General features: G+C 42.8%; 4 protein-coding genes across 6 annotated transcripts in view; all 4 read left to right on the plus strand.

The window, feature by feature from the left end:
- Positions 1 to 14,549: 14,549 nt before the first annotated feature.
- LOC307229780 (ATP-sensitive inward rectifier potassium channel 12-like) lies at positions 14,550 to 16,478 on the plus strand (the record flags this gene model as incomplete). The annotated part of the gene is made up of 2 exons (XM_079999851.1): positions 14,550 to 14,641; positions 14,840 to 16,478. 2 exons carry the CDS (start codon positions 14,550 to 14,552, stop codon positions 16,476 to 16,478), a joined length of 1,731 nt encoding a protein of 576 aa, XP_079855977.1.
- Positions 16,479 to 29,981: 13,503 nt separating this feature from the next.
- On the plus strand, positions 29,982 to 34,169 carry LOC307228694 (transcription factor SOX-10-like). 2 transcript variants are annotated; one of them, XM_079998455.1, is made up of 4 exons: positions 29,982 to 30,074; positions 30,482 to 31,129; positions 31,698 to 31,972; positions 32,127 to 34,169. In XM_079998455.1, exons 2-4 carry the CDS (start codon positions 30,684 to 30,686, stop codon positions 32,909 to 32,911), a joined length of 1,506 nt encoding a protein of 501 aa, XP_079854581.1. In that variant the 5' UTR covers positions 29,982 to 30,074; positions 30,482 to 30,683; the 3' UTR covers positions 32,912 to 34,169. The 2 variants fall into 2 exon arrangements, with proteins under 2 accessions (XP_079854581.1, XP_079854582.1); XM_079998456.1 differs by lacking the exon at positions 29,982 to 30,074 and having other exon boundaries at positions 30,539 to 30,545; positions 30,657 to 31,129.
- Positions 34,170 to 35,507: 1,338 nt separating this feature from the next.
- On the plus strand, positions 35,508 to 45,404 carry rnaseh2a (ribonuclease H2, subunit A). 2 transcript variants are annotated; one of them, XM_079999826.1, is made up of 10 exons: positions 35,508 to 35,571; positions 36,539 to 36,675; positions 37,481 to 37,552; positions 38,190 to 38,316; positions 38,419 to 38,506; positions 38,786 to 38,923; positions 39,919 to 40,006; positions 42,389 to 42,512; positions 42,826 to 43,023; positions 44,583 to 45,404. In XM_079999826.1, exons 2-9 carry the CDS (start codon positions 36,549 to 36,551, stop codon positions 42,986 to 42,988), a joined length of 927 nt encoding a protein of 308 aa, XP_079855952.1. In that variant the 5' UTR covers positions 35,508 to 35,571; positions 36,539 to 36,548; the 3' UTR covers positions 42,989 to 43,023; positions 44,583 to 45,404. The 2 variants fall into 2 exon arrangements, with proteins under 2 accessions (XP_079855952.1, XP_079855953.1); XM_079999827.1 differs by lacking the exon at positions 44,583 to 45,404 and having other exon boundaries at positions 42,826 to 43,073.
- Positions 45,405 to 54,487: 9,083 nt separating this feature from the next.
- Positions 54,488 to 65,209, plus strand: part of mast1a (microtubule associated serine/threonine kinase 1a) — a gene marked incomplete at both ends in the record, with an annotated part of 75,869 nt that continues 65,147 nt past the window's right edge. The window contains 2 exons of the mRNA XM_079999506.1: positions 54,488 to 54,526; positions 62,567 to 62,598. Coding sequence (XP_079855632.1) covers positions 54,488 to 54,526; positions 62,567 to 62,598 — 71 coding nt within the window. The remainder of the gene's footprint in view (positions 54,527 to 62,566; positions 62,599 to 65,209) is intronic.

Consider the following 65,209-nt stretch of genomic DNA (forward strand, 5'->3'; position numbering starts at 1 on the left):
AACTAGCATCGGCAATGGCACAATTGTTAGGCATCAAGGATTCAATTTGAAATGAGTAACCACTAATTACATCTTTTGACAGGCCACTGGACTCAAGAAGAAGAACAGGAAGGTCAATACAGATGTTTGATATGTTAGCATGAGCAAAATAGCATTAAATCTCAAGGGCAAAAAGATGAGGGCAGATTGGTACCCTTTAATAATGTGCTAAACTGTCATTGATGTTAAAACAAGTAATTGATATCTGCAAAAAAAAGGTCAAATACAGGTACTCCTCACTTAAGGACCGAGTTCCATTCCTGCATCCAAATCGTTAAGTGGATTGGTCGATAAGCGAGGACCCGTGTTATTTCAGGGTAAGGGGGCGTGGCCATTGTAAACGCTAGTGTAGTGAATACTGACAGACTGCAGTGTACAGTGTATACAGTGTATATAGTGTATATAGTATGTATAGTATATATAGTGTATATAGTGTAAGCCGTACCGTACTGTCGTCCGCAGCCCGTGCTTGACCACGCCCCTTTGTCCGCCACAATAGTATTTAAAGGGCGATACGCGATGAAATGCTTGACGCTGAGACTCTGCGCATGCAATGCACACGCAGTGGTATTGTACGCAGCATACAAGAAAGTCTGGTCAGAGAGCTGGTCGTAAGTCTGAACGGTCGTTACACAGGTAGGTTGTAAGTGAGGAGTATCTGTACTTGTCAATGTTGTCTCTATTGCTGTGGCCAATTGTTGCAAGCTAGATTGCCTTTGCAATATAGATGAACTACAAGGAGCCTCTGAAAAAGGCAAATGAATGTATTGGGAGAACTGGATGTATGCTAAAATGGCCATCCATTTCAGTGAAACTTACACTATGAATAGCACTGGTGGTTTTAGTTTTAAAGGTGTCCTATTATGCTTTTCCTTTTTTTCTGTCATATATGTTAGATGTGGCCAAGGTGTCAAATAGTGAGGTTAACTAATGACAAAGTAAAGGCTGTAAACAAAACGTTCAGGCTTCCTCTGAATGCTCCGTTTCTAAAGGTTTTTTTCTACTCTCTGCATGAGATGATGTACTGCACAGATTCCTATATATGGTCATCTGCTACAAACTTTTAAATGAGGCCTTGTAAATCTAATATGTGTGAAGATTCAGCAACTAGATTGCTTATTGCTCGCCTCAAATTTGTTTAGAAACAGATTTTGGTGGACTGATAAGGTGAAATCAGTGAAAGTCAGGGCATAAATACAACAGAACCCGGAAGCCATGCTCTAATACCATTGGCTCACAAAACTCGTGGCCTCAGGAGGGTGGCTCCACCCACTGAAACAGAGTGTCAGGAACACAATGGATTTAGAAGTATCGTAGAGTGGCTAGAATGCATAATCTCAGTGGTATTTTCAGCAAAAAAACTTCACAAACATGTTTTGGGGACCCCAGAGACCTATATTCTTCTTCTTCTTTTTCTTTAGTTGAATAAAAGGAGCATAATAGGTCCACTTTAATAGAGTGCATAGACCACCAATACTTAATGGAAGTCTGCATTATTATGGGACAAATTTTCCTTCGGGCTCAAACATATGGTTTGACCTTTCCACAATATATTTTGCAAAAATCAAATATTCTCCGCATGCTTTAGTGAATTAAAGATTCTTGACACCTGAGGTTAAAAAGCGTCACAGGAACATGATGAGGCAAACGCGTCAGTCGGTGTATTAGTTTGTTTAGTCGGTGTAAAAAAAAAAAAAGTGGTTTTAGATACGCAGGCCAGGCGATAATCACCTGGATTGTGTGTCAGCATCATAGATATTGAGTTCCCAGTCGGGACTTAGACTGCGGACCAACGTCCACTCGTAGGTCCACCCACTTCTTGTGGCATTTGAGGTTATTGCGGATAAGGCATCTTCATCTTCATCATCATCACTCTGCTCGGTTGACGGACACACAAACACACAACCGAGTGATGCATTTCAACTTTTTTTACACACATCTCACATTTTAGCAACACATCTGGCATAATTCAAACATGTCTGTGATTTCAGAAGCAGAATATTTAAAGTATTTCTGTAACAGTAAAATTAAGTATTTATGAAAATACCATATTTTTGACTTCAGGATTTCTTAAACCAGCCTTAATTTAGAGCTTATTACAGATCTAACTTTACGGTTTTAAATGCTATATCTTTATCATGGTATTTCCTGGACTTTATCTTTGGCTAAAAAAACAGCATTCAACCTACACTGTATTATAATATGAACCATATACCAAAGTGGACAATGCAGTCATAATATTCAATTGTTTTGGTCTCTCCGCCAACAAATTGGAACACACACAGATATTTTCAAGCATTGCATCAACTGACAAAAGTCTTGGCAACCTTTTAAAAAAATAAAAATCGATCTTTTAAAATATATGGCACTTACTGTGATTGATTGATAGACGTTTTTTAAAACCCCTCAACCAAATCGGCTGCCGAGTCTCTCAGCGAGCGCCTTTTTCCCTTCTGGATTTTAGCCCCCTTCTCCACTGGTCTGGCTCAGCTGATAAGTAAAGGGCTGAAGTCGAAGGTAACTCAACCTAGTTCCTGGCCGGGCTCATCATTATTTCATTACTCTGGTGCTTTTGCCTTACCAAGCCGCCCACCGCCTTCTTCCTCGCCCTCATCTTGATCACTCCCTCACATCTTCACTCCACCACTCAACAGCAGACAATGTCTAGCGCTTTAGATTTTGATGAATAAGGGTTGTGTATAATGTCATTTACTGTTAATGATACACAACGAAGGTAAATATAGCAAGGAATTGTGTTCTTTTAGGGAAAAAGTGTAACTCATCTGCTGCATGACCATATGTAATTTAACAAAAGCAGGCCAGGGCTTTGCATGTTTATGCATAGTTTGGGCATATTAGATTTCAGCCTATTCTCCAGGGATTGTAATGAGCGTTCATTAATTAGTCATACAGAATCAAACGCCACCTTGCAGTTTAGTCATCTCTCCGCCTGACCCGGTGGGCGTACTTTAGTTTATATAATTATCTTGATATACAACTTGAACACCCAGGCCATCGACTCAATACGACCACAGTTAATATGGAATAACCTCAACATAGACATTGAATGTACTCATAAACCTCCAGAAATGGATGAAAAGAATCCATCTGTAGAACACGTCAACTCATAGAAATCATCCCGAAACCGACAATTTACTTTGCTTTGTGAAGTTTAACATACTCCCTTGTTACGTAAGGGCGGATCGTCACGCTGTCTGTCCATCATTGTGGTCATCTACCTGTAGGGCGGCGCCAGCGGTGACACTACTGTGCATGTGACCTGGCCGTAGGCAGGAGCCGCATCGGGACGGGTCAAAGGTGTTGGGATGGAACTGATGGCAGTAACAGTCCTCGCCCGAAACCACCATGTTGTTCTTCTCACACATCCCTCTTTCGCACTTAATCCCTGGAGAGCGATAATTTATGTTTTGTAGAACATTTGAATGTATATATTCCTTATTTTGACTCAAGTCAATAAGTAGCATCCATGGCCTGTTCTGAGAATGAATCAGAAAATGTTTCGGCTTTCCATTGACTCTCAACATCAGAAATTTGATCTAGTGTGAGATGATGCATACAAATATATAAAGATTACGGAAGGAGAAAAACTAAGCAAATGTTCATTCTCCATACATAGGCTCATATAAGGAACATGTGTACAGCTATATCTAGAAAACGCAACACTCAGGCTGTTTTGTATGCTCTTATAGAACCCCAATGAATCAAACATCCACGCCATAGAGATACGTGATCTCGATAGGAGTTTTTCAACCATTCTTGAGGCCAAACCAATCACTTAAACAGTTTAGTGAAACTCACACCAGCACTGTTGATGGATAGCTTTACACCTCAGGCCGGAAAACTGTCATGCTGACTGGCCATCTACACATGAATCTACTAGAATAGCATCATTTAGCCATGAAATCAAGAAATAGTCTACAAACATTATAATATGAAAAAAAAAAATAGCTAGCCTACCTTATGACCTCAATCCAAACACTTTGTTTAATTTTGGTAATATCCTTCATTCAAAGCTTGAATAACTCGGGTCGGAACAGGACAGTGGTAGTGAGGGCTCTCGGGGAAGGGTTAAAAAACCCACCTGCACTGGGCCTGACTGGAGCCCACTGTGAGGACTCCGGCCTATCGAATGTCGTCATCTTTAAAGGATGAAACGAGTTCCTGGCACCGCTTGACAGATGTCCGATGCGGTGGAGAGCCCGGTCTACAGATGGCTGCTCCAACAATAACTACAGTGTGTATATATATATATATATATTTGTTTGTTTATTTATTTATTCATTAATTAATTCATTTATTTATTTTTATGTGGCTCTCAAGCCTTATTATTTTAGTAATACACACACAGTATATACATGTTCCTTTAAATTTAAAAACTTACATGTGTGTTTGCATCTGCACTCACTGGTGCAGGAAAGCATGTAAATATTTTATCTCTCTCTCTCTCTCTCACACACACACACACACACACACACACACACACACACACACACACACACACACAAACATGCAGAGTTATGTGGGAAATGTAGGCTCTGCTCATCACAGAGGGAGGTTGTATTTATAGAAGGCTGCTGCTCTGTTCCACAGTTAATGAAAATAGGTCTGCTAACTTCACCAAACGAAGTCTCCTATATGTTCAGAGTGAAACTTCTGTGTCCAAAGTTCTGTGGTCATTAATTACAGCTCAGGTAATTGCAGTTGAGAAAGTTCAAATTTTGTTCGAGGCTATTTCTCTCCCTCTTTTCATTGTGTAAATAAATGACATAAATAAGGTAAAAAAAAAAAAAAAAGAAAAAGGCAACAAAAAAACAACACAGATGGTGCACTCAGACATTTTCAAAGAAAACAAAAACCAAAACAATGAATGGAAATATTTGTCTTTTTCTATGTGCCATAACAACACACACTTGAATAGCTACATTCAGTTGCTTGGGCAACAGTTGCCATAAAGTGATAAAGAGGTCCAGTAGCCATGGGAATACTCAGAACCCGAGACTAGTTGGAATGTAAACAAATTCTCTTAGAATGTACCACAATTAACCAAAATTTATTATCACAATATGTCCTTTGTTGTTTTTATATTTCCATTTTAGATCTCCATCTGATGTTACTATGCTAATGAAAGTTAAGATAAATGCAGACTATGTTTTTTCCCCCTTTTTGTTGAATTTTACAGAGACAGAGGAAGAGCAGAATAGTTATCAACAAGGTGAACTTGTAATTAAAAAGCAATTTTCAGCCATACGGGACTATAAACAACCGAACAGTGCCAGACAAATAGCATGACCTCTATAAGCTTCGAGAGCAGTGACTCTCAAACCTTTTTCATTTCAAGGACCCTCAATGTCATATGCATTAGGCCATGGACCCCATTTGATAAGATTTAGTCTAAGAATTTTGTTATTGTTAGATATGATTTAATCCAAACCTCCATACCTGTCTATAGAGAATGATAATTACATACATTTTCTGGGGACCCCCTGGAACCTCTTGAAGGACCCCTTGGTGGTCCCCGAACCCCATGTTGAGAAGCACTGCTTTAGAGTGACAGAATATGTCATGGTCGTAGTCATGGGTCGTGCTGGATATCATCAGATCTACTAGTAACACATAACAAATACATAATTACTAAAATAAACAATCCGGTTATAATCTTCCTTCAGACTGTTGGGGTTGATGGGAGAGATGTCTCCATCAGTCGTCCACAATCCCCAAACAAAAAGCCAGAAAGACTGTACTATACTGTATTTCATCATCTCTATCAAGTGCTAAGCGCGCTGCTTCGTTCTCTGGGCCCCGTCGACCCCTCAGTCCAGAACCCTCAGATCAAATGAGCACTTGATGATGTTGAAGATCACCTCATGACAAGGGGTCCTTTGTATGGCAGAGGAATGGTTTTAAACAACCTTCAACTAGTCACCGCTTCCTGCCCAAAGTAATTGAAAGAGCATTGTCACTGCACACTGTAGCATCACAGGCGATATTTGGGTCTGAAGTGGGCGCTAATTCAGGCCTGCTCCCTGGAGATGGAGGGTGGGGTGCACTGTAAATAACTTGACCCCCATAACTTATGCATTGCACCAACACTCAGTGGAACATTCGTGTGGGGAGCCACCAACGGGGTAGGGCTGAGGGGGCTAGAAATTACATAAATGGGAGGCAACCTCTCTATGGCTCTTACCGCCTTGGAGAGTCTTCCTCCCACTTTTGAATGTTCTCTCCATTGACTTTGAGCGGTTTTACCTTTTTGGCCTTGATTTGGTCATAAGTGACCCCATCATATTCCCTTCATATCTCAGTGTGTTGTGCCTGTTCTGAGTCTAAAATCACATTCTACATACTATGTAGTCCATACTACATCTGTGCTCTATCCTCCAGCGTACTTGAGTGATTTGAGTAACAAGAAGGATGGCAGGTTGCCATCAACAAACCTTTGCTCACATCTTGCCCTCACGATGCATTGTGGGACACGTGTGCCAGCGTCGTGTCCAGTGTCTGCTTTCTAGGGTGTTTCACCAGACGTAGTATATCATCCTCATGCTGTTCGCATACTATTTGATGCATACTAAGCTAGGGATGGTCACATACTGTACTAACGTGCCGTGCTAAAAAGTAGACAAGTATGCGATTTTGGATGCAGCACTAGTGTTTCAGCTAATGAAAAGTTGGTGTTAACGCCCTGTTTTATCACAAGGACCAGCGTGCAATTAATTTAGCTGCTATAGAGATTATACATTAAATTATATTGTATATTACAGATGAAAGATTATAGAATATAGACGGCTCGGGAATAGCCTCTGTAGCTTCAGGGAAGGATCTCTTTTAACTGTCTCACTATCCTACTCTCTCCTTGTCCTCTCGCTCTCTCTCTCATCTCCCCCACACTCTCCTGCCCACTGGGGCAGATATAGCTCTAAAAATAATCAGCATAAAATGCAGGGAAAAAAAAAAAGAAAAAAAAAAAAAGGAAAAACAAGAGCACGGTTCCATAACTAGGAGTCTCACAATAAGAGGCCTGCTTACGGGTCATTGATGAAATCCCGGCACACCTCTCCCTCTCTCTCACTGCAGCATGGAGGGCATCAATCGATTCACCACTCTATTCCTCATCCTAACCCTAAGTATCGATTGGGATCAGAACTCTTAGTCTGAGAACAGCCCCATCAACCCCAAGCCTAAGGTTGTTGTTTTTTGCTATGGGGGAGAAAAGTACTTATGTGTTTAGTAGCGGTATACGATATATATATTAAGATAGAAAGCCCTGTACGAACACACTCATGAAGTAGGCTACTGGTGATCTGTCTGCAGATAGTGACTCCCTGTGTCCTCCGCAGCCTGGTTCTCCGTAGCATGCTGACCTGGATCTGGTTTAAAAAGCCAGAAACGAAAAAGAGACACAACGTCTGCTTTAGAAAGTAAGTTGGCCTCACCACGCGTGCACAAGGGGGGAGTCATCATGCTGAGCCCACAGAGGCACAGAGAAACAGAAAATAGCTCCCATCATCTGCTGGTAATATTTGGAAACGACTTTGATGATAAGAGCTGTTTGATGAGGTGAAAAATAAAAATGACCGTTGTTGGAAAAGGTGCTGGTGTGTGTGTGTGTGTGTTTGTGTTTGTGTGTGTTTGTGTGTGTGTGTGTGTGTGTGTGTGTGTGTGTGTGGGGGTGGAGTGATAAGATCTAGGTGGAGACAGAAATACAAAATCGCCTTGAGCGAGATGTTCTTCTCAGGGTATTAATATCTGACTGGCATCGCTGTCTATTTCCACACACAGAGGGTGATTTTGTCACCAAGGACGGTCATTCCTTCACCTCACCGAGTTCCATCCATGAAACACTTGATGACTTGATATCCACTAATTGGAGGATTTATTTATAGGCACTGGTTGTTGTTTTGTTTTTGTTTTTTATTTCTGCTAAACCAACAGTGGGCTATTATGAGCACCGTTACGCCAGTTCCCAACGGGGATTGAGAAAGTACGATCTCATATGAAATCTAATCTAATCTAGTCCTGGATAGACATTGATTGTTTATGACGCACGGTGCCTGTGGCCAACCAGTGTCCATTTGTATGTATGCAATGGAAAGTTGAAAAACAACTTTCATTCAGACTGTCTTATCTGTACATGATAAGTACCTATAAATGCTTAATTATAGGTCTACTTGCTTTATGATTCATGGTTGGATTCATTTATGGTTCAAATACACATTTGTACATATAGCTGTAGAAGGTTCAATACATCTTCACACAGGACTGTGGACATGAAGTGCTTATCCTTAGGCGTTTTTGAATGGCTTTATTTATTTATGTATCTATTTCTATTATGTATTATATATTATGTAGTTATTTATTTATTTATGTATCTTTTTTGTTTTGTTAGTTTCTTTGTTTGTTTATTTATATTTGTTTATCTATCTATTTATCATTATTATTATTATTATTATTATTATTATTATTATTATTATTATTGTTTTTGCATTTTCTGAGATATTATTTGTCCTTTTAGTTTCTGTTTTCTCACTTTTATTAGTGAAAGATGAGTGAAACACATAAAGGTTTACATAACACGATGGCTGCTTATATTACATAGTAAAGGAACACTTCAATATTGAAAGATGACACAAAGTATTAAAAAAAATAGATTATGGACATTGTGAGCTCTTCTCAGCCCACTCATTCTGTCAGCGCACCCACCTGCTCATCCCCCAACCACCGTCGACCCACGCCCACACTGATGAATACAATCTTATCATAAACCTCCTATCATGAAGCCACCTCTCTTCTCCATCCCTCTCCCTCTCTCTCCATCCCTCTCCCTCTCCATCTCTTTGTCTCACTCTGTCTCTGCAATGCAACACCCACCTGTTCTTTCACTGAGCAAAAAAGAAAGGACTTTCAAAAATACATCGCTTGGCTTGGTGGGAATCTGTTTGAAAGAAAAGAGCTGAAAAATAAAATGGAGAAGGAAAAAAAAAAAGGTTTCCATGGCAACTATGGAGTTGTGTCTAATTGCCAGTAACATTTTCAGAGGTCCTAAATTGAGACAGGATGAGCTCCGACGCCATGGTTATTGTTGATACAGGGCTGTCGTTTTCAATAAAAGAGGCTTTTGTTAATTTCAGTGACTTGATGGGTTTTGATCAATCCAGTGTGACAGGCCTTAATTGTTTTGGGAGCAAAACACAGCCCACCCCATCGTTTTCTCAGCGTGAGGTATTTTTCGTTCTGGGAAGTTATTCCCGGCAAAACCAAGAGAGAATATTTTGCTTACGCAGAATATCAGTGACAATATATTATCTCATGCACTTCAAAATTCACTGGGACTATCATATTGGGTTGGAGTTTAACCTCCTCGCACTTCTTTGGATAAAGTTATTAGTAATACCTTTCACAAAGCAAGATAAATCCACTTATTACATAATCTGTGGTCAAGTCTGCACTAGAAGTTCCACTGGTTGCTTGGGGGGTGATGAGAGTGATGACACAGAGCTCCCCAACAAGATGTAGTTGAATCGTTTTCTTTTCAAAAACCACACAGTTCTTTCTAGTGTTAAAAAGTGATCCTAAAAAAAAGTACAGGTCAAATAATGTTAGATAGATATATAGATAGATAGATGGATGGATGGATGGATGGATGGATGGATGGATGGACGGATGGATGGATGGACGGATGGATGATAGATAGATAGATGGATTACTTAGTCGGTTTACTTTATATATATTTTTTAATTAGGATTTACATGTATATGTATTTATCGGAGTATATAAGTAACTATAACTACGTATGTAACTATGTATGAAAATAAGTATTTTTTCGTAAATTGTAATGAGGCATGCATTTTTTTAGTACTTTAATTAAATTTAAGAACAAGCACTTCATTACGTTTACCTAAGTATAAATGTCAATATTGTACTTTCACTTTTATTAATTTTGTGTCCGGGTATTCGGACCGAAGTAAAACGTTATTAAAGAGGATTCCTGTTAGTGCGCCTTGTTGGTGCGAAAACACGCAGTAGAAGTAATTGTTAATTTTTTTATTATTATTTTTTTTAATAAAAAAAAAAAAAAGAAAGTCTATAGTCTTAATTATACACTGCACACCGACACTGTGAGACGCTATGACAGATAAAATGGGGCTTCATCAGAGTGACAGACAGTCCAACCTCCCCCTCCCTCCCTCCCTCCCTCCCTCCCTCCCTCCCTCTCACCCACATACCGGCAGGAGGAGCGCACTGAGCAGCGAGCAGGGGCGGCGTGCGCTGCGTGTCTGCACCGCTTTGGAGGACTATGGATCAAATAGACACCATCGCACCGAACAGGCAAGTGTCATGAAAAGAGAACCTCTGCCTCAAACCCACAAGAATAATCGGACAGGACACAACGATACCCATGCGTCTTCCAGGAGGACGGCGCCACTTCTCCAGTAACTCCGACAACTCCCAAGATAAGGTGCGTGTTTTACTTATACACTCCTTGATTTCTATTTTGTGCATTCAGCTTGTAAATCTGCTTTTCTGCAAAGTTGTGTCAAACCAGTTTACTCTGTGTTGTTGATGTTGTTGCTGTTGTTGTTGTTGTTGTTGTTGTTGTTTTGGTGCCAATACGAAGAGGCGTTATTCATGACACAATTCAAGATCAGATGAGATAATATATAATATTCAGGAAATTCATAAAAGATTAATTCGTTCTATTTAATTAGATGACGGTCAGACTCCAAAGCCTTGAACTCTCTGGCCCCCTTCACCCCCTGTCAACCTCACCATTGTTCCCAGGAACCATCAATACTTTCACAAAATGTTCATCTGGCTCAGTCAACTGTGGAAATGTGGCACTGGTAGAGAGGCAAACTAAACAGGTTTTTTAAATGTATTTATTTATTTATTTATTTTATTTAATTGTATTTATTTTTTAAGGGTGCAATAAATGTCAAGGTTAGGGTAAGGTTCATCTCCCCCTGTCGAACATTCCTGCAGGCATTGATTTTTCAGAACTGGACAGCTCCGTGTGGCCCCAATCAAATGCGCGTCATAGCTGATCCCGAAAGCTTGGTTCCTGAGTTTCTTGGATAGTGTGAGATTTATTTAAATAAAATAATGTATACCATATGATACATATCATGACACCTAGTCATAGTACTCTGTCCCACATGAGTTGTATGTTTGTTTAGGTTTTGAAATGCAACAATTGCTGTTAGGGTAAGCTGGGGAGACCTCACCACCAGAGATGATGATGATCGTTTTTTATTTATTTACCATGCACCCACCAAAAGTATTATCATTCGTAAGATTTGTTTAAAAGCGTTAGAAAGAGGTGGAGCACAGATTAAGGAGAGAGAAGGCACAAAAGAAGGGCATCAAAAATGGATTTATCCAGGTTTTAAGCCTATTCTTCTCTGTAGATGTAATTTGTAGAGAAGTGATAGAAAGGACATTCAGGTGTACATTTAGTAAAAGTGAAGTATTGTGTCATTATGTGATCCATTCTTTCTTTTATTCTTTCTTTCTTTCTTTTATCCCCCCGCTCTGACCTCAGATTAGACAAAAGGTCTTAAGGCGGGTCATGCAGTGACGGCCGTCCACCTTTCACATTGTTGTTTGGAGGGGGAGATTAAGGGGATCATAATCTGGTTTTTGACAGGGGCTTCCACCTTTCTACGCACACACACAGACAGACAGACACACACACACACACACACACACACACACACACACACACACACACACACACACACACACACACACACACACACACACACACACGCAAGTAGGCTGAGATGCATTGTTTCTTTCCCATGAGATTATATGGCTGGCTACGTTGATTTGATTCTGCTGACGTAGTCGAATCAGAGATGTGCGGGGAATCAACGTTGGCGTCGTGGCTGTCCTGACAACGGGGTCACGCTTACTCCTGCTGTGTCACAGAGGTTTTCATCAACCCTCCGCAGGCAACAGGAGATATAAATCAGAAACAGTAGACACTGCATGTGTAATGGTGTGTGGGTTCGGGGGTGTGTGGTGGGTGTGTGTGAGTAAGTCTGTGTTGGGTATGGTGATATTATTGTGAAGGATTTAAGGATATATACACTAGTAGATGGTGGAAGTTAAGGATAGGCCAAAGGGCCAGGAATTACATCCACATTGACATTTGTGTGTGTGTGTGTGTGTGTGTGTGTGTGTGTGTGTGTGTGTGTGTGTGTGTGTGTGTGTGTGTGTGTGTGTGTGTGTGTGTGTGTGTGTGGTGTGTGTGTGTGGTGTGCGTGTGGTGTGTGTGTGGTGTGTGTAGGTATTGCAGGTGGATGCTTGTTAACTCTGCAGTTGAGTGTCTCAATTATGGATCTTTGTGATTTGTTTACATTTCTCTTTCCCTCCTCTGTGTTCCTCTACATACTCTGAGAGAGAGCAAGAGATAGAAAGAAGAGAAAGAGAGAGAGAGAGAGAGAGAGACAGAGAGAGAGAGAGGGAGAGGGAGGCTATAAGGAGAGCAGGGTTCCTATGGCGACAGCTAATAACTATCATCAACCATTAATTACAGCTACAGGGACCAGCGGCTCCTGTCTGTGCACTACTCAGAGCACAAGGTTCAGTCCTTTTTTTTACATTTAAAGTCTCAGCAGCTCAGAGTTACTGTTTTAACTTAAATAAAGTTCAATTGAACAATAAATTAAATTGTAATGTTTTGTATGGTGTACAGTGACCAAGGAACAAGCATCTGTGACAGTTTAATGCGTGGATGTACTTATATATTCACAAAGCTAGTTTATTCAGGATAATTATACAAATATCTGCATCCACCGGTTTATATTTCTTTCAAATTGAGTTTACATTTACAGAAGTTGTTATTTAATACAAAAAGGAAAAAATAAATAAAAACAGGGTCTCATTTGAGTCAAAGCTAAATTTACATTTGTTCAGATATCTGATAAAGATTGTTCTTATATTTATAAAGTTGTTAATAGTGATATATTAGTGTGTAAACAAAGTCGTTTATCAAATGAGAGCGGGCCAAAAAGGGTTGACTCTCAAATTGAACAACAATGGACCTTTGTGGGACAATAACTGGATTTGCTGATGTTCCACGCAATCCTTCACTTCGGCTGAAAAAAAAAGCCAATTCCTTCAGTGACCCACTCATTTTTTTGTACTTGAGTTATTGAGATTGTTCTCATGCAGAACTTCTTGAAATACAATTTCTCCCTGACACGCCTCCATTTTGAACAAATGTCGTCTTTCCAAACACACGAAGAACACCCATTTGAACTCATCATGATGCCTGGGGTAAATGACTCACTCTCTGTGATCGTGTGTGTCAACCCCTTCAAGAAGTGGTTGTATCTTTACACGATTGCCATTCCTGTCCAGATGGGATGGTAGCCGAGCTGACATAATCAACAGGGGATTATTCTACTCAGAAGGAATCTTAAATCTACCCAATCAGCAGCCACTCCCCAACATCTGTCCTGGGTGTAGCAGCGGATGGTGGTGGTGGTGGTGGTGGTGGTGGAGGGGTGGGTGGGGTGGGTTGGAGGCAAGACACGTCACAAAAGGGTTAGCCACAGGCCCAGCCACATGACAACAAATCTCATCAGAATCTGTGTGTGTGGCTTTGTATTTGCGTGCGTGTGTCTCTAATTGTTGTGTGTGTGTGTGTGTGTGTGTGTGTGTGTGTGTGTGTGTGTGTGTGTGTGTGCGTGTGTGCGTGCGTGCGTGTGTGTGTGTTATTGGTCGGCCTGTGTCAGCGCCTGCCTGTTTTTTTATTGACACGACCAAAATATTGAACAGTGCCTTTTAAAATGCAGTTATCCAAAATATTACCTAGACAAATCCATTACTTCCTTGCTAATTCACCCCTGATCTGTCAGTGTATTCATGTCAAACTGTGTAATCCATCATGGCACGCAACAATAAAACATAAAGTACTGTTGCCCTTTGCGTTGCGTGCGACTGTCTTGATACCCGTTATGCAACCTGGCGCTTTTTGGCTCTCCTGGTCTCCCGCTTGCTGACATAATAAGCCCGCTGTAGTCATCCTCTAACCTTGTCATCAGGCCAAACACACAATCAGATCAATTGTTCCTCTAACAGTAGATTACCACTGATTCATCTCTTTTTTAAACCTTTGTCCCCTCCAATGGCCGTCTGGTTTTCCACCGCTAGTTGGCTTGAAGGTCCCCAGGGCTAACTGATAGCAAGGCCCCAAATCAATACACTTTCATTAAACATATCTGTCTGGTCTGGCTTACGTCGGAGAGGATGGAGAAAATCTATACTGAGGGGATTTTGTTGAGGATCGCCGTGTAGGTACACAAGAATACATCTTTGCTGAATTATAGCTTTAGTTTGTGTTTCGTGTGTGAAGACATGTCTAAAGTCAAAATTTTCTTTTGTTTTCCACCAGGAAATGCATCGCCAGAGAAAGTTGCTGAAATGTCCAACAAGACAGATGTGATTGTACACTGCCTCTTCATACCTGATACAGGATTTTAATGGTTGGAACTATCCATCCCAGAATCCACGACTGCCCTCGCAGACACAGTCTGATTATCGCCATTGCTATGGGAGCGGTGCGAGTAAACAGGTAGTTTGGAATTGTTTCATGTTTTAAGGTTACTTTCAGACTTTTACAGGGACAGCATTCCATGGAAAAGACTATATTCATGCAATATTCCATTGGTTAATGCAGTGATAAACAAATAATGCTGATTCCAATAAACTACTTCCAAAACATTTCCACAATCACAAACTACAATCCCTTTCTGCCCCATTGTTTTGGCAGATACAGCATCGTGTCCACAGACGAAGACATCCTAAAGATCTCGTCCCTGGGCCTCAATGGCCATGGACCCCTGGCACATCAAAGCCTGGCAGCAGCTAGGGTGAAGGGTGAAGGAGGAGGGGGAGAGTGTCTAGCAGGTGAGGAGGGAGGGGGTGTGTTATCCCTAAGAGCGGCCAGCGAGCCCATCCTGTACAACCGCCACCACGCCTCCCCATCCTGTCGTTTGGGCCTGGGCCTGGGCCCCGGCCGCCTGCGCAGCCGCTTTGTGAAGAAAAATGGCCAGTGCAATGTGGTCTTCAACAACATGGAGGACAAGCCACGCCGCTACCTGGCCGACATCTTCACCACCTGCGTGGACATTCGCTGGAGGTACATGCTGCTTATCTTCACCACAACATTCCTCTTCTCCTGGCTGCTCTTCGGACTGATCTTCTGGGGCGTGGCGCTGGTCCATGGTGATTTTGACCTTCGTGCCCCTCTCGGGGAAGGGAAGGCTCCAGGCGTTTTGGAGGAAGCTGGGTACGAGTGGCGGCCATGCATCCTCCATGTGCAGGGCTTCATTGGAGCGTTTCTCTTCTCCATAGAGACGCAGACCACCATTGGATACGGGTTCCGGTGTGTCACTGAAGAGTGCCCAGTCGCTGTTGTTACCGTAGTGGTCCAGTCCATTGTGGGGTGTATTATTGACTCCTTCATGATAGGCACCATTATGGCCAAGATGGTGCGACCCAAGAAGCGGGCGCAGACACTGCTGTTCTCGCATAATGCTGTCATTGGGCTGCGAGATGGCAAACTCTGTCTCATGTGGCGTCTGGGGAACATGCGCAAGAGCCACATTGTCGAGGCCCACGTGCGCGCACAGCTCATCCGCCCTCACGTGACGGCAGAGGGGGAGTACCTGCCCTTGGAGCAGACAGACATTGACGTTGGTTACGACGACGGGCTGGACAGGCTGTTCCTGGTCTCGCCACTGGTGGTGGTCCACGAGATCAACAAGAACAGCCCTCTCTACAACCTGAGCCGGGCCGACCTGCAAAAGGAGGACTTTGAGATAGTGGTCATCCTGGAGGGGATGGTGGAGGCCACGGCCATGACGACACAGGCCCGTAGTTCCTACCTCGCCAGAGAGATCCTGTGGGGCCACCGCTTCGAGCCCTTGGTGTTTGAGAAAGGCAACCACTACCATGTGGACTACTCCCGCTTCCACAAAACCTACGAGGTGCCCTCCATGCCTCACTGCAGTGCCAGGGAGCTGGACCAGGTGAGTGAGCGAGGAGGAGGGCGTCCGCCCTCCCCCTCCTCCTCCACCTCCACCTCCGTCTGCTCCCACTCTCCTTCGCCCTTCGCTCCGCGGACCAAGCGACACCTCCTGGCCCCTCACTCGCCCAGTGCCTTCTGCTATGAGAACGAGGTGGCACTGTGCTGCGGGGAGGAGGGGGAGGAGGGGGTGTTAGAGGGCAGGGAGGGGGAGGTGAAGGACAGGGTGGCCGAGAAGAGAGATGACTTCCGTTTGGGTTTCAAGGAGAGATTTGTGGAGGAGCAGACAGTGGAGATGCTCTGTGTCCTGGACATAGAGAGCAACTATGACAGGCTACAGCCTGCTCTTCCTCTGTACATCAGCAGGGAGTCGGGGGTTTAAGGCCTAACCAGTCATTCATGGCTGGACTGAACTAGACACCCTTCCATCTGCTTCCCTCCTTGTTTCTGTGCATCCAACCAAAGTATTGAGGCATTAAAACTCTAGAAGAGTGCAATCCGGATCATAAGATTGCCATTAAAGGGGGGGAATCGTGCGATTCTATCTGCACAATGTGCTCTTATTATTGGTCTGAGTGTAGTGGTATCTAAGGTTCATCAACCAAAAATGGGGCTCAGGATTTATTCAATAGGAGCTCCTCTTTAAAGGTTGTTTCAAAAACATGTTTCTATTGTTTTATTGAATAATGCATTGTGTATGGCATATAAGTTATATATTTTTTGTAAATATGTCTTTTTGCTTTATGTTCTGAATAATCAGTCTTTGCTTTGACGTATAAATCAAATACAGATAATTGTTATGAGTGGGACCCGTTTGAAAGATTTTCAATGGGAGCAGAGCACAAGACAAAATGTGAAAATGCATGAGAGAATGAGTATCTTGCCAGCATACAGACCATTTATTTTCTTAGTGTAAAAAAGGAAAGAAAAAATATTTTTTGTTGTCAATAACATATTGTCATATTGTCTTCATATTTGAGTTCTGTCGGTGTTGAAGTTTTGATGAATAATGATCTCAATGTTCAAAATCCATGGCCATCCTGTATTCCATATTAACTCGTAGATTATGAGGCATGGGAAGAAAAACAAAAGTCTAGGAAAAGCCTGAAAGGGCATTCAAACAGCTCATCTCAAACAACCAGTCAAATTAACATGTACAGGCGAGGAACAAGAAGCACTTTATTCTTACATTTTATCATTATATACTTTGTAACCATGTGCTGTTTTGTATGAATAAAACACCTGATTAAACGGCAGTATTTACTCTTCTTCTTGAACTGTCTCAGTGCTAAGTTGTGGAAATTACTGACTTTCCTCGCAGACCGGTGGTTCTTTCCGGTTAAAGATCAAATATCTGCACCCGATTTTGACCAACACCTGTAAAACTTCCATCATCCCCTCCAGTGCATCCTACAAAGCAAACATGGAGGGAGAGGACACCATGGAGCCATCAGGAGGAACCACCAGGAGGAACAATTAGGAGCAACTATCAAGACGAACCCAGGAGGAACCACCAGGAGGAGCCGCCAGGAAGAACCATCAAGACGGACCATCAGGAGGAACAACCAGGAGCAATTATCAAGATGAACCATCAGGAGGAACCACCAGGAGGAACCATCAAGACGAACCATCAGGAGAAACCACCATCACGAGCCCCCCCCCCCCCCCCCCCCCCCCCCCACGCCTCCCATCAGATGGTCTGCTCCACACACGGTGCTCAGGCTCCATCAAGTGGTGGACTGTCCCAACAGCAAGCCACACTGGAACAAACAACTCTTAACCAGATGTGGAGGAATGCATCCCTCAAACACACATTGAATAATAACACTTCATTTACTGTCATCATCTTGTAGGTGAAGAGTATTTATTTGGATTTATGAAGCGTATATTTTTCAGTGCACTGCAGTTGACTTGAGAAAGAATTCCTCCCTGTCATGTTCTGCACCAGGGTTGACGCTCTAATAGTATCATTATTCTTCCGACCAAATTGAGTTACTTTGATTTTTTATATATTTATCTAACACAGTTACTACGTATGTAACAGTAAGTGGATATAGTGTATCTTTATTTTAGTTTCAGAAATGGGACAAAGGTGATGCAGGGGACATTCCTCCCATCAAAGACCCTCGTAAGTTGGACAGTTTAATGCTAATGAAAATTTAAGGATGATGGGCGGAGGGGGGCCATGGTTGTCCCTTCCTGTCTCGTCCCTTCAGTGTGTTTTTGGCACCGTTTCTCAGGTTTCTGGAAGTCTTCACGGGGGCCAAACATGACGTCGTCGACAATCAACAAACAGCCAAACATCTGCTCTCTTTAGGTGGGTCATGCGAGAGGAACCCTTCATATTCCGACCATATCTCCGCCGTTACGCTCCGTGGTGTAATCTAATCATCCCATCTCCCTCCTGCTCACCCTAACAAGCCACTTCCCCTCCACCCAATCTCTCTATCTCTCTGCTGTCATCCTCTGACCCACCCCCCCCCACTCCCTTTCTGATGTCAGTTAATTAGCCACATCGCTACACCCCCTGTCAATGGGGGGACCTTTGTGACCTTTGGGAGAAGTGCTAATGGCTGACTAGGATCTTCATAGAGTGTGTCCCTGTGTGTATATTGGCGTGTTCATACCCTATGTGTACGGGTGTCCATTTGAGTGTGTGTGTGTGTGTGTGTGTGTGTGTGTGTGTGTGTGTGTGTGTGTGTGTGTGTATGTGTGTATGTGTGTATGTGTGTGTGTGTGTGTGTGTGTCTGTGTGTGTGTGTGTGTACCTGAGCTTTCATGTGGTGCTTGGCTTTCTCCGTGCCCTCTCCGGGGCCACTACTGGCTGTTTTGGCCCCCGGGGCTACGTAGCCAGCGCCTGGACGGTGTGTGTTCTCAGCAGGGGACAGTGTTTAGGCTCCAAGTGCCGCTGTCGGGTTGGGGGGGCTGGGGGTCTTTGATTCCATAATGAGCCGTTGTGCACCGCAGAGCTGTGGAGCCGTGAAGCCGTGGAGCTGTGGAGTTGTGGGAGCTGTGGGGTGGCTCGCTGCGGGGGACAGAGGAGCATTGTGTGCAGGCCTGGCTATCTGGGCTCCATGGGAATCACCACAGGGCGTGCGTCCTCTGCCGACTTGTTGATGTCTCGCTGACTGGTGGACTGTTGCTCCCTCTGACCCGGCCGCCCATCTGCTCTGTCTGTCTGCTTGTCTGCCCGTCTGTCCGTCCTGCTACCTTTCTGTCTCTCTCTTTTCCGGGTGCACCTGTTGGCCTGTAGTCCCTCCGACGACCGTGTGTCCGTCACATTTGCTCGTTTGAATGTTAAACCACTTCCTCCTTCCACGCTTAGATAGATACCTTGCATGTGTTTGTAGTGTTGCATTTGTCTGTCTTTAAAACTCAAAATGTCCGCTGTCCGCTAGCATTATGTATGTCTGTCTGTTTCTTTTCGCAGGTCTTATTATGTATTTATATCTGTCTCTGCCTTTTGATCCAATGGCCTTATAAAATAATAATACTAATACGATGATGTGTAATTAGATCTCCCTGTGGCAGCAGATGGTTCTGTTAATGCATTTCTTTACATATTTTGAGATTTCAGGCATGAAACACATACCTGAGAAATGGTAAAAGTCTCAGATTTATTTTTTACATGTTTTTGGGAACATGCCCCCCGGTCTCATCCATCTTTCTGTCCCATTCCCTTTAATCTCCCCATTCCCTCAGCCAACAACAGAGTCTTTCATGCGGCCTTCTTCCCCTTAGACCCCCGGGCTCTCTCCCTCTCTCTCTCTCACTCCCTCTCTCTCTCTCTTCCTCTCCCTCGCTCTCTCTCTCTCTTTTTCGCTCTCTCCCTCGCTCTGTCCCACGGCCCACAGAGCCTAATTAAATGTCCTGAGAAAAACCCATGATTTGAAAGTCTATTGCTTTCCTCTCTGGCGCTCACTCTCTCTTTCTGTTTGTCTCTCTGTGTTTCTGTCTCTTATTATGACCGCTACACTTTTCTTGATTATATGCACTTAAGATGATTAAAAGCCACGCCAGATTTAGCTTTACATAATAAAACATTTGACCATAAATTCAACATCTATTACAAATATACATATGCAGTCATGTAATAAGGGACATACTATATATATTCAATAAATCACACACATACACCTCTTTCTATATACCTGCAAATAATTGTCATTTTAATTTGTACAAAACAACTTTATATTATAATACATGCGTCTCAAAATGTTGCTAAATATATATTTAGCAACATTTGACATTTTATCCCATGTTACAAATAAAGATAAACGTGATAAACAATGAAGATTTTAAAGAAGAACAAAGTAACATGCATAGATTACATATTAGTCCGGTATAAAAAAAACCCAAACAATTCAATAGGCATCCTGCATCGGTGCTGCAATGGTAGGGTTAAGAAGACGTGACAAATGGAAGTATTCCTATTGTCCTCTTAATATAATATTTTGAAAACCACTTACACACAGTTGAATCTGTGTGTGTGTGTGTGTGTGTGTGTGTGTGTGTGTGTGTGTGTGTGTGTGTGTGTGTGTTTGTGTGTGTGTGTGTGTTATAGAGCTCATAATGAATCTGTCTACAGTCTCTCATATGGCAGACCTATTAGCTTGTGCTTAATTGCTTAATTGGATGAAGATGTTGATTGAAGGAATCCTTTGGGGCCAAAAGATGAGTGACCTGGATGTCTGCTTGAGCTATTGTGCTAATAAGCTATTCATTCACTTAAGTTAAGTTTAGTTTAGTTTTCAGTTGTTTTATTTTTTTTACTTCAGTTTCATTTCCAAACACAATTTCAGGCCATGCAATGAATATTTTTCTTTCACAGAAATGTGTATAATTTCCATGATGCAATGTGCAATATAATGTAATTTATTCATAAAAATAGCACAGTTTTTATTCACATGTCTTTGTAAATTGAATACAATTATATCACATGGTACGAATGCTTAAGAAATCGTTGCTTGATTAGAATTTTGTTGAATGTTATGTATCATGAATAATTTGAGAGGTCCACACAGGCGCAGGCAGGCACACACACACACACGCACGCACGCACGCACGCACGCACGCACGCACGCACACACAAACCCTTACTTACTTCTTGCTTAAGGTTGCCCATCAAATCCAATGACAACATCCACTTCTGTCCTTAAATTCTTTGATCGCAAATTCTTTGATGGCTGACAAATCCAGTCCTGCAGCGACAGATTCAATTGCAGAAGGTGAAGATGCAAGTGATAATGAGACAGTGGCATCATCCATGGAGGTGTCTCCTGGTTGTCCCCTCCTCCAGCCTGCCAGTCCCATACAGGCTATCTCTACCCCTCTGCTCAGCGCCGGGGCACAGTGTAAATGGCCATTGACTAACACTCTACGGAGAAATTGGATTTAGGGCATCCCTTATGTGCACACGATCATGCTGGACGATGGGGTTCTGGAACTCCACTGGCAGATCACTACTTCCTTGGTTGTGTTGATATGAGAGAATAAGGCGTCTGCAAACTGACGACCACTCTTTCGAGTTTGATGCTTGCTCGCGGCCCCCTGATGTCAAAGAGGTCTCAGTCCAGTCTGAACTGCTACACACTGGTGGACACATGGGAGGGAGATGTTAAAGAGTACAGGTGCCAACGACGATTAGACATTTGCGTTTACATCTGTCAAATGATCGCCATGTCACGACATTCAATGGAAATCCTAAGAGATAAACTCGTAAATTAGACTAATCTTTACCACAGTCATGGCTTTAACGCTGTAGAATAGATCAATGGAATAGACATGCTTTCACATACGCTTTCGTGCTACCCATTGTTCCAGTGAGTTTAGGAGAATGTGACATGCTTTTGACATGCTATCAACAAAGCAGAACCTAAATGGGTCACTACAGATAGCTAGTTTGAAGCTAAATGGAACATGATTGGCTGAACACCCCAAAATTGAATTATGTAGCAGTAAACACATCCCAGAATGCAGTTATGTGGCACAAAAATGGTATAGAGAGAAGAGAGAAAAAGCCAATTGCATATGTTACTGTTACATTCCGAAAGTGGCTTAAATACCTGTGATTTCTATTCATAGGCTGTGTTTACTCTATTTACAGGTGATTGGTGCCAACACATACCACTGTGTGTACAGAAAAAGGCACAACCACGCAACCATTATTTGCATGCAGCATTGTAGAATTTGGAGAGGACACTGACAAATTTGACTGGACGGACAAACTTGAGAGCACATCGCAAACCCATCCCTGTTCACCTTGTGAAATACATTGTATAGGTTTGCAAACACCATGTAGGTGTCCTGATGTTCTTGGCACTTTTCCAATGCTGTTGTGAAGATGTGAGGATGGTGTTGACCATACTCCTGTGTGTCTGAAGCCAGCACCTTGACTCAAGTACTAATGATTACCTGACGATGTTGACCAGTCTCTGTAGTGCTCACCTGGGCCACCACTTTGGCAAAAACAGTTTTTAACACAGATACTGTATGTACTTGTCAGTGGTCACCTCCAACATTCTCAACTTCTCATGTTCTCATTTTGTTTTGTTTATATCTCTGAATCGTAAAATGATTGTGAAAACAATCTCCCTGGCTTTTTCTGTCATTTTGAAGTAGTTCCACCACGGGCAGAAAGTCGTAATTTTGCGCCTTTCTAGTGAGATATACAGTCAACATCCGGCCCTCAGTGTATGACTAAGTGGTATGACAGCACCAGAGTGCTGGCACGTATGACCGGAGGGCAAAACGCTCACGGAGTCACAGCGTAAATGTCACCATTGTTCCAGCCAGCCGTCAGCACCATCATCATCAACACCATCATCATCAGCAGTGTGTCCTGCGTGTCAGCATCCCTCTAAGTTTCGGTCAGATGCATAATTTTATTTCCCATTCCTGATCCCTTTCTCTGTTATTCATCCTCCCCTCACCCTCTCTCTCTCTCGCTCTCTCTCTCGCTCTCTCTCTCTCTCTCTCTCTCTCTCTCTCTCTCTCTCTCTCTCTCTCTCTCTCTCTCTCCCCCTCCTTCTTGTATTTGTCCCTTAATCTTTTCTCCAGTCTCAAAAGGGGTTCAAGTCATGAAATGTCCGAATACCTTCTATATCTATCTCTGTTTCTTTTCTCTGTTCTCCAACTTCCCTTCCTCCCTTATCTCTTCATTTTTCACCCCCCCTCTTTTTTTTCCAAAGCCACCCTCACGGCTAAAAACTAGAGAAGTAGCTGTGTCCGAGAGCAGCGAGTTGTGGACACGGCAGCCGTCCGAACAATAGGCCATTCATGATACCATGCAATGCCATGCAATGCAATGCAATGATGATCTGCCGCTGCCCCCCACCCCCACCCACGCCCTCCCCTCCATCTCCCACCCTCCGCCAGTCTCCACAGCTGCACAGGAATGTGGTCCAACAAGTTACAGCCTCCCGCACCCCCCCCCCCCCACCCCATTCACTCCCACCGCCGCCCCACATCATCACCACCACCACCACCACCACGGTGCCACCGCTACCATCGCCAACCCCACCCAACCCAACTTAACCCCCCCACCCACCCTCCATGGCCCTAAAGATGATGGTGGATGGGGGGGGACGAAGAAGGCACTCAAACAAAATGGGGGGGTTGAGATTGAGGGCGGGGTGGGGGGGTGGGGGGGTTAGCTGCAGATGGAAGACAAAGAGAGGATTCATGGTTGGTCACAGACACTCCAAGAAGAAAAAAAAAGTGGGGACCCATTTAAGTGTGGTGCAGCTGCACTAATTCACAGGGCGAAAATGGTACAAAAAAATAAGGGGGACAAAAGTCATTTCTTATTCGGCTCTGTGGCCCATGTCTCACTAAATCACACAGCTATTAATCTCGCCACTCCGAAAATACACATGAAGAAGGCCCGGCCATCGTTTCTGCCCCGTTGCAGAGACACCTGCGTCACTCAGCATCCGAATTTTCCGAGACAATTTTTGGCTGAGTTGAAAGTTAATTACTGATGTATGACCAGATTTTGTGGTTCTTCATCTGGATTCCCTAAATATTTCCAACAATCACAAAATATGTTTATTCCGACAAAAAGACAAGGGCCACTACATGCAATGATGTTCTCATTTGCAGGACAATTACAAAAAACAAACATATTCATGTCTTACTTTACAAAACAGGACAGGGGCTTTAAAAAAAATCATATATATATATATATATATTTTTTTTTAATTATTTTAATTGTAATACTTTTATTACTATTATTAGAGTGTAGTTGTTATTGTTATAATTTCATCATTATCATGAAAGTTTTCTCCGTAGTCAGGTTTAATGGAATCATTTTTTTCTCTCCATGTAAGTGAAAGATTTGCAAAAACCTAAGTTGAATATACTGGCTATGAATGCATGTTATGCATTTGTTTTTATATTATCTGATACACAACTTGTTTTTTTATTGTCATATCTTGTTTCTCGCCTGCTTCCTGCACTGAATTTCTCCCCAAGGGAATAAAGTGCATATACGTTATATTAACTTATAAAATAATTCTGTGATCCGCACTTGTTTTGTAAACAGAAAGAGCTGGCGGCCATCTGGATAAAAGACATTTTCAAAGCATGGGCGTTACTCCCTGGAGTGTTGCTTTAGGTCTGATTCTAAATAGGGGGAGACAATCGATGCATAGAATTTGTTAATATGGTGCACAGCGAGGAGAAGTTTGAAATAAATTATTTCAGTCACATGCAGATCCAGTATGGATATCGCTGTGAGGATTGTGTTGGAAATCCCCCGCGCATAGATGTGAACTATATGTGAAGATACACTCTTAGGAAATAAGGTACAGCATTGTACCTTTAGGGGTTTGCCACACTGGCAGTGACCTCTGAGGTGCTGGTTCTCAAGCTAGGTGTCTGGGGATCCCTAGGGGGTCCCTCAAGAGGTTCGAGAGGGTCCCTTGCAAATTTATTATTCACCAATAAAATTCACCATTATTTAATTTACAAGATGTTAGCACCATCGGGGAATGCAGAATAATTACTTCTTTATCCTAGTTTCACTCTTATCTCCCGAACTGTAGTATAGACAGATGTGGAGGTTTGGACTAAACCATATATAACAAATAAATCTTCTCCCTGTGTCCCGAATCTTCTCCGATTCGGGACACAGAAACAAAATCTTATCAAATGGGGTATGAGGCCGAGTGCGTATTGCTTGTTTTAACCCTGGCACGGGTCTGTAATTTTGTACCTCTGGTGACAAATTTATACAGTAGTTGACGGTTGCAAAACTTGTACAAAGAGTGTACTCAAAGACTCTCAAAACCTCGAGAAGTTTAGAAAAGCACGGTCTGGATCCTTACTCTCATAAACAATGGCATTGATAGAGGAACTTTAAACTGCTTTTAAATAAAATTAGAGGCAAAAATGCTTAATACAAATCTACGCCATTCCAGAGGTTCAATTTTCAGAGCCCATTACTGAGTTCGTCATCACTGGAGGGGGCGGGGGGGTAAATGACGCCATTCACTTCTGCCCAATGTGCCCATTGACTTGGGAATGAACGCCGTCCCGCAATTATACAATCCAGTAAAATGAATGTGACCCAGCTTGTGAATATTTGACCGGGATGCATGCTTCCCTTATCTGCAGCCCTCTATCTCCCTCTCCCTCTCTCTCTCTCTCGTTCTCTGTCTCCTTTCTTCTCCCCGCTGATCATCCGATTTCTGGAAATTCCCTGAGGAGCTGGTCACGCACTGAGGCCAAAGCAAAAGGGCAACACGCTCTCTCAATTTTCCCGTCTGCCTCTTTCTCTCTCTCTCTCTTTCTTGCATAACTATACTTCTGGCTCTTTTTTTTATGCATATTTATGACTCTGTCTGTCTGTGTACCTGTTCGTCCCTCTCAAACTCATTTCAGTAGGTTTTAGTCCACAGGGAGCCGAGGAATCCCTTCATTTAGTGTCTCTTTGAACAGCCTTCCGTCTGTGTGACCGGTGGAAGCCATTTATACACACATTTATACACAGGAGACACATGAATCAAAATTGCCACCCATGACTCCTCATGCACCTGAGGGGTGACTCTTTGACCCTTCCAGCTGATCATGAGGTTCTGGTCCCATTACCCCCCCCCCCCCCCCCAACCCCAACCACCTCTCTCTCACTCTCTCTCACACACACACACACACACACACACACACACACACACACACACACACACACACACACACACACACACACACACACACACACACACACACACACACACAGCTTCAGGAAAAGGGCTCTTGTGACACAGCGGTCTGGGCAGCTATGGAGAGACTGATTACTGGAGTCACATGGAAGGTTAGCAGAGGGATGTATGTCTATGGTTAATGAGACCATGTGAGTTTTATTTTCCAACAACTTCCCCCGGGGTGCGGAAGGCCTCAAGAGAAAAGAAAAAAAACACTTCTATGATTAGTAAAGTCAAAATTTATATTCACCATATTTTGCATGCAAAATATCATGAATATATATTTTGACTTCATACCAATGTCAAAATACCATAAATAAGTTTTAAGTTAGTTAACTTAATTTTCAATAGTTTAAACGTTTATACGGTTATCATTTTAATGTGGTAATCAGTTTTTGAGTATAAGGTTAAGTATAAGGATACTATAGTTCAACACTATGCATCATTTGAGCACAATGTTATTCTCTCTAGCAGTTGAATATTACGATACCAACCATTAACATATTGCACTATGCAACCGTAATTAATATATGAATAAGTAGTTTTGTTAACATATAAAATACATTTGTAAACACATCATTGGTAAATATTCATCACACCTTTTTTTAAGAAGACTTCGTCGAGGCCAAGAATAAAGGGATTTAATAAAGACATTTTATTTTCTTTCCTTTTTCCTTTTGCAACAAAATTAATTTGCCTCAAAGAATCACCGAGGCAATGCTTCAATTAATTATTTAGACTAACAATCGGGATATTAATTCTCCAGCTGAACGCATGGTAATTTAAAAACGAAACTCAGATCTCAAAACGTGGCAATAAATAAGGCCCTTCGCCGTGTAACGAAAATGTGTTGTATTTTTTTGAATCATTGATTATGACAATGAAAGACATTCGCTATTAGGCCTACCTGCATTTATTATAATTGTTCGTATTATTATTATTGTTGTTATAATAATAATAATAATAATAATTATTGTTATTATAATTATTATTATTGTTGTTGTTGTTATTGTTATTTATTATTATTATTATTATTATTATTATTATAATTATTATTATTATTATAGTAGGATATGAAAGTAGAATAAATAAGTATAGTAAAAGTAGGAAAAGATGAATTGTATGGGCAACTCATATTTAGTTATTTCTCTCCACAAAACGAATAAAAAAGTAAGATATCATGTGGTTGTTTTAAAAGTTTTAACTTTTCGGTATTTTTATTTAGAAAATACGTCCATAGCCTTCTTTTGTATTTCCGACAATCAAACTTTTACCTTGCTTCAACATTTTCAGACCCATAAATATTGCAATACATTTTTTTTTAATGACACACGCTCTATTTTGTCCTCACAGTCATTTTCCCTGTAGGCCATCATTTTCATCTTCATCATGATCGTCATCATCACCACCATCATCATCATCTCCATCACGCTCCCACTGATCGCCAAACGCTGGTGCGTAAAACCACAAATCCAAGTGTCTGCTTCCCATAGGCGATTGATTAAAAAGCGCAAAACGACATAATTATTTAACCCCCCCCCCCCCCTTTTTTTTTTGTTTTTTTTTTTTACAAACATAACAAGCCACTCACGTCAAGCCAGCGAGGCCTTGGGATCCAGTGTTAGTTATGATGGTGCCGCTTACCGTCCACCATCCCCCAAACGAGGCCCTCGAGAAGCGCCACCAAGGCCCCAGATCCAGGTCGCAGAGTATATGGGGGATACGAGGTGATGAAGATAGAGGAGGAGAAGGATCCGTGTGTCCCGACCGCTCCAGCGTGTTTTCTAAAGTGTGTGTGAGACTCTGGTCTATGCTCAGACATAAGGAGAGGACACAGACATCTCTCTCTGTTATCAATTTTTTCCAAGTTTGCAGCACAAAACTGGTTTTTGTTCCCCATTTTTTTTTTTTTTCATTTACGAGGGTTAATGGAGAGAGGCTTGGGCGTTTGATCACATGGTTACAATTCACCTGAGCCGGGAACAAAGAGTGCAAAGAAAGAGAGAGGGAGCGAGACCGAGAGAGAGAGGGAGAGAGACAGAGAGAGAGAGAGAGGGAGAGGGAGAGAACTGAGACACGGATTCAACATGAGAGGCCTCGGGGAGACACAGGCGTTATTGTTGTACTGTATGTCTATGTGCGTGTGGGTGCGTGCGCGCGCGCGCGTGCGTGTGTGTGAGAGAGAGAGAGAGATGGAGAGGGAGAGAGAGATGGAGAGGGAGAGAGAGATGGAGAGGGAGAGAGAGAGAGAGAGAGAGAGAGAGATGCCGACCAAATCAACTGTTGGTCCTCTTGATTCCCAGGTCATGCTTTTAATGCGTGTACTAATTGACTGGGAGTGTATCACCCAGTGTAAAATGTGATTTTCCCCACCCTCTTCTCCACCCTCGCAGTAAACAAGAAAAAATGCCACGGGAGAGTTGTTTTTAACGTCCCTAAACAACTCGCCGACCCTTTTTGATGAATGGTTTGGGACTTTGGTAAATTTCAGATTCCGATTATGTACAGTAGGCTACGTGATGATTTAATAATAAAAAAAAAACTGCAGCTACGATTATTTACGTTCAGATAAGACTTCCTTTTTGTTTTTGAAATGACATAATAATCCTTTAGCGACAGTTTCTTCAAAACATTTTTTTTAATGAATGCGTTCAAACAAGCGTGTATCGATTAGAGATGTGATGTCATGTTCACTTCGAGATTAATAGGCCATTAATGACTTACTAAAATAGAGATAATGGGATGACATAGAGTAATTCCGTCTCATATCGTCCTTCCAGCGTAAGTTAAGATGCGTTCAGCTTTTTTTCTTTTACTTAATTGAAGGAGAAATCCCGAACGAAATTAATACAATTATGATGCCACGCATGTATTACACTTGTATTATATTACACATTTATCCACAGTAAAGGTTGGCATTCAACTCTTAAACACAAAGGGAAAAATATAAGATAAGATAAGATAAGACAAGATAAGATAAGATAAGATACGATAAGATAAGATAATACTATTAAATCCCAGGGAGGAAATTCGGGGTAATAAACTATTAATAAAGGACTCCACGTCGTCAACACACACCTATTTATTGATTCATTTTCGTTACTTCCCGGTTATCCCTCCTCAGGATCATAGTAAATCACCTATTACTACGAATCCGTTTTTTTTAATCTCTCATCAATATTCATATAAAAAAAAACCCAGAAAAGCCTCTGAGAAGGAAAAAAACCGAGTTTAGGTCTAATAATCGTATAAATCATAACTATACGATCCCTGATATATTTGAGAAACGTCGCGTAATTTCGCCACAAATAAGCCTCCTCATTATTGTTTATTTATTCGATGCAGCGTGTCAACACAAGCAACAAAACGGGCCTTATTTTGGCACTAAATGGGCGCACTGTAGAGTCACTTAAAGCCACTCCGATGTAAAATCTCACCTCTTTTTCAGTGGAAATAACTCCCGCTGACGGACGGACAGGCCCCGGCGGAGCCTCTCCTCCAGTCAGGAGCGGCGAGCAGATTAAACGGCCAATGCGCGTTCAGGAGGGGTGGCACTGACCGTGCGCTGGAATGCTGCCTCTTTGGGAATGTTTTCCACTTTCAATCAGTTTTTTTTTTCTCTCGTTCCTTCTCCTCACAAGGGCGCTCTTTAAGCTCCGGTGCGCGACACAGAGCGGCCATTCATCGCCGGGCAAACCGAGCAAACCGAGGGGGTAGGGGACCGGAGAGCCAGCGGCACAGGCAGGCGCACGTTGAACCACTGGATGTCCGAATTGGTGAGTTACATATTTATATATTTATTTGATTTAAAAAAAAAAAAATGTGAAGGGAAACTATTTATTATTTTTACTTTGCGTGTTTCACGTTTGTTGCGTAATCTAGAATAAAAATAATGTAGGAGGGCATATGTTTTCATTGGGCTGCGCGTTCTTTTTCGTGTGAATTTCGAAAATGCAACTAGAAATAAAGCGATAAATATATTATATAAGCCTATATAGAGAGAGGGAAAACTACGGACGACCACCTGTCTGTGCGGGATGAATAAACCAAATACATAACGGCGCAGCCCTTGATTTCAACGTTATACTCTAAACCTCCAGTGTGGAGGTATTTTGTACAATTAACGCTGTGTTTTTGTGGTTAAATTATTTGCCTTAACCACCTACACCTATTTGAATTTCAGGTGCACGGATTGCCAAATTAGACGGAAAAAAGACGACAAAGGACTGAGGATCGTTAACACAAAAGTATGGCTTTTCCCGGGAAAAACCTTGAATAAAGCAGGACCAACACTGTTGAACTCAAACTTCTTATAACCCACATTTACCTTTTATTATTTCATTTAAAAAAAAAATCAGGGTTTTCGTTATTATTTATTTAAAACAATGTCCGGTGAGGAGCACAGTCTTTCCGAGGCGGAGTTGAGCCCCGGCGGTTCAGACTGTCACTCCCCCTCACCGGCGCACCGCGGTGCGTCAGCCGGCCACGGCTCCCCTCTGAGCGGCGCGGCGCAGCAGCTGACCGCGCTGTGTGGCGTGGAGGGCGGAGAAGAAGACGGAGGCAGGATCATCGGCGTCGCTAAAACGGAGGAGGATGACGACCGCTTCCCCATCGGCATCCGTGAGGCGGTCAGCCAGGTACTGGACGGGTACGACTGGACATTGGTGCCCATGCCCGTGCGGGTGAACAACGGGAGCAAGAGCAAACCGCACGTCAAGAGGCCGATGAACGCCTTCATGGTGTGGGCGCAGGCGGCGCGCCGGAAGCTGGCCGACCAGTACCCCCACCTCCACAACGCGGAGCTCAGTAAAACCCTCGGCAAACTGTGGAGGTTTGTATGACGCATTGAGGAGAGTCTCCCGTAAAAAAAAAAACACTGAGGGTCCTGTGCAGGGGGGTGTCAAAGATATGGCCTGCGGGCCGGATTTGGGATGATTTGGGGAAAAGGAAATATATATATATATATATAAAGATTAAAGATAGCAGAGTCAATCGAGTCAATGTTGTTCCTATAAATCAAACGAAATTCGTCAAATTAAACATTGTAAAAAAAAACAAAAAACTTCAATTCCATATGTTTGATTCCAACTTTTTCAAGCCGAAAAAGCATATGAGTGGGTTGTGTTGGTCATGCAGAGACACAGACCTCCAATCACCCATGACCCAAATTAAGTCACATTTTGACCAAGCCACATTTTGACACCCTGACCTACAGGGCCTTACACTGAAGGCTTTCGTGTCAGGTTTTAATGATGCATTTCAGCATGAATCATGCCGTTGGATAACAAATGTTTTCACAATTTCCAGAATAATTTTGGATGGTAGATTATGCGAGAAAAAAGCCAAATTAATCTTGAGTTCCTGAAACCCCTAAATTCCCCCTCTCTCTACCCCCTTAGACTGCTAAACGAGAACGACAAGAGGCCATTCATTGAAGAGGCGGAAAGGCTGAGAAAACAGCACAAGAAGGACTACCCAGAGTACAAGTATCAACCCCGGAGACGCAAGAACGGTAAACTTGGTCCTGCCAGTGAGTCTGACGCCCAGGGGGATGGGGAGGCCAGCCACTCCCAGTCTCACTACAAGACCCTCCACCTGGAGCACAACGGTGGAGCTGGCTCTCCCCTCGGCGACCTACACCACCACCACCACCATCACCATCACCATCCTGCAGGTAGGCTTTCTAAAGAGGCTCCACTTGTGATCAAGGAAGCACAATTATGAAAAGAAAATAGGCCTAATAACTTCAGGACAGCTGTGACCAAACAAACAATCCCTGACGCAACACAGTCCTAACCTAACTGCTGATCCTCTCTCCCCCTCCGTAGGTCAGGGTCACAGCCCCCCCACACCTCCCACCACCCCAAAGACAGAGCTTCAGTCTGGGAAGCTGGCGGAGGCAAAGAGAGAGGGGGGAGGAGCCGGGGGATCGGGAGGGTCCAGGGGAGCCCTTGGGGTGGGAGCAGAGGGCTCGTCCGCGGGCCCCTCGTCATCGAGCTCCAAACCCCATATCGACTTCGGCACCATGGACATTGGTGAGATCAGCCATGAGGTGATGTCCAACATCGAGCCCTTTGACGTGAACGAGTTCGACCAGTATCTTCCCCCGAACGGCCACCCGCAGAGTGGAGCCGGTGCCTCAGTTGCTGGGTCTTCCGCAACGTCGTATGCCTACGCCCTTGCCGCTGCCAGCGGGCACTCTGCCTGGCTCTCGAAGCAGCAGCAGCAGCAGCCTCAGGCCTCGCCCTCCTCCTCAGACCCTTCGAAGGCCCAGATCAAGAGTGAGTCGGCGTCTGGGGGCCACTACGCCGAGTCCTCCTCCTCTCCTTCCTCGGGCACCCACGTCACCTACACCCCACTCAGCCTGCCTCACTACGGCTCTGCCTTCCCTTCCCTGGCCTCCAGGGCTCAGTTTGAGTACGGGGAGCACCAGGCCCCTGGAGCGTACTATGCCCACTCCAGCCAGGCCCCAGGGCTGTACTCCGCCTTCTCCTACATGGGTCCGACACAGAGGCCCCTATACACCACCATCGGAGACCCCTCTAGTGTGGCCCCCTCTCACAGTCCCACACACTGGGAGCAGCCTGTCTACACCACGCTCACAAGACCTTGAAGGAGTCAAGCCGAGCAAAATAAATTTGGGAATTGTAAGAATGTGTGTCTGTGTTTTTGTGCGTGTAGGTCTGTGGATGTGTGCGCCTGCACATGTATCTGCGTATACCTGTGTGCCTGTGCCATATTGATGTTACATGAGTTTTGAGACAATGTAAGATGTATCCACTTTGGCCTTACAAATGTAGGAGTTACACACAATATTTGAGTGTAAAACAATGGTTCAAAGCCAATCTAAATAAAATAAATTAAACAAACGAGTGCCATTAGAAGTGGAATGTACAGTAAGTGTGTATAAAATGAGTTAGGTAAGTAAGATTTGGCATGTAAAGGTTGAGTACATGTTGGGCTGTTATATGACTACGCTATGACCCAGGAACCATGGGTTAGAGACTGACATAATCCAATTATATTAACCAAACTAAAGAAGATGGTTTTTTGACGTCATGACGTTATTTTATATACGTAGTATGTTGATTGTGTAACTTTATTGTGACTGATTTAATATTACACTTAAGCGTCTGCACCACTGCTTTGGGAAAAGAGAAATTTGTTTCAGAATAAGGTTCACTGGGTTTGTGTTCTATGGCCAGATGAGGATAGCTGAGGGTTAAGAAAAGCCACATTTCCTTCTTTATCTTTAGATAACGCAGTCTGTACATCTCTCTGTCTTTTCTTTAACTTTGCTAAACGGAACAACAATTTATGGGGAAAATAGGAAAAAGAGAGGGAACTAGGATTCTTAAATATGCCTTTCAGCTTACCAACATATTGCTTTTTTTTTTCTCCAAAATATCACATTACCTCAACTCTATTCATGTTGTGCCAATAGTAATAGAGAAGTACTATCCTTTCAACCTGATCGAGTAACGGTGAAGGTATTCAAAATGTTTAAGCACCAAATCGTCAGTTTAGTCACTGGACTACTTATTTCATGCTTTTTTTAAAGGGTATACCTCTTTGTTGCATTGCATTTAATTTGTCCATTTACTGTAAAAATCATTTTGTACAAACTAAGTCTCAAACAAATCTTTTGAGATAATTGGCCAGCTTTGGTACCTACTTAAGGATTAGAATCACATGTACTGCAGTTCTAAACACATGTGGGTCAGAAGCATGCTTTCTCCTGTAATATTTCATATTGTTTTCAAATAACCTTCTTCCTTTCTAGCAATGTGAATAACGGTTCTACCACAGGCTCAATCTCTTATTATATATGACGCATACTGTATCATTTGTTTAACTGACCCTCTCACCATATTATGTTTATTGTTTATGTTTATGTGATAATGCATTGTGTGTCAAAAACATTTGCTTTTTCGGTTTTGTATAATTATGGATAGTTTTGTAAAATGTTTGCGATACATTTTCGGAGTATTTTTGTTGCTTCCTTACAAGAAAAAGCAATGTTGAAATATTATTATTGTTGTTGTCATCTATTAAATCATTTTATTTATAAAGCCCTGTCTGAGGACATTGTCTTTTCCGCCTGCAGAACTGGCACTGGAAGATGGCACACGGCAAATTTACCAAGACAGGGGTGAAATCTGGAGGCAAATGTTGCTGACATGTGAACCGTAGTAACAACTTGATCAGTGTCCCACCGACCTAAGCTGTTTTAGTTTGTGTTTGTGTGCTCGGTAGACTAAAATTGACTACTAATTCCCCACATTTAATCGTCTGTGGCTGCATGTTGCTCAGCACAAAGAGAGCCATTCAGCCTCAGAGAGAGAGAGAGAGAGAGAGAGAGGCCGAGAGAGAGAGAGAGAGAGAGAGAGAGAGAGAGGGAGGTTCGGAGCAAAAGACTGGACTTTTGTGCGTACCATGTCCTCTCTTTCCCCTTTCCTCTCCTCCCGAGGAACTCCGCTCGCCTTTTTCGCTATCTGTAATCACAGCTGTGGAATACACTCATGAGCGTGGCAATAAGTATATTTACATTGGTCATTTCAAGGAACCATACCTTGGAGGACATGAAAATATACGGTAAAAATGTAACGATATATAATGATATTATTATGCCGTGTCAGGCCACTGTCTTTCTGGATGGGATTTTGTCTTTGGGACCACAATCTGATCTCACTACAGTACATATGATTTGGTCCAAACTCCCATGTCTGTCGAGAGCTACTGTAGCTAGGGCGATAACAGCGAAACTAGGATAAAAAAAATATGCCTTTCTCTTCAGTTCTCTAATGGTGCGGACTTGTTGTAGTTTAACTATTTTAAGGATTAAGTTGAACTTTGAATCGTTTTGCCAGGGACCCCCTGGAACCTCTCTGAAGGGCCCCTGGGGTTGAGAACCGCTGGACTGCTTAAAGTGGCCCTGTTGTGCTTTTTAACCCTACTCCCAGTATTGCTCCAGGGAGTAGGGTTAAAAGTAAACCAAAAAAAAAAAAAAGCCTGTGTTTGTAATATATACTGTAAGTGTGTGTATATTTTGGTCTTATTATAGAACCAAATCTCACAGTGAACCAAACACACGGTAAAATGTCATTTATATCACGATATTATGTATAATGGCGACAGAGACGCGCTGGTGCTTGAAATACATTTCCCGAGATGCACCGCGGGTGACGCCATTGCAAGCGCGCCAAATCTGCAGGCGAGGAGACGGCCGCGGTGGAGACACAAACACAAACACAAACCTTGCGATCCGCTGTGGTGAGGGCGCCTGTGATGCTTTCGTGTCTCGGAGAACCATTCGTGCATGTTCCATAGTCGCGGGCTTGCAGCCGTTCATTGATATCCTAGTCTAGAAACATTTGTATTGGCAGTTAGTTGTGTTACTGTTGGCAGCGACGCGACTTTAGCCAGCGTTAGCGGTAACTGTGTGTGTGTGTGTGTGTGTGTGTGTGTGTGTCTGTCTGTCTGTCTGTCTGTCTGTCTGTCTGTCTGTCTGTCTGTCTGTCTGTCTGTCTGTCTGTCTGTCTGTCTCAAGTCTTACAGTTTGGTAAAAACGGTCTTAAAAGGTACCAAGTTGAACTCTGATACCATCAGACACCCTGGCGCGTGTCTTAAAATGTCCTTTTCAAATTCAGCTAACAGCCTAACAAATATTAGGCTTCCACTGTCGTCATATCGTCATACATTTGAATCGTTAATTTATTCAAAATAAATTATAATGCAAACACTTTGCAATTTTTTTTATTGATATATATATATTTTTTTTGTCAAATTCAGTCGTGTTATACTGCGTTAGTCATCATTTACAACAAACCTCAGCCTACCACTGAACCCGATACCTCCTTCATACTTAGAAGTTACACTTAGTAATGGAAAAACCCAACCCAATTTCTACCTAATGCTCACCCCTGTTCCAAAATATATTGAGTATATACTTGCCTACAACACTTCATTGAATAACAGAGATTATTTATTCTTGAGTTTCATTAAAATTGGTCTTCAAATGTATTACATTGCTCTATGTTATATCCAGACATAGGATAGAGAGTGAATGAGAGGACCATTCTGTGAAATTGCATGACTATGAGTGGCGGAAGATGCAATTAGCGTATTTTAAGGCTGCATTAGTTGACCTATATAACTTCCAACAGCAGACATGTGATGCAACTTAAGATGTGTGCATCCGATATGTTAAACCTAATTCCTTTCCTGCCATTCTCTACAGCCCAGCAGTCATGGATCTCAGCGATTTTGAGGCAGACAACTCGGTCAGCTGTCGCCTGGCTTCTGAGATACCGGATATCTGCAAATCAGAGGATTGCTGTTTGGGTATTGACGAGGCTGGCAGGGGGCCCGTGCTGGGTACTTTGATATAGTAGTCCTCTTCCTTTTATAATGTGCATGTTCAGTATTTTGTTTTGTAGTCGTACACTTCTGAAATCAAAATACACCAGTATGTACTAAGGTTTGAGTACAGATCTGATAGTAAAATATCTTAATATCTACACTGTATCATACAAGCCCACTACCATTACTCAATGGTACTCAATGACACTTTGTCACATAAACAGCTGTAAACCACAAAGTAAAATACAGCAATGCATAAAAACAAGATATCAGGAAAAGGTGGCGAAAAATAACACGACCAATCAAAATTTCTTGACAAAATGTCAATTTATTTCTCTGAATGTTGCTGTTTACGACTCTTTAGTGGGAGCATCGCTCCGACAAGCCTGCCTCTACAATAGGGTAGAAAGTACTGTTCCGGAACATTCTGCCGATCCTATCCAGCTGGATGAAACTGCAATTATACCCGATAACTGGAAATGACAGGGAGTGGATTCCTCGTCTCAGTTATTACGAAAGTTTCCCCCATATGAAATGTACTGCAACAGCCCGCCACGATAAAAACGTGGGAAAAATATATAAAGAATAAAATAACCTGAGGTTAAAATGATCTCACCCAGTGGTGGTAACTGCTTGAGAACAAAATCCTGTATGGCACAATTATTAGCCATATTGTTTTCTTATTTTCGCAGTCATCTTGTCCTACAGTTTGCTGTCTACTGCCATGGCCTGAATGCAACCCATGAGAACTGAAGTGATCATAATGTTGTGAAGGGATATGGATATAGATACCGTGTTAATTTGAGTGTTTTTCTTCCAGGACCGATGGTCTATGGAATTTGCTTCTGCCCCGTTTCTAGAAAGGAGGCTCTCAAGGGCTTGAAGGTCGCAGGTAACCCCACATGTGCATCTCAGGGCTGCATACACACACATAGTGCCTGTGCTTATTTGACACAGTTATGTTGGGTGTAGTAGACACTAAAAAGATGTGAAGGATTTTTTTTGTCGCTTGTTTTTCTATTTAGCTTGTGTGCCATGGAAATGATTGATGTATATATATTTTTTATTATTGTAACTTCTAGGACTGCCCTCTGAAAGTCGACGAGTCGAATCGTCAGTTGGAAACCTATCAATCGACTGAAATTCTTCAAGTCGCGCAGTATTCGATTTCAAGGCTCTCTGTGCGCCCTGACAGCCGTGCCCCATTCCTCCAAATGAAACAACTAAAACTGTGGGGCGGGGCACGACTCGTAGACCCGTTAAGATTATTTTCTGCGCATAACGCATGGAGCGGTGGTCATGTAGGAAGTGTCCATAACGCACGGTTTCGTTCCATACTGTTCCATATGCACTTGTTTCGTTCCATAAGAAGACATAAAAACAAAAACACAGTGTTATATATATATATATATATATATATATATATATATATATATATATATATATATATATATATATATATATATATATATATATATATATATATATATAAATGTTTGTTTGTTTTATTTATTTTCTTTCCCGGCCAGATTCAAAGACCCTGACAGAGCCAGAAAGAGAGAATCTCTTTCAGAAACTAGATGAAGCCAAAGACTTTGTGGGTTGGGCTCTTCAGATTCTCTCACCAAACACCATCTCCACTAGCATGTTGCAGAGGTACTTGCAACTTTGTCAAAACTTATACTGTGCTTTCTCACACACACACACACACACACACACACACACACACACTGATGCTCAATGTTTGCTTTTGTTTAGAACAAAATACAACCTGAATGCTCTTTCACACGACGCCGCCATTGGTCTGGTTCAGTATGCCTTGGACAGTGGTGTTCAGCTTAAAGAGGTATGCAGACAAACTGGACTTTAGAAATATCAGTTCAGACACAAAATGTGATTTATTGTTGGGTCCAATCTTCGAGTGTCATTAAATGGGGCTGCGAATATATCCACATTCAATTTCTTTATATATTACGTGCCATGCATAGGGCCTGTTTATTCAACATCTTTCTTTCTGAGCCAGGTTGGTTATACTCTTGGAACGATGTAGAGGTCAACAACGATCGAGTAAAAAAGGAAGTCATCTTTATCATTCCGGTGCTCCCGTCTCTCTCCCATTTCTCAGGTGTTTGTTGACACGGTGGGTCCAGCAGAGAAGTATGAGCAGAAACTCTCTCAGCGTTTCCCGGGTCTGGAGGTGACCGTCAGACCGAAAGCCGACTCCCTCTTCCCCATCGTCAGTGCTGCCAGCATCTGTGCCAAGGTCAGCTCCCATCGTAGTTTTCTTTCTTCTTTTTTTTTCCCCCCTCAAACACTACTGTATTTCACTACTGTGTTCTTTTTCTGTAACATGTCCTCTGACCCCATTATCTTCACTTTCTTGTACAGAAAGTAAAACTAATTTGATGGGTGCATAGCGGAGTGCCCCTGTTTCCCTCTGCATTTTTCCAGTGGGTGCTCAGGCCCGAGAGCACCCACGGGATCGGCTTCAAGTAGGGATGTCAACAATTAATCGACGAACGATGAATTGCTAATCAGAATTTCATCGATGACGATTTTGTCTCCATAAGAACTGAACAATCTGCGGTCTCGTTGTAATTGTATAAACGCTAATCTTTGGGTTACAGGCCGTTTCGAGAAAATTCCGTTGCAGAGGACGGCAAAAAGTTAATGCGTGGACCAGCTTAGTGAGTCTTGCCTCCAACTTGTCAATTATGAAATGAAATGAGGAGAAACGCTCCTCGCACCAAGTCATAAAATCTCAGAGGTGCGTGATGCTGCATAGGTCCCCATGCGCCATGGCGCCGCCCTCTGTTAACGTCATTAGCTTTTATGTTAACAATTATTGATGATTGTTAAGGTTAACAGTTATCAATTAAGGAAATTCCTTTAAATTTGCATCCCTAGTGCCAAGACCTGGCATGAGTTCACGGCCTCCTTCACCTTTTACTCCAAGTGTTTATTCCAAAACAATGTTTTATCCCAAACTCGGGGCTGTTAGCTTAGCTTATCACCACTGATGCTCCGATTCCGACCTGGTGTTTATACAGTGTTGGGGATGGGGCCATGCCAAATGTGCTCCACGTCATCGAGTCAGAAACGTAGAGAAGCAGTTTAACGGTCTAACCTAACGGCCACACTTCAGTCTTTTCACATGTTTTCAGCACTTGCTTTCAAACATTTTTAATGTCTTTAGAAACAAATCACTTAATTCACTCTCATTCAAGCCTGATGATGAGGATGTATGCTGATCCTCAGGTGGCCAGGGATCATGCCGTAAAAGGCTGGAATTTTACCGAGGACCTTGGAGATCTGGATTCAGACTACGGCTCAGGATACCCCAATGGTAAAGTAGAGCACATCAGAAGCAAACCAAAACCAAGTTTTCTCCTAACGCCACACACACACACACACACACACACACACACACACACACACACACACACACACACACACACACACACTGAAAGAAAAGCAAATGATTACATTTGGATAACTTATTTTACTCTTGTTTCTCCTGCTCCTTCTTGTGAGGGGCAGTACAGTTTAGAGGGTCTATTCATGGTACTACTTGGTTTTTAGATATTAGGGATGCAACAATAGCAGCAATTCAGCAATTGGTGTGATACCAAGACAAAATAAAGTATCAACAGAATAGCCCTCACATATAAAACGATACCCACAAACCACATCAAACACATCAGTTATTAAAGGTAAACCATTCATTTTTATTGAGATGTGGTATCAGATCAGATCAGAATATCTACAGTGAAAGATCAACATAAGTAGCTGATTGTTGATACCAACTGCATTTTACATGACATGGCCATAAGCTTATGTATCGTTTATGGAATATCTCATTCCAAAATCATAAGCATTAATGTGCAGTTGGCCCTCCCTTTGCTTCTGTATCAGCCCCCGATATTCTGGAAAGGCTTTCTACTCGATGTCGAAACATTGCTACAGGGATTTGCATCCATTCAGCCATGAGAGCATTAGTGAGGTCGGTGATTAGGCCAAGCTCACAGTCAGCCTTGCCCAAGGTGTTTCGACGTGGTGGAGGTCGGAGTTTTGTGCGGGTCAGTCGAATTCTTCCACTGGTGTCAGCTAGCAACCTTTTGTGGCTTCGTACGCACGCTTCAGCCCTCAGCGGTCCCATTCAGCGAGCTGAGCTGCTGTTTTTTCTCGAGGTTTCCGCTTTGGACTAACGGGGCTTACATTTGCAGGGCAGAAATGTGATTTACTGACTTATTGGGAAGATGACTTCCTATGACACCATGTTGAAAGTCACTAAGCTCTTCAGTTCTCATTCGACCACTAATTAGACAAGGTATCCACATACCTTTGACCATAGATCAGGGATCGGGAACCTATGGCTCGCAAGCCAATTATGGCTCTTTCGATGACAGTATATGGCTCGCAGACAATTTTGAACTAAAATTTTTCATCACAATTAACAAGTAATAAATCATTATTCTGTGTCATTTTAAAGTAAAACAGGTAAGAGAAATTACAATTTTGAAAATAAAATTCAAAATATAAATGTGGCGTTAAAGGGGCGTAGTCAAGCACCGGCTGCGGACGACAGAAAGACTCCGGGGCGCCTTTTACTCAGCGCCCTGCCCCTCCCGGGTCTCTGCTCAGGCGCCACTTGTGGGAGTCTCTGCCCACAGGTGAGGGTTTAGGGAGGGAGACGGAGTCTTTCTGGCCCTGGTGCGCCGACATGGCGAGAGTTTTATTGTTCATTTCAATATGCGGCACACAGGCAACAATTAGATATATCGCTGAGGATTATTATAATAACTGTGAATAATAATGATCCTCTAAGGCACAGAAGGAACGGTGTTCCACTGCTGGGCTGCTCACAAGCCTGTGCGCCGATCCCCTCTGTAAGACAGACAAACATTAAGAAAACTCCCTGCCTCCAGTCGGACCAATCAGCTGAACACAAGTGGACAGAGATGGAAAAAAACTTCAATATGTATGTGACAAATAATCTCTTGAACTTGAACTTGAACCTGAAGACCAGCTGATTCTTAAAACTTGGAACGAGCTTCCCGTCACAAACCACACAATGCAGCGTGTGAGTACTGCCGTATTGACCATGTTTGGCTCTACATACGCATGTGAGCAGTCTTTCTCGCATCTGAGAAACATTAAGAGCAACCTACGCTCACGTTTAACTGATGGAAGCCTCAAGGCCTACATGAAGCTTAACCTTACTACGTATGAACCAAGGCCATCAGCAAAACCATGCAGCCCCACAAGTCGCATTAATGGTAAAAAGTATTTCATTTATTATTGGTTAGCTACAGTATAACAACAATATTATTAGGAAAAATAAAGAGAAATGTATTATATATAGCGCTTTTTAAGTACTCAGAGATGTGTCATACGTTAAAAATGTATGCCTTACTTAAAAAATGCACGCATTAAGTTGCATTCAATTTTATTAAATATTATATGGCTCACAAGGAAATACATTTAGAATTATTTGGCTTTTATGGCTCTCCCAGCCAAAAAGGTTCCCGACCCCTGCCATGGAGTGTATCTCTGTTGCTTCCCATGTGCCATTTCCCCGCAAGAATTTATAAAGTAAAGTAGTCAAATGAAACCGAACATCTTATCCATTGGTGTGACGACTCAGAAAATGACGATAAACTGGCTTGTAACTGGAATGCGGACACCTCCCTGGTTGTTGTTTTTGCTGTTCTGTGTGTGTTTCCAGATCCTAAAACCAAAGCGTGGCTGCTGAAGTACCTGGACCCGGTGTTTGGTTTCCCTCAGTTTGTCCGTTTCAGTTGGAGCACGGCACAGACCTTGATAGACGGAAAGTGTGCCCAAGTGCACTGGTAGGGATAAGCGCTGATTAAGATTTAAATCTAAGATTTGTGTGACTGCAGTACCACCGATATTTAGCGTTAAACTGCAAGGAGTTTTTGTGGTTATTGCTGATGTTTTTTGTAGTCTCTGGAACAGACATTTTACACAGACATTTGCAAGAGTCAGAAAAAGCCTAACAGTAGTTCTTTGTTTTTGTTTTTTTTTCTCTCATAAAATTTGCTCTGTTTGAGCATTAGCTAAACTAAAACAATCCATGATTTATTGATGTGAATTTCTGTGGCTCCGGTATGAAATCGCCCTCATTGTGCAATATGTCTTCAGGGATGATGATGACGAGGATGGGGAGAAGGCCGCAGCCAAGCAGAACAACACATCCATGTTGTCCTTCTTCAGCCCAACAGCAGGAAGTACGGCCCCCAACCCCACCTACCAATCACACCGCTTCTTCACAGAGAGGAGGCTGCTGAGCCTGGACTCCCTCTGAGAGTCCTCCTCTCTCAATATACAAAACCTGACTTGGTAAATAATTGGATTTGTATTTTTTATGTATAAAGGATATTTATACAGTATTGTTTTTTTACACACCTTGTTTTCATTTGATTCTCAAGTCATCACAAAGGGAAAGCGCATTCAACAGTACAGCAATTGTTTGGGACTCCAATACTGCCCTCTAGTGGCAGTTTAACAAACTACATCTGTGCATTTCCAATTTCATGACAATCACTTTTGATCAGTTGTCTTCAACAACCAAATCCACTGTTGGAGTTAATCATATCAATCCAAATGCCTACTAGAGATGAAGCTGAATGCTTGCCAATTGGCAGCTGGAAAATCATTTTTAATTAAAGCATATAACATCACAAAAACACTGCATGGTGACACCGCAAAGATTATTTCATAGATTCTGAAATCACAACAAACAATTGGACTACAAATAGTCTTGTATGGGAAATTGCCTTGTTAAATTATTTTTATTTATATATATATATATATATTTTATTATTATTATATTTTTTTTACACTGTAATTTGACACGCATCCAGGTTTAGTTACATTTTGAAAGCTTATATATTTTGCCCCATATAAATATTGCACTTCATACTGGATAGTAGTGCTGGGCCATGTATCAATATTATCTTTATTCCCCCTATTCTATTTATGTATTGTCATATCACAATAATCAATTTTGAAGTCTGAATTATTGATGAGTATGTTGCCTAAAATGTCTCCTGGTACGAGAATAAAAAAAAAAAAAAAAAAAAAAAATTTTAGAGATCACATAAATGACAGATTCTATAATATGACATAATAGATAAAAAGATCCATTGAGTGATATTATTCTGATAATCAGTTATTGCATATTGCCCAAGCCTACAGTATAGTACAAATGAAAGTTTAGGTCATCAATCAAAAAGCAAACCACCTTAACATTTCAATCTCAAAACGGCATCCAGGCATTTCCTCTAATTCTGAGAATATCATTCAATTATCTTAAGTCTCTTGTTTATACATAATACATTGCATTGAGATGCTCCTCTATAACCAGTTTAAAAAGGTACATAGTTGACTGCCGATAGAAGTTGTTTGTGAAAACAGAAGCAACATCTTTTACTACACCTCCCACCCCCACCCACCTTGTTGATTTAAAACAAAGTCTTCCATCTGTCAACGTTGTTGTCTATTGCTTAACAAAGCACATTTGGCATAGCATTGTTTTAGCAGCAGCCATTTGCTGAATGCCTCCCTCTCAAAAAACGCTGTATTCTTGGAATCTTCTGTTGTTGACGAGGCAACGCTGGCCCCCATTCAAGAGACCAGTCCATCTCTGTTCCTTCAGGCTCTCTCTGACACACATTAACACATTAAAAACTTTGAACGTGTGAAAATATGCAGTCAGGTGTGAACACGCTAATTTTGAAGGCGAGTCGACTAATGATAAGAAGGTTGTGGTAAAATGAATGGTAATTCATTTTTCCATTTGTAATTTAAATGCCCAATTAAGTAAAATCAGATCTTTTCAAGGTAGTAGACACTAACTCTCAGGTTTGTGCCTGGACTCCTGGATCTTCTTCCCACAGTTCATAGCCAGCATGGAAAGGGCAAACGAGCACAGAATCATGATGGAGCTCCCCACAAAATGCGACGAGGCACCTCCGGCGCTGAATCTCAGCACCCTCCTGGAGAAAGCATCCCTGTCAGAGACTGAGGCACTGGCTGTCTGGATCACGCTTTCCATAGCGACTCCCGAGACTTCTTGGAGTTCTATCAAACGGGACTCCCGCAGGCTTCAGGTGGCAGCGTCTGGATCCCTGACCCGATCAGCATGTAGTCCAAGATGTTTTTGGTCTCGTTAGCCTTCTCTGCTTTCAGCCTTGATCCTTCCCTCTGGTCCCTTTTATAACTTCCAACGGGGATTAGGTGAAATCCACCAAAGCAGCCCCATCTCCTACTGTGTCAATAGGATTTGTAAATAGATTGAGCAGGGCGGGGCTAAACCAGGATCTGCTCCAGTCAAAGACTGGATGAAAATTATCTCATCGTGTGAACTTGCAGGCAGGTCCACATACTTTGAGAATACAGGGTGTCAATGCAATTTCAAGACGGGGTGTAGCAATTAGGCTAATCACACTCAAAAAAATGTAATTCAAAAAGCTTTTCTTCGGATATGAATGCAATTTTCATCTATATAGGCGACAACAAATTTGGAGCGGTCACTGCATGAATACGGTTGTAGCACTCTGACAAATCCAGCCTAAGAAATAAATCCTTCCAGGCAATCATTTCTCTTAAGAGTGATAGATCTGCCAAATAAAACACATCATGAATGAAGTGTTTGTTTAGCTGAGCTTACAAGCATAAAAACTGTTTCCTGTTTCAGTAGGTGAAATGTGGTAAATTACTTTCAGGTAAATCAGAGATGAATTACTTCACGCCCTAGGATTAACTCCAGATGCAAAGTTTCCATGACACACTTGGATGTCAAATGTATTTGGAATAAACTGTCCAGAACAGGTTGATGTTAAAGGTTCAAGTATTATGGGAATCTTTGCGATCATAGCCAGAAGGCTCTGACTATCGCCTTAGTGATTCAAATGTTTTTATCCTACAAGCAATCGTGTATGTCCTACTAATTCCCACCGTAATGACATGAATGTGGAAAGCAAGTGCGTTACTCTTGGAGACTCAACAATAACTTGTAGCATTGCTGCTTTTTGGAACACAAAGGTTGATCGAAAGAAAGAATGAAAATCTAGTTTTTACACTCTAAACAGTTGGTTTGAGCCTCGCAGAATTGGACAGGTCACATAATTCAAGGCCCCACCTGGTTTTGCCTCAAAGTCATTACGGGAACCAATACAGGGAAAAACCTCAAACCATGCTCACTACAAATCTGCCTCCACCGTGCTAAAAGAGACCCATTCCTTGTTGTGGTTGTCAATGGCAGACTTCAATTCCCACCCCTCCTCTCTTCAGCACCATGGATAGCAGCACTGCACAAAAAGTAAAGCCAGGTCAAGTAGGCCCCTAATCCCCATGGCTGATACCTCAAATAGTTCCAGTTTTCATTCACACCGGTGCTCTAATTGCTGTAATTGGATTGGGCTATTTTTCCACATCTGACACAGAACACAGGAGGACAATTCAGTTTGGACGGCGATGCGGTTAAGGTTACGATTACATCAGATACGTTGCCTAATCCAGGGGATTAGAAGGTTTTTATTGCCAGCTCCGCTTGGAAGAGTATGTTCTGATTGAGGAACCCCAGACCGTCTTACCAATCATTAGTTTAGTTGAGTAAATATATATATATATAAACATTTAAAAAATATGATGTATTTACACCGATCAGCAACAACGTTAAAACCGCTACTAATAACCACTAATGTTGTGTAGCCCCCCCCAGGCCACCAAAACAGGTCTGGCATGGACTCCACAAGACCCCTGAAGGTGTCCTGTGGTATCTGGCACCAAGACGTTAGCAGCAGATCCTTTAAGTCCTGTATGTTGTGAGGTGGGGCCCCCATGGATCGGGCTTGTTGTTCCAGCACATCCCACTGATGCTCCATCGGATCGGACCCTAACCCCACCCATCCACCTGATGTAGAAGTAAATGTGATTCATCAGACCAGGCCACCTTCTTCCATTGCTCCCTGGTCCAGTTCTGACGCTCACATGCTCATTGTAGGGGCTTTCGGTGGTGAACAGGGCAGCATGGGCACTCTGACCGGTCTGCGGCTGCGTATGGGGTTGCGATGGGGTTGCACCTTTTTATCATAGCAGCATTAACTTTTTCAGCAATTTGTGCTACAGTAGCTCTTCTATAGGTCAGAGCAGACAGGCTAGACTTCCCACACACATAAATGAGCCCATGGGCGCCCATTACCCTGTCGTCGGTTTACTGGTTGTCCTTCCTTGGACCACTTTTGGTAGGTACTAACCACTGCATACCAGAAACACCCCACAAGACCTGCTGTTTTGGAGATGCACTGACCCAGTTGTCTGGCCATCACAATTTGGTCCTTGTCAAAGTGGCTCAGATCCTCACGTTTGCCCATTTTTCCTGCTTCCAATACATCAACTTCAAGAACTGACTGATCACTTGCTGCCTAATATATCCCACCCTTTGACAGGTGTCATTGGAACAAGATGAGCAATGATATTCACTTCACCTGTCACTGGTTTTAATGTTGTGGCTGATCGGTGAATATACGTATCTCAAATAATGATTCTGCTGCGGACCCCATGCAATTCCTAGAGCCTCGCAATGCAGTTTGGGAGCTACTGGTCCTCATCTATGAGTGATAATAACGCCAGCAATCTCCAGTTTGTCCACAAGTCATTGGACAATCCATGTGTAAGACACCAACATGCTGGTGAGCATCGTGAGCATGTTATTTTTCAATGTAAACTTGTATAAAAGTCTGTTGAGGATAAAAATAATAATAAAATAATTATTTTTTCCAACAGACGTGCATCTTTATCATTATATAGTTTGTGTTGGAAATGCATGGTTTAATGCTTGCTGCAGGGTAAAAGGTTGCCTGGGATGAAACAATTAAATCAGCATTAAGTGTCTGTTTTCTGTCTCACGGAGCAACCACTTTGTCCGCAATGTCTTTGTGACAGTAGCCTATTAAATGTCAAAAGTGTATTTTCTAAATATTGTTCTTTGTATAACAGATCTTTCACAGCTAATTACCGCCCGGCTTGACATTTCAAGCTGTACACTGTCAATGATTCCTTAACATGGGTGTTTCATTCTGGACAAGGTGCTCTTTGGAGTTGAAGAGAATGTTTTCCAAAAGCAGATACATTGTGTTGATATCCTCAAGCCCAGATTACTGTTGACCTGTCTGGCATTTCATGCATTTGGCCCAAGCTGCTTCTCATTTGAGAGGACCGAGCTGTGCGGGTAAATCTTAAAAGAAACTCATTGATTTCACATTGTAGAGACCATAAGGAAAAAAACAATTATGTCCGTGCTTCGTGGGGGGGACCTCAAACGCAGCATGTATTAACAACTCATAACCACACGGTGTCCACAGTGCGCTACGTTGAATTCTTTTTTTAAAGCTTTAAAGGTCACTGATCAAGGGTTGATATTGAGATTTTAATTGTTGATTCATTAATTAATGGTTGATTGTTGAACTGTAGGAACCATTCAAATCTAAAGTCTGTTCAAATCTCAGTTTTTCATGTTTTTATCTAATTTGATCATTTATAAATATGTAATGTGACATCATAAATATGTCTTTTCTGCACTTTGGATGTGTAAAGAAAACTACAACATAGTCAAATCATTACAGCCAAGATTATACTGTCATGCATGACACCGTAGTTTATCAATGTTGCAGCGTAAACAATGCGGTTAACAAGTCCAAGATCCTACTGACCTGGCTGCAAGGTCACATCATACCATCTATTCAGAGCTCTTATAGGACAGGATGATGCAAATGGAGGGAATGGATTTCGGGCGGTGTTAGAATCAAACTGGCCCGAGCCATCCATCCTTTTGCGCTCCACCCTCCCTCTCTCCCGCCCCGTTGCCTCTCCAGCGTTACCGTTAGATGTATGCATGTTTGATGGGGCGCCCCAGAGAACAGCCCATGTCTGGTGTTTTATTTAGAGGCGCTCCTCAACCCAGACCAGCCTTTTTAGCTGCTGCTGCAGTCTGTGACCCACTTCTTCTCCTCCATCACATGAACAAGAAGGTGGTGGAGAGCAGACAGAAGGGTCTCCATGTGTGTCTGGGTGGTTTGGGCGGTGGAGCGGGGACAATTAGGGGAAGGCGAAGCAATTGGAATTGGTGGGGAAGGGGAAGTGGAAAGACAGAGCGAGAGAGAGAGAGAGGTTAGGAGACTTTTAAAATGAGGTCAGATTATGATTAGTAGTAGTAGCGACATTGTGTGCTTACACATCATCACATTCTCGCTGTTATTCCACGCACTGAGAAAAACGCAGCACGGCAATAGATCGCAATTTCAAACAAGATTAAAATGCTATCCGTACATTAACACAGATGTAGTTCAGTGTTTTGATTTTGTCTCTCCCCTCTAAGTCATAAATGCTTGCCTTGCTGGCACCAACACCACCCCCCCCCCCCCCCTCCCCACACACACACACAGACATACACCACACACACAAACACACACATGCACACACACAAACACAAACACACACACACAGGCGCGCGCGCATGTGCACACTCACATGCACACACGACGACATGGACACTGAAATAACAGCCACAGACAGACATGCACACGCAGCAGAGTAGAACTCGGGGGAGAGCCCGTGCTGCCTTCGAAGAGATGAGGCGTGACGTGGCTCCTCTGAGATGCAGCCTTTTCCAGGACATTTTTGGGAAGGGGGGTATTGGTATTTTACAAGCAGCAGGCATATCCCAATCCCCACAGTCTGGCAGCTCATACCCGCCCCCAGCCTCCCCCCCAACAGCATCCTTTTAAAGCGGTGACATCATTTCTGGGACATTATGCTTAGGGCAACAGGACGTCTCTTTTTAAATTGCATTTTAATGTAAGAGCTCCAAATTCCTGCACCCATCCCCCAACCTGCCCAAATCTACAACAACTGATGAACCAAAAAATGTAAAATTCATGTGCTTCATGTTAATTATTTACTATTAATGAGGAGCAGAGCGAAGGCTACACGTGACGGTGCAGTGGGGGAAAAAAAGGCTGTGAAATGGGTCGGCTCCGAAAAGCCTTTGTCCACCACATTTAGAACGCCCAGAACAGCTTCTATCTAAAGTATCTTTAAATATGTCTGTCTTTTGATTTTTATGAACATATACTCCCTCCTTGTTCCTAGGTTTAGGGTCAGTCTCTTTCCACTGCCTGTTGTTTTTTTCTACCAGGTGAACAGTCTTCCAATAGGTAGATCAGGGGGGATCAGCCAACTGACCCATCATGGGGGTCAGTTGATGTGCAGATGTGGTCGCGGGGCATTTCTAAGGTTGACGTATTGATATTTGATTTAAATTTTTTGATTTATGAAAATAGGTTTGGAATACAATTAATATCTATATAATCTGAGAGCTCCCCAGTCCCTATGATAAAAGTAGCCGTTGCGATGCTCAAATTGACATGAACCAGTTCCGCAATTTCACCAGTAATGCACAGCCAGTATTGAAAGTGAGAAATATTTGTATTTCTCCTCAAAATATTGCTTGTTGGCCTACATGTGAATTGTAACACGTACAATCAGCGGTGTTGGCAACAAAATAATGCCAAGCAGGAGACGATTTGTCACATTTTGGGACCTAAAAATGGTGTCACGGGCCAAAAAAGAAGAACCCCTGTGAGGGGGGTTGGTAGAGGAATTGGAGAAGAGAGCTCTGCAGGAAATTGGAAAAAAAACAAGAGGTGAGGCCTGTAAAAGCAGCATGTATCGGGGAGTGTAAATGTATTCAGGTGTGACAGAGTGGGAGGCAGAGTGGAGGAAGGTGGGGGGTTGTCGTCGAACTCCGAGACCAATCTGTCGGCAGGAACCCCAGGGGCGCCTGCAGCCAGAAGTGTCCAGCTACGGAGGTAGAAGAAAAGAGGCCCATTAAGTCGTCAACGCTGAAAAGCCTGTGACTCTAACCACCGTCCGCGGCTCTGTGTGAAGCCGGCGCGACCCTCACCACTGATCCACTTCCGCACCTGACTTTGGACGGCGTCCCTCACCCTCTCTGACCCTCCCTAGCGCTAACGCAATCATGCCGACGAGGCCTCGACTCTCGCCTCTGGTTGTGCTTGTCATAACAGTCGGCGCCGCATGCGTTTACTTTAACCGCCGCGCACACCCGGAACACCGAGTCACTGATTCACTGAGTCACCGAGTCACTTACATGCGGGGGGATATCAGTGAGGGGCGAAATGACAAGAAGGTGACGTTCGTTGCCCATTAACAGATTAAGACACGCATTCCATAACCGGCGTAACTGTGGAATGAGAAAGGAAAAGCCATAGACAAACAGAGGGGGAAGTTGCTATGTAAACTATATTCATATTATCACTGACTGACCAAGAGGGATGGAGAATTTGGATGGGGTTAATCTATCAACAGCACGGGGAGGATCTTTCTCTCATTCATTAACATTTGGATCAGGGACGCTTGTAATGGCAAGGACGAGGGGCCGTGACAATAAACTTTATGGAGCCAGTGAATCCCGCGCGTGACAGATGTGGGCGTTGAATAATGCATAACGTGCGTCGCTATTTGTCTTGGGATTATAACGACAGCACGGATCGAAACGCGGACCTCATAATAATAATCCACTGTAACCCGAATTAAGTGTTGGTTGGATTTGAAATGTTATGAACTTGCAACCTCGTATGTGTTACTGTGTTATATGAGATGGGGTCAGGATTACAAAAAACAATGCCTCAGTAACAGAAGCACGATGTTTAACTCAAATTAAAGTGGCAATCCGTGAAATTGTCTGTGCTGGGTGGGTTACACTGCATGTCCCAGAATTGTGTTCAAAACTGCAATCTTCGCCCTCAGACGATGCCTTCTTCAAATGGATTTTTAAAGATTTATTTATTCAGATTTGAGGTCATATAGCCACAATTAAGATTGTATTCAATAATTCTCATTCAACCGTGTGCCTAATGTGCCCAAAAATGTTGGACTAGGTTCAATTGTTTCCTATAGCTGCAGATTTTTCTTACCTGAAATTTCACCATCGCGATATCTCGTGCACCGCGAAATCCGTTTTTTCAGTTGGAATTTTAGCTCATATAGCCACACTTAACTGACATTATGGGCCCCCTTCCACTGTAATTTCAATAAAGAAATCTTGATATACATTAATATTCATCTTCTCACCACTGGCAGTACAGGTGCTGGGCCACAGCTGGTAAAATGTTTATGTTTTGTTTTTTTTAATGTTTTTGCCTCATTAAGCCATATGACATCAACACTGTTCGTATGTTTGTCTCTGTTCTTGGTCTCATTTCAGGTGGTGGGGCTTATATTATTTCAAGGTCACATTATACTCCTCTTCAAAAAGTTATTGTCGGTCTCTGAGGTCCCCAAAACATGTCTTTGGAGTTTTTTGCTGAAAATACCAATCAGATGATGCATTCTAGTCATTCTAACATGCCTCTATACCCCTCCTGTTCTCGACGGGCTGTTTCTGTGTGTGTCGCTTTAAATGTTGTGACGGAGGAAAATCAATATATCTACAAAAAAAAAAAAAAACACGGGGGACGCACCGGCAACTTTTTTTTTTTTTTTTTTTTTTTTTACTTGAAAAATACGGGAGATTTACGGGAAAATATTTGAACCGGAGGACAGCAGGAGAAAAGGGTAAAATACGGGAGAATCCCGGGTAAAACGGGACGGTTGACAGGTAAGCTCTGGGGACATCAGCACCCATTCTCTCATCTCTCTCCTGTTATTTAAGAGTGTTGATTAGATGGAGTTCAATAACCTCTTGAGTCTCAAATCTTGAATCTTGAATCATCTTACAGATGTTCAACTAACAAACTAATACTGTAAACGTTATTGTGGATCCTCCAGCAACTAACGGCAGTAACTCTCTAGAAAATGACATCTGATATATTACCTCAGCTGTTAGTGTTAGCTCGTGCTAAAGGGCAAAATCAACACAAAGCACAACTTTTTTTTTTAACACTTGCATTTCCCTTGTCTCGAGTGTTGTCGCGCACAGTTGGTTTTGAGTCCTCTTTCTTTTAAAAGATTTGTGCTGGTCTGTGCGGCCAACAACAGGGCAGTTGCCATGCTTAGCTCTTAGCTTCGACATAATGCTAGCGGGTGCGGTGCTTGCCAGAAAAAAAAAAGGTGCACCTTTGCAAAGGTAGTTCTCAAGCCGTGGGTGGAGTTACTCAGATGGGGCATGCGGTATTATTCGAATGAGCTCCCACTTGGCGTAGGAGGGGGAGGAGAATCTGAACCATGTTTTCTGACCTAGGCAGCTGGCAAAAAAAACAAAACTGACTAGGTTGTCTTGTTTCACATTTTGTTTGTTAGTCAGCCCATCAGAAACCCAACTACATGTGCATAAGCACTGAAAAGGTGATTTGAGTGGTGTTCTTTTTGATCATCCGTATCGCCAGTTTGCTGACCACAACTAGCTGCGCCGGTTTCTTGAATCCCCAACGGCAACCCTTACCTTCTCGCGCTTGAGCGAAAAAGTGCCTTCCCGGTGAAGGCGGACCCCGCCAAAACGAAAACACAAATACGTTGAATGGCTGTTTCTTCAAATCTGAAACGTAAAGAGAAAAAGAAAAAAGGATCAACTCGGGATTTTCTTTGAACAAAATCACCTCACGGATTCCCACTTTAAATCGCGGAGGCTGCGGTCGCCGACGAGATGAGCGTCATTCGGTTGTGCTGTAGTAGGAGGTGGGGGGTGGTGGTGGTGGTGGTGGTGGGGTCGACGTGTAGCGGCGCCTATATCGCAGCAGGGACACGTCCGGAAAATCCACGGTAGCGCCACCGCGACGAGAGCCCGTGGAAAAGGACGAAAGGGGGAAGGACGGGAAGCGAGTCTGTACACGACGACAACCCAGAGAGTGAAAGCCGCGGTGGAGCGGCTCCCACGTCGGGACGTATAGATCTCCATCGATCGCGTTTATTTCCACGCGCGGACGCTTCGCTGTGAAGATTTGCGCGTATTTCTTTCATTATTTCTTTTTTTTTTTTTCCTTCTTATTTGGGGGTGATTTGCACTTGAATTCACTCACTCTGAACTAGCGCCGAGCCTCTTGCTTTTACGTTTAGGTGCTTATTGTTTATGTATTGTCAATGGGCGTTTTGAGGATCCCACAGAATGTAGGCGCGTGGATTGATCTGGACTGGTACGATGCCTTTATAGGAGTTTTTATTTGCTTTATTTGTTTTTCTATTATTTAAACTTTTTTTTTTAACATTCATATTCCTAAATATAAAATAATAATAAAAAAAAAACAGCAAAAAAAATAAATAATACTTTGGTAGTTATTTTAAAGGATTGGATTCGTTTGGGGTTTGGAGTTAAGTCTTGGTTGCATCGTTGAACTGTAAACATAAACCGACCCAAGATATCGATCTAATCAAGTCCATCTTTTATTTATATGTATATTTTAACTTTGGCACTAACAGGACTAGAATAACCACCAAACTGATTGCTTATACTTTTCATCTAATTGAATTTAATAACATTTTTTAGATTTTGTTTTAGGCCCCCTGTGTGTGGGGGTGTAGGATGCCCCCAGAGCCAGGGGCCCCCTCAGGCCGCTGCTGACTCAGCAATTCCCACAGTGCATCCCAGTCGGTGTCTCCCCACACTGTGCTTCTTCACCCAGGCAGGCACAATGGGATTTGGGCTGGAGCCGAGCACAGAGCGTGGTGCGTGGGCTCTCTGAACTGGAACTGGAACTGGGTGCTGGTGTGACACCCCCAGCCTCACCCACCGCCACATTCCAATCGACCCTTCACCTCCAGCGCCTGAGACCACCGTGCTCCCGCCATGGACGAGTCTGGGATCATCCGGCGCCGGAGGTTGCAGGTGAGAACCTTTGGACTTTGAGTTGCTTTTGTGACAAAATCATGAGATAAAAATCCAGTGATCATCATAGACTGCCGAGTAACGGGAGAGCCACATTCCACACATTCCCTCAGGTATAGGTATTTGATAGTCATCTAGATTAGAAAACACCCCTATAAACAAGATTAGTGGCGATGTAGTGTTAAAACAACACTGTGCATTTAGATTTTACTTACAAATGCTTAAGAAAACAGCTTTTCAGATTATGAGAACGCTAAATGTGACTTGTCAATATGCATGTCCTATCAATGCTGGAGGGCATTCAGGTATTTTGCCCCTTTTAAAAAACACACACGCACTCATAAACACTCAACTCTCACTTTGAGAAGCAACGTGTCACAATTTCTGATGGAAATGGCTGCGATGGTTTACATAGAAAGATGGACTGTATAATGTAACTGTATGATAATAACTGTATCATTAGTTCTGCACGCTGACTGGGGCACATCAGGGGGTTTGTGTAGATGCAGGCTGCGCCTTGCGCATTGTGCCACACAAGATGAACTCTCTAAGTAGTTTATGTAAAATTAAAACACAGCTTGAAATAATTCAAGTACAGCAAAGAAAAAAAAACATTTTCCCACCAGTCACCACGATGGATTACTGTATGTCGTGTTATCATATCATATCTTATCTTAATATCTCATATTTTCACACCCAAACACACACAAAGACAGCCAGATACTGTTAATGGCCACAATTCCCAAACACATGAAGCACTTTATGCACTCAACATGGTAAGTGAAACAAGATGCTTGATTTTACGTTGATGTAAAGTGCAGCTGTGTGTGTGTGTGTGTGTGTGTGTGTGTGTGTGTGTGTGTGTGTGTGTGTGTGTGTGTGTGTGTGTGTGTGTGTGTGTGAAGAGGGGGCATTATAGTCTATTGATTTATATATACACATCTCATTAATGCTTACATAGCCCCTCAAACACACACACATACAAACACGCACACGCACACGCAAACTCACACGCAAACATAAACACACAGTACAAGGGGTCGATATCCATTTCTCAGATGGTGGAGGTCTAAATACTGAGGCTGTGCCGCGGTTTTGAGGCCCATTAGTGGGCCTAATAGCGTCTTAACGGCCCTGGCGGCCCTGAGGGAAGGAGCACGACCAGCAGCGACACCAGCACGGCAGGCCTCAGGGCCTCAGGGCCACGTGTGGGTAGGGTGGTGAGGGGTGGAAGGATCAGAAGTGTTCTTGGTGGGGTCGGCCGGGAAGACTTTGGGCAAGGTAGCAGCTGCCAGCTTCATAATGGAGCCCGTTCAAGTGGCCATTATATCTACATATTCCTTAACTACGTAGATCCACTTTAACTCAAAAGGAAAATTAGAGGCGAGAGGGAGAACATCGGGAGGAGGAGTGGGGGGGGGGGAGATAGTGGAGGGGCAAGATAATGAGCGAGGGAGCACATGTTTATTTCTGTGTCTGGGTGCCTGTCTGTGTGTGATCTAAACTGTGTTTACCAGTACCGTTGCATTTTCTTTCAGCCTTTAAGAAATGTTTTTCAGGCACCCCATAATGATTTGGCGTTCTATGCTCTCTGTTGAACAATTTAGGATTGTATTTCTAGTTGTCATTTCGATTTTGGCCTGTTCCCAATTTGGGTTCAAAGGTCAGAAAGCAGTGTTGGCAAAATCAGAAATATTTTGGATCTGGACCCGACGCTTAATGTGTCCTGGCACAATGGGGCGGTAAAACCCGCCTTGAAATCACAATTGAGGCAACATCCTGCCTCTTTGTATCTCCATCCGTCTGCTGCCTGTTTATCCTTCTCGCTCCCTGAAATAAAGCCACATTGTCCCCCTCTCATTCGGTCTCTCTCTCTCTCTCTCTCTCTCTCTCTCTCCCTCTCTCTCTCCCTCTCTCTCTCTCTTTCTCTCTTTCTCTCTCTCGCTGTGTGTAACCCCCCCCCCCCCCCCATCTTTTTTTTAAATTTGGCAGCCAGGAACGTAGAAACCGGCAAGCCCTTTACACGCCGTAATGACAGGGTGGCATTTGGCAGCCGAGCTGTCATTATTACTGCTGTTGGAAGTCTTTTCTGTTGCCTGTCTTGTCGGGATTAGCAGTAGCTATGAATAAGGTCATGAGCTACTGCTCAAATGCCCATCACCGCCTCGTCGCGTATTGACTAGTGTCCCCTCTGTGCTTGGTCAGCCTCTCTTTGGCTTTAGTCATGTGATTTATCACTGCTCAGCAGTCACCTACCACCACTTATCAGTCCATTCGCCGGCACGCTCTGTGTGAATTCGGATCGTTTGAAAAGATCGCATTTGCATTGTTTCCCATCGGGAAATACCCAATAACTTGAAAGCAGATTGAGCGGACTGATAAAATACTGATCTGTGGCTCCATCTTGTGCATTGAATATGCCTATAGCTTTGTTATATGGTGTAAGGTTGTTTCTCAATATTTCTTCCACAGCACACTTTTTTCAAATGAAATAATTTTATGACTCACCACTATCCTGTTAACCACTAAAAAAATCTGAAACATGCAGAACTATACTTATTATTATGGCCTACTAATAGTTATTGATGCAAGACTCGGGAACTATTCGTTCGTAGTGAACAAATATTTGAAATGACTCAGGAGTCACTTTAATTCACAAACTGAAAATAATTACTTAATTTAATTAAAGTCTAAGCCAAAATAGGCCAAGGCATTTTGCATGAATCATATTGAATGTGACTGATTTACTCTTGTCATTCCACCGAAATAAATAGATTTGACAGGATTAAATGATTCTTGTGAGAACTACATTCACCAGTCACAGCCGAACGACTCTTCTGACCTTCGTTCAGTGTTCACAGAAAGTCCTCCGTCGCTCGCCATGTGTTATACCAACTGAATCAAACGAACCAAGAGTCAGAAAATCAAACGACTCTTTTTACTGAGTGACTCGTCAAGAACCGAATCTCAAAAAAGAGTCTAACCTTTTATCACTCCATATGGTGTGAAACACAGAGCTGAGGGAACTACGGTAGATGAACTATTGCAATTTTGCAGTTTTGATCTTGCTCACATCTGGTGAGCTCTCATTGATTAAAAAAAATACTGGTGGAAGCGATATTTAATTGAGATGAGTGGTTTAGTTTGAACTGACTTAGTCTTGATCACAGGACTTTTCCGTCCCTCACAGCGGCACTGTAGGTGTATAGAGGGTGTGTACAGAACTCTTACACTACACCCAGATGCTCATGAAAACATGCCTGTGTGCACAAATGCAGCTCATACCCCAGGCTTAAGGCTCCTCAGCTGTAGGAGTATGGAGTGTTCTTATAAACACACACACAGACACACATTTGTAGAATATTTTGTTCTGGGCATGGGGCCCATCTTCAAAATACTGAGCAGTGGGGATAAGAGCATGATCAGTCCAGAAGATGCAGCTCACTCAGCCAAGTGCCACCACTCGCTGCTGCACCAACTGTTCTCTCTCATCATATCCCGCAAGCGCTAATTATATTGTCAGACGCTTTAAGCTTTAAACAGAGCCGCTTAAAGGTATATTAAGTAACGAAACTGAGCCAGAGAGTCTTATTCAACAATAGCTTGGAAATTTAGAACCATCATTGACAGAAACTTGGTGTGGAATCCTTACGCAGCAGATTAAAAATGTGAAAAAAATTGTTACACACAAACCAATTATTTATGCCATTGCTTCTCTTTGAAAAAAGAGAGTGAAAAAGAGAGTGGGAAAAAAACACACATTTCATTTGGTTTTACTGCCATCTTCAGTGTGTGTGACGCACATACACAAATGTTCCATTAATAATTTTGTGTGTGTGATCCTCTTGACATTTTTGTTTTGTTGGAATCATATGATGAGTAGCCTCAGAAATGAACTCATCGGTCGCAAGGGAGGATGAAAACCTTCGCAGCCATTATGTGAGGATTCAATGTGTGGTTTTGAATGATTTGGATCATACAACCTGCTGCCCTCAGTGATTCGTTTCTTGACTGAGACATTTTATTCCACACCATCAGCCAAGGAACTGTCACGACCGGGGCGAGGAGAGACCCAAACGCACGACACAGGGAGACGGGAGGCAGATGAAGGATGTTTATTAGCCCACACGGTGGAGCTGGCCGGGGGGACCCGGTCAGGTAGGGATGGAGTAGGGCTGGGTAGGGATGATGATGACCGGGAGGAGGGGTCCAGGATCCGGGTGGAGAGACGGGGAACCGGGCTGGATGGAGAGGGACGGACAGACTTGGTCGACGAGCAGAGACAAGCAGGTAAACCGGGCTGGCCGGAGAGGGACGGACAGACTGGGTTGGGGAGAGGAGACAAGCAGGTAAGGGGAAGACGAAAAAAAGAGACATAAACTAGGGACTTGAAACAAGCACTAGGAGCTAGGAACTTGGAACTAGGAATTGAGCCAGTAGCTGTACAACTCGGGTAAGCTAGTTGATGGTCTGGCAATGAGTGACTGGGAAGCTGGAGAATAAATACTGTGTGGAGTGATGCAGGTAATTGATCCCAGGTGTGTGCAATAGGCTCAAGGGGGGAGCTGCAGATGGGGCAAGAGGGGCCTCTAGTGGCGCTGGGAGGCTGTGGGCTTAACAGGAACAGGACTTCAACACTTTCAAGTTAAAGCTCACACCTTGTTAACTATTAAATCGAAGGAAAATATTTGGCCAAAAAAAGAAAAGTGTCAAAACTCCATGGCAACGTTTTTATTTATTTTTTTATTTTCTTTATCTCAAATGGCCTTGGTTTTTCTCCTAAACAAAAGTCAAGGGGCCCAGGAAGATTCCCTGTGGTGTCTCATTGGTACCACACTTCTAAGGTTCAGAGTGGTTTATGTACAGCACGGTCTCATTTATCAAATGTGAGAAGAACAAATGTGTTTAAAATGCTAGTAAATATACATGCAAATGTACATATTTTCAGGCATACATCAATATGTTTGGATCATCACAATTTACACCTAACTCAAGACCATTTGCAATTGACCGGTGCATTGTAAAAATCCACCTAAATCCTGTTTTTTATAGTGAAAAAGAGATAAATTCTAATTTAATAATTGCATCATTGTTACAAATACAAACTCGGATTTTGGTGACATCTCAAAGTATTTATATAACATTTTTATTTTTTTATTGTATTTGTATTTTACACTGCTAAATATTATCTTGTTTTATTCCAATTCAGCAGAAGTTTAGTGACATACTGAACCCCTCATTAAAGAAAAATGTTATTATAATCAAGAAAAAATGGAGATTTATTTTTAATCCTGTCGCTTTGTGGTCTCATGGCTTCTTTCCCGACTAATCATGTTAATTTTTCGCTGAGCGTCACTCATCTCACTGGCAAAGTGACAACTTTCTGAGCTTTTATTTTTATTTTTTGGCTTGATTGATTATCAAATTAACACGCTTCTAATTTATGATTGAGTGGGATTTACACTCGCTCATGTTGGCAAAGAGATCCACCTTTCAAAAACAATCTGGAGTGAGTTTTCAGACTGATTTTTCCATAAAAATATAATATGAACATAAGAGCAGAGCAACAAATGAGAGCCAGCACGTTAATTTGCTTTTGAACAGCAGTGCCGCCTCATTAAAGAATGTACTCGTCAATATGATTTGCATTTGTTGGCAGTTACTAATAAGAAGTGTGTAGGTGTGGACATGTAAAAATGTGCATGCGTGTAATTACCAGGGTGTTTGTGTAATAAAGGGGTAATGCATAATTACAAAAAACACTAATATTTTATATCTGAAGTATGCATATCTATCTATCTATCTATCTATCTATCTATCTATCTATCTATCTATCTATCTATCTGTCTGTCTGTCTGTCTGTCTGTACATCTATTGGTGATTTCTTTCAACTTGGAGATTCCACTTACCTTACACTTCAGTGTCCATATTGAGAATAACATCGGTTGTCATGGCCACACTGCACGTGAATGGAACGGGCCGTCATTATGTCAGCGTACGAAATCGTCGCGCCACTTCCTAGTTACATGGCAACGACATGGACAGTAGTGGCGTGTTGGATGGAGAGGGGAAGAGGGAGCAGGCGCTGGGCCGATATCCATTAGCAGAACCTTACCACTATATCCATCTGGCACAAAGACACACACACACACACACACACACACACACACACACACATATACACACACTACATGTAGCAGCAGGGGCTCCACTGAGTCACCATGGCTGAGGTCACTTCCTCATGATGATGTAACTCATTAGCCGTCCCAGAAAGATCTCACGGTGATGCATGATGTCACTTCCATTGAGGAAAAAGTGGTCCACGCTTCAGCGTAGTGATGCTGCAAGGTTACTTAAAATACTTATATTGTAATGTTACAATGATACTCCATTCGCCACTTATTGTCCAGTACGATGCTGCATTGTTGCACCACCATTACCCCTCTTCCTCTCCTTTTTCTTTGTGTTTTTTTGTCAGCTTGGAACAACTTCCAGATCACAGGTTGTGAAGGATCAAAATCCTCCCGGAATCAAACAAGCGATGGTAGATGGTAATCTGTCAAGCAAAGCAATTGCACGGGAGACAATTACTCGATAAGCGACGCACGACAAGGCTGACAATAGTTACTGATGGTAACCCGATCTCACCTAGGATCGGTGCTAAGTGGAGCCTAATTCGGGGAAGAGATGGGCAACAAGCAGAGTGATTGCTAATGATTTCCATCCCGGAGGACTCTAATCAAATCTCTGACTCTTTGCTGTTTGCTCTCAATGTCACAAACATAACCGGAGCCAATTTTAAGCTGGCGTCAGCTTTCAATCAGTGTAGATGGTTCCGTCCACATACACGGGTTCAGGGAGGGAGACGGAGACCGAGTGGCAGTGAGGTGCCGATACGGCTGGAGTTCTGTTACAGAAAACTCAGACAAAAAGGCCCGCTGGCCAAACGTGAACATAAAGTATTAAATAATTGTTCAGAGTCCATTTTTGGGTCGCGATCTGGTCCGCGGGGTCTCCTGCACCGTGTGTCCTCACTGTGAGACGAACAACACATAAGAAAACTCTCCCAGCTGACCCCGACCAATCAGCGGCGACGGGCTGATCGGCCAAAGTCAGAACAGCGGTACGGGACGAAGCCCGAGCTGTAGCCCGCAGAGCCCCGGCTTAACCACCCCCCCTTGTCTGCCACACTCAGCATGGTGGCTCATTAAAGAATTGATTGCACCTTCAATACTTCAATTACTTCACATTTAACTTCCACTTTTAAACTTTACCTTTCATGTGTGTGTTTATATATATTTGTATATATACTGGTTGTGTATATATATATATATATATATATATATTAAGTAACTGATTCAAAAACGTGTGTTTTTGTAGATTTAGTGTGTTTTGTCATGTATGTCATTGCTGTTGCGACACTGGAATTTCCCGTAGGGGATTAATAAAGTATCTTTATCTTATCTTATCTTAATACAGGCTTGCATTATGCCCGTGGCATGCAACTGACTTTGAAAAACATGTTTTTTCATTGTTTTGACTCTCCCTTAAATATATTAATGCTGACTCTCCAGGATATCGTACTACGCATGTTACCTTGGATCGAGTGGTGTTTAAATAAAAGGGATGGCCTTAAACAGTGTGTTTCGCATTGGGTTTATTTCATGGTCAATTGACTTGTTCATTTCTTGTTAAGTTTAACTTTCCCCCCTATTTACTGTAGGTTAGCAGGGAATTTAAAAGCTTTCAGTCCAGAGCTAATTTTCAGCTTTATTCCATGACTTATAATGAAAAGAGCCTTGTAACTGGACCACCAGAACTGGTATTCCACATTCTTGCCATCCATAATTGTGCCACTTTTAGAGTCGTGAGTAGCTAATTTCGAAATCCAGTACACAAGCAAACAGTTCAAGAGCTCACAACAACAAAAGTGCAAATATAAATCATATGAATACAATGGTGTCCATTAGGTGCTTATATGGTGTTCTAGTAAGGCTAATTTTCTCCTCTCTTTCTGCTCTACTCTCTCTTTTTCCCCAGAAGGACTTACCGCTGCCCCGCAAAAGTAGCAGGTGCGTTCACGTCTTGCATACTCCTATTTCATGTTGTGCCCGTGTGTGTGTGTGTGTGTGTGTGTGTGTGCATGATAGTCCATGTCAATCTGTGTTTCCCATGGAGACACAGAGGCCCTCTCCAGGCTGCAGCAGGTGTTTTACAGTAGCTCCTCCTGTAGGTCCAATCTGTTGCACCACTGAGCTGCCTGATGGAAACTTTGCTTGTGGAAACTCCATGCCGTGACCTCAGTGCCTGCCATGATCCATGCTGGAGAGAGAGAGAGAGAGAGAGAGAGAGAGAGAGAGGAGAGGGAGATGGAGATGGAGAGAGAGAGAGAGGTATGAGGCAGAGGTCAAGGCTGTACAGGATGTTGGCCGGATACAAGTTTGGTTGTCCGGTGCCAGGAGAGGGTAGTGGATGGTTCTAGCAGCACAGCACTCGGTAATAGTAGAGAACAGCCGAGATACTAGGCCTTTGTCTGTGTGTGTCCATATTTCTGTCCACATTAAGAGTTAATGTTTTGTAAAAGAACTGGCTGCCCGGAGCGTTCTCTCCCGATAGCATTAGTCTTTCTTGCGATTAGTTATTATTGCTTCAAGATTCCAGATCCCCTTCCTCTCAATGCTTTCTACGAAAATACTCTTGATGAATTGAACTTGAAATGACTGTATTTTGACTTAAGCCTGACGGCTTGGGCGGAATTCGATGTCTGCCGTTTCGTGTATTTGCATACTCGCACACCTGGAAGATTACAGAGGCAATTTAAGCGGTGGCGGGGAAGCGTGATCTACTGGTGTGTGTGACAGTAATATGTTTCAAATTGATCCGGTGGCTGAATTTCCACCCACACCAAGCAAAATGACTCCATGATCTGGGTGGTGGTGTGCATTTGGCCAAATGAAACCATCGGACTGCTCCCAGTTGTACTACTGGAGTCCAGAGCTGTCATTTGGCAGCTTTTGGCAAATAAATGGGGCATGGAACTCATTTAAGAGATCAGGACATAAATGCTAAAGTCTCCCTTTGCAATCTCTGCAATTTGTACAAAACTAGCAGAGTGAAAGGGCGTCTACCAAAATTGTGCTTACCTCTGTCGTTCCTCAGAAAGGAATAAATGCACTGAGCAGCATAGCTTTCTAACTAGACTTGACACATGGGGAACGCTGGTTGAGACCTCGATAGTAGAGATCATAGTTTGATCAATAGTTTTGCGTTTTTTTGGGGATTTTTAAGTTCCGGCTTAAAAAGTGAAATGTAAAGCAGCTACAGTTGTGACTTCTCGTTCACAAATAATGTACAGCACTATATCTTCAGATTCTTTTTCTGTTTTTCTTCTTTCTTAAAGAAGGAGGACGCAAAATGCTGCTAACCGTTTTTTTTTTACAATGCAGATTTTTGATGTGTTTATTTTGGACAATTTCATTACACCAATAAACATATTTTTTAAATGCTTCATGGGATACAACTTACTGCATTTATATATATATATATATTGTTATCAAATAGTATGAAATATTTTATCATGATAACATTTTTGGCCACATCACCTGACCCTACTTGGAAGCATCTTGTGCATTCAAGTGTGTGGTGCCACTGTCCATGGTCCTGAACAGCTCTCCCACACACATTCTTCCCCTGTCACTTTCGTCTCACTCCAATCTACTCTCTCTCTCTTTCTCTCTCGCTCTCTCCCTCTCCCTCTCTCTCTGTTATTACTTACTGTAAACATTTGCCACGGGGACTTTACCGGCAAATACGCAATAAATTTCATACACCTACGCCGTTGTCATTCTGTGAAAGTGACATGAAAGAAAATGTGAGTGACTCCCATGAGAAGCATCTGCTTCCTCTTTCACTGAAACGAACAGTGAATCTTAAACATATTGATGAAGTGAAAGCTGTCGATACTTTTCAGTCCAAACTGCGTCTTGTTTCAGCTGAAAACGGCACAACAGTTATTTTGAGGGTAGACGGAGTTGTAGAATGCTCAAGAATATCATGAAGAATGTTCAAGCTCACGCTTGTCTAAAAGCCATTTCAGAGCACCGAATTCCCCGATCGTCCGTAAATTGCCGCACACTCTCTCCAGACTACACAATTTTTCACTCGCTGGGTTTTTGTGCAATGTGGGCAGAATAGCAACCACCTCGCTCAAACATTTCTGTTTATCATTTTGATGGCTATTGTGGCACAGACGGTGCTGGTAATTGCATGGATGAGGTGAGTCTGAAGCGTTTGCATAATGTCCTCCATGGAGCTGATGTATCATGGAGTTTCTGAATGCTAGGAACGTTTGTGTGTGAGTGCACACAAACGTGTCCTCAAGTGTATGCGTGTCTAATTGTCTCGTCAGTCGTTGTTTGTCCATCCGAAACTGGGCAGTGATGCTCTGTATTGAGTGTGTGTGTGTGTGTGCACATTGATGTGTGCACGTGGTGCCATATGCCATATGGGATGAGAGTGTGTGTGTAGTGTAACAAACCTCCGTGCCTACCTACACACACACTCGCATGCAACCATGTGTTTGTGTGTGTGTGTGTGTTATTGTGTGTGTGTCTCCAATAAGCGGTGCGGACGCTGTCCTCCGATGTGTTTTGCCCGTGACCTTTGACCCGTGCTGTAGGGTAG

The sequence above is a fragment of the Zeus faber genome (assembly GCF_960531495.2).
Source record: "Zeus faber genome assembly, chromosome: 4".
Lineage (NCBI taxonomy): Eukaryota > Metazoa > Chordata > Actinopteri > Zeiformes > Zeidae > Zeus > Zeus faber.

Coding starts and splice junctions, on each gene's coding strand:
- LOC307228694 (XM_079998455.1), top strand. CDS start 30,684: ATGTCCGGTGAGGAGCACAGTCTTTCCGAGGCGGAGTTGAGCCCCGGC. Junction 31,130..31,697: donor ACCCTCGGCAAACTGTGGAG/GTTTGTATGACG, acceptor CTACCCCCTTAG/ACTGCTAAACGAGAACGACA. Junction 31,973..32,126: donor TCACCATCACCATCCTGCAG/GTAGGCTTTCTA, acceptor CCCCCTCCGTAG/GTCAGGGTCACAGCCCCCCC.
- rnaseh2a (XM_079999826.1), top strand. CDS start 36,549: ATGGATCTCAGCGATTTTGAGGCAGACAACTCGGTCAGCTGTCGCCTG. Junction 37,553..38,189: donor CAAGGGCTTGAAGGTCGCAG/GTAACCCCACAT, acceptor TTTCCCGGCCAG/ATTCAAAGACCCTGACAGAG. Junction 38,924..39,918: donor CTGCCAGCATCTGTGCCAAG/GTCAGCTCCCAT, acceptor GCTGATCCTCAG/GTGGCCAGGGATCATGCCGT.